Source organism: Salminus brasiliensis, chromosome 10 (genome assembly GCF_030463535.1).
Source record: "Salminus brasiliensis chromosome 10, fSalBra1.hap2, whole genome shotgun sequence".
Classification (NCBI taxonomy): Eukaryota; Metazoa; Chordata; class Actinopteri; order Characiformes; family Bryconidae; genus Salminus; species Salminus brasiliensis.
The window spans coordinates 40,451,200-40,513,205 of record NC_132887.1 but is presented as its reverse complement, the minus strand read 5'-3'; the positions used below and the strand labels follow the sequence as shown (position 1 = coordinate 40,513,205).

General features: G+C 45.0%; 3 protein-coding genes across 3 annotated transcripts; 1 reads left to right on the top strand and 2 right to left on the bottom strand.

The window, feature by feature from the left end:
• The first annotated feature begins 13,470 nt into the window (after positions 1-13,470).
• On the top strand, positions 13,471-18,666 carry pdzd8 (PDZ domain containing 8). The gene is made up of 2 exons (XM_072690114.1): positions 13,471-13,628; positions 14,308-18,666. Exons 1-2 carry the CDS (start codon positions 13,502-13,504, stop codon positions 16,602-16,604), a joined length of 2,424 nt encoding a protein of 807 aa, XP_072546215.1. The 5' UTR covers positions 13,471-13,501; the 3' UTR covers positions 16,605-18,666.
• A 3,398-nt stretch (positions 18,667-22,064) lies between these two features.
• slc18a2 (solute carrier family 18 member 2) lies at positions 22,065-43,669 on the bottom strand. The gene is made up of 15 exons (XM_072690112.1): positions 43,204-43,669; positions 40,157-40,487; positions 40,009-40,067; positions 39,754-39,837; positions 38,810-38,902; positions 38,601-38,690; positions 38,474-38,517; positions 37,144-37,204; positions 36,030-36,125; positions 34,882-34,960; positions 33,959-34,010; positions 32,924-32,987; positions 31,729-31,848; positions 30,300-30,433; positions 22,065-27,808 (listed from the first exon to the last, which is right to left on the bottom strand). The coding sequence occupies exons 1-15, from the start codon at positions 43,334-43,336 to the stop codon at positions 27,704-27,706; spliced, it is 1,545 nt and encodes a 514-aa protein (XP_072546213.1). The 5' UTR covers positions 43,337-43,669; the 3' UTR covers positions 22,065-27,703.
• Positions 43,670-45,775: 2,106 nt separating this feature from the next.
• On the bottom strand, positions 45,776-61,707 carry kcnk18 (potassium channel, subfamily K, member 18). Its single transcript, XM_072690113.1, has 3 exons — positions 61,204-61,707; positions 59,786-59,920; positions 45,776-47,754 (listed from the first exon to the last, which is right to left on the bottom strand). Exons 1-3 carry the CDS (start codon positions 61,415-61,417, stop codon positions 46,925-46,927), a joined length of 1,179 nt encoding a protein of 392 aa, XP_072546214.1. The 5' UTR covers positions 61,418-61,707; the 3' UTR covers positions 45,776-46,924.
• Positions 61,708-62,006: the final 299 nt, after the last annotated feature.

The window sequence follows — 62,006 nt, the reverse complement described above, 5'->3', positions numbered from 1 at the left end:
TATACCAGACATATTACCAACATATGTGGTTTGCATATCGGTATACTGGTCAACCAGCCCCACACACAACCAGCCAGCATGTTGGGGGCTTTATACCCCTCTAGCCCCTCTAGGCATGGTGCCAATAGTCCTATTCTTTTGGCAGTACTTCTCAACAGGCACTAGACAATCTGTGTGTGTGTGTGTGTGTGTGTGTGTGTGCGTGCATTTGCAGAATCTGTGTCAGCAATAAGTGCAACTTAAAGTATCTGAATGCATTAATTAGAAGGGGTGTCCACAAACTTTCGGACCTTCAGCGTAGGGAACGTCTACCGAACAGTGTAAAAAAAAGTTGGGTCTCTGAGGGGAAACCAGGTTAGCCCATTTTTAGACTGGACTCCAGACCTCCAGCTTCATTCCTGCTCCAGCTGTGGCAGCTGTGAGCCCATGAACCTCTCTAACTGAGTTTGGGACAGTGTGTGGAGCCGCAGTGAGCCGGCTGGGTTTTTAGCTGATTGCTGTTTATGGCCGGTTCCCCGAGCAGGCAGCTGGTCTCTCTCCGCCCGTTATTGTTTGATCCAGACTGAAGTGTGCTGAAGCTAAATCTCATTTTTATGCACTTTATTGCTTTCTTGCCGCGAGCGGCGGCCGGGGGCTCGGCTCCTCTGCTGGGACGGAGGCGGAGGGAGGCAGGAGGCAGCTGGAGTGCTGATGGAGCTGCTGTGGAGCTGCAGTTAGCAGTGTTGGACACTGTGGTGGTGGAGACGAGGGTGGTGTCCACAGTCTGTGATGAATTCTGTAAAATTCCAAAACTCACAGTCTTATATTGACTGTTTCAACATTGAGGTCCAGTATTTTCACTCTATCTAACGAACATCTATAATAATAATAATTAACATCTAGCGAACATCTGCTAGAGCAGTTAAGATCTAGCTAAGAACATTTAGAGATGTTACATCTGCTGACATCTGCTAGATCTGGTAACATCTAGCGAACATCTGCTTGAGCAGTTAGCATAAAGCAAGCATCTACTAGAGAAATTAGTATATAGCGAGCATCTGCTAGAGCTGTTAACATCTAGCGAATATCTAGCAAACATCTGCTAGAGCAGTTAACATCTAACTAAGAACAGCTAGAGTAGTTAATGTCTAATGAACATAAGCTAGTGCAGTTAACATCTAGTGAATATCTGCTAGATCTGGTAGCATCTAGCAAACATCTGCTAGAGTAGTTAACATCTACAATGGTTAACATCTGGCTACAGCTGTAACGCTTGTCCTGGCTGAGCTGTGTGAAAGGGAGGAAAGCAGTCGTGGAGTTTTTGCATGATTCACCAGTTACCAATCACCAGTTACCAGTAACCAATCACCAGTTACCAATCACCAGTTACCAGTAACCAATCACCAGTTACCAATCATTAAGGGAAATGTCACATGTTGATTATTGTCCTCTCCAGGAAGAGTCTCTCTCTCTCTCTCTCTCTCTCTCTCTCTCTGACAGTACAGACGGCCGAGCTGAAGCCTAAAACAGCAGAAATGGACAAGTGAAATGTCAGTGTGATAAGGGCGAGGAGCATCCTTCTGCCGCTCCTTTGAATGGTTCTGGAGAGCTGATAGCAGACACTCTCTCAACTCCCTCCCCCTCTCCTCCCCCTCCCTCCACCCACACATCTTTTGCTGTACCTCTTTGCCTCCCCCATCCTGTGTGGGAGCCGTATGCAGATGAGTCCTAGTCTTTTTTTTTTTTAGGCTTTGACAATGCGGGCGCTATAAAGAGCCCGGTGGCCAAAGAAACCCAGCCTGGATGAGAGAGGATGTTTTTTTAATGTCCTCGTCTCCATAACGACCCCCTCCTTTTGTCCGACGCTCCATGAAAAGCGTCCTCCTATCACAAAGCGCCGTTGCCAACATGAAAATTCAAACAGCGACGGGATGAGAACGGGCCGCTCGCGACCGCCGGCCTTTGAATCGGTGCGGCGGCTGTGGGGGAACGGACAATGGGCCGGCCCACTGATAATCAACGGGAGAGGTTTCCCATTAAAATCCCCCTACCTTGTATTCCCACTCACTGGCCACTTTATAAGCCCCGCCTACTTCATAGGTCCAACCTATCTAAAAGTATCCAGACAGAAGTGGCGTAATTACAGAGTTGGGCTGTGTCCCAATTGTGTACTAATGACTAATACTAACCAGTGTTGGAGGATGTAGCATGTAATAGAAGTGTCAAAGTTGAGTATACTCAAGTACCCACAATGCACCAGTCGGTTTTTGAGCGTGGTTACAATGGAAACTATTATCCCACAGTGCAATGCGACATAAAGAGTTACATCTGGGAAAATTAGAAAAAAAAGGCAGATAACTGTGCCAGTACAGCCACAACAGCAGTAAGAGAACTTGCAGTGGAGTATGTTGGCATAGCAACGCTTCATCACTTCCTGTTCGTAGGAAACAGGTCAGAATTGGAGCAGTGCACAATTGGGACCCTGCCTTGGTCGTTTTTTGCTCATGGGCTCCCCCTACAGTTAACGGGAGTGTAGTTCATCTTCCCTCCACTGCAGTAAACACACATCATGCATTAAGCGCCCCCTCGTACACATGCATTTCTGGACCAGCTGAGAGCGAAGAAGCATGTGGACTGAAGGTTTTACACAAATATGACTTGACTTCACTCACTGCTCTAACTAGTGCACCTACACCAGTTTTCCTACCCTCTTTAGGTAGGTAGTTTGCGATTTGGGACACAGCCTTTGTGTTTGCCGTAAAAGGAATGCAACGGTAATCAGGTTTATACAGCATTTCTGCTCTCAAACAAACCGTCTATCTGCTGAAGTCGAACAGAAAAAAACTTTTTGTTGACATTTATCATGTTTAATCAATTTTTGTTGCCGTGGCAACATTCATAAAGATTAAATTAAGAAAGAAATAATTAGCTAGGGGTTGATATTGCCAAATATAATTGTCTGTTCTCAGCTGTCAGATTTCATGCATGTATTTAATCACGTGTGTGTGTGTGTGTGTGTGTGCGCATATTTGGGTAATGAATGCGGAGTGGGGGATGAGCTGAAGGACAGCAGCGAGGGATTGAATTAAGCATACAGAGGGAAAGGGCAGCGATGACATCAGTTACTGTGCCACACCAGACTCGGACCAGGCACCTGAACCAACACACGTACGCCTACACTAACACTTCCTGCTGCTTCGGTTCCTTCCCAGCGCAGCAGATCATGACCGGCTGACCTGCTGACAGTCTCTGACATTACAGGGTCATCACCCTGTATCAGTTCTACCCCAAATCAGCAGCTTCCGGATCCTGTAACCACCAAGCAACTACATAGCAATTCCATAGCAACCACGTGGTATACTATAGCAGCCACCCTAGCAAAATCATTTGGACCCTAGTGATCAATTGCCAACACCATAGTAACCACCTATCAACTACGTAGCAACACCATATCAACCACCTAGTATACTATAACATCTACCCTACCCTAGCAAAAACATTTTGACCCTAGTGACCCCCTACCAACACCATAATGACCACCCTGCAAAAGCCTAGGGAAGCACTTAAGCCATGCAACCATTTATGATTCCTGTGTTTCCGAGCAGTGTGTGTGTGTGTGTGTGTGTGTGTGTGTGTGTGTTTATATATCAATACACAGTCAGATATCACTATTTATATTTAACCATTTAAGCATCATCCTTTAGATCAGAACATCTTAAAGTCCCACAGTCAGTCAGGGGGGACCGAACAGTGTTTTCCAGTGTATTAATGCTAATGTTAATGCTAATATTAATGCTAATATTAATGCTGTATTTATTACTCATTTAAATAGTTACAACTCCAGTGGGAAAAGCTGTTTATTCAGTTATCCCTTTATTTATTCTTAGTGAAGGTCAAAGGTCAAGAAAGGTGTGTGTGCGCGCTTGGGTGTGCGCTTAAATATTGAATCTGTGTCACATTCACACACTCAGAGGATCCATCTTTTAGTTTCAGTGTTTCTCTCTTCTGTTTCTGTAAGAGTGATAACTCAGCTGTTTATTAGGGTGGGGGGTTATGTTTGGGTTTGTATGAGTGGACCTGAGGACGTGTGTGTGTGTGTGTGTGTCTGTGTGTGTGTGTGTGTGTGTGTGTGTGAGAGAGAGAGAATGTGTGTGTGTGTGTGTGTGTGTGTGTGTGTGTGTGCGCGCAAGCCTTGCGGCGACTGCTACCCTATACCCAAACACTAATCTCTTTGACATGTGCCTGATGATTAGATTACTGACCAGTGAGACCACTGAGAGAGAGAGAGAGAGAGAGAGAGAGAGAGAGACACTTTCCCTACCAGATCCACTCAGTGAACCTGTGTGTGTGTGTTTGTGTGTGTGTGTGTGTGTGTGTGTGTGTTTCATGCAGAATTGCTTAATACATGCTAATTACAGTTGTAATGTTTCCAGTATTGACTTTGATACTACGACTTCAAGAGTAGATTCCAGAATAGCTAATAGAGGAGGATCACAGGAGAGTATAAACTACCCTAGCAACACCCTAGCAACCACTATGCTCCATAGCACTCCATAATAACCACCTGGTATACTTTAGCATCCACTGCAACTAAAACAGTTTCACCCTAATGACCACCTAGCAACACAATAGTAACCACTAAGCAACCCCATAGCAACCACCTGCAATACATAGCAGCCATCCTAGCAAAATCATTTGGACCATGTTGGCCTCCTACCAACACCATAGTAACCCAATAGCAACTATGGAACAACGTCATGTCAGCCAGCTGGTATACTGTAGTAGTCATCCTAGCAAAAGCATTTGGACCCTAGTGACCAGCTACCAACACCATAGTGACCACCTAGCAAAAGCCTAGGTAAGCCCTGCAACCATCTATGGCTCCTGAGCTTTTCTCTCTCTCTGTGTGTGTGTGTGTGTGTGTGTGTGTGTGTGTGTGTGTGTGTGTGTTTTCCTGTGGTCGATCGTAAACTCGTTAGGCTCTGTGTCTTTAGCTCAGACCTCAGATAAACCTGGCCAATAACAGAGTGAATGGACACATTTGGTGGCAGAGCAGCAGGTCCAAGACTGTGACTAGTCTGAGGAAAGGCCAAGTCTCGGACCTCTGAGCATCACTATAGTGACCCATTATACAGCTGTACTGCTGTTACTGCTCACAGACTATCCTATAATAGTCTGATTTCTGGACTCTGGGCCTTACTGTTGTTGTTCAGATCTCCTCCACAGGTGCAGCGTGTTCTATTCAGAAACCCAGACGGAGCGTTCAGGAGAGAGAGAGAGAGCGAGAGAGAGAGGTGTATGAAGAGCTGGCTAACAAGATCGTGACCAACAAAGTGCCTGTGGCATTAGATTTAGGTGATGCTGGTCAACCATCATAGTCATGGTGGTCATGCGGGTCAACCAGCTTGAACAGAATTGCCAAGCTTTGTGTTTGAGGCCAGGCTCATCTCTGTATGAGACAAAATGCAGGGCCACCAATCAGAATAGAGGTCATTTACATATATTAGGAAAAGAAAAATGTGACACGGGGGCCCTCAATTCTCAGGTCCGGAAGTTTCTGGACATCGGGAGTGAGGTGTGGAGGCCTGGACCTGTGTGTGTGTGTGTGTTTATCACGGGCAGTAACAGTGATGAGTGAGTGTAATGGGTGTAGCTGTGTGTGGTCAGTGCTGATGGAGTCGGCTATCTCTGGCCTCTCTCTCTGATGAAGCGGCTAATCGCTCTGATGTTAGCGGCGGTTATCAGATGATTGGCTGTTGTTTGTGTGAGACTTTATCAGTGTCGAATGGAAACGACCCGAAACAGCAGCTCAGCGTCTGCAGCGATTCCCACACACTCCACAGCGGGGCCAGGTATTTTAATGTGTGTGTGTGTGTGTGTGTGTGTGTTGTATCTCTATGAGGACCAATGACAGGACAGCAGGAGAACTGAGCTCATGTGAGGGCGTGTTTCTGACCCTCGCGTCTGAACAGATCATTAAAGTCTGTGTTTTTAACCCGAATTAACTTTAATGAGAAAAAACAATGGTTTTAGGGTTTAGGGTTAGGTTTAAATGTAGGTTACTGAGGTTAGGGTTGTTGTGGTTAGGGTTAGTGTTAATGTGGAAATGGTAATGGTTAGGTTTAGGGTTGGGGTTAGTATGGTCAGGGTGAGAGGTGGGGTTTAGGGTTAGTATGGTCAGGGTGAGAGGTGGGGTTTAGGGTTAGTATGGTCAGGGTGAGAGGTGGGGTTTAGGGTTAGTATGGTCAGGGTGAGAGGTGGGGTTTAGGGTAAGTATGGTCAGGGTAAGAGGTGGGGTTTAGGGTTAGTATGGTCAGGGTGAGAGGTGGGGTTTAGGGTTAGTATGGTCAGGGTGAGAGGTGGGGTTTAGGGTTAGTATGGTCAGGGTGAGAGGTGGGGTTTAGGGTTAGTATGGTCAGGGTTAGGGGTTGGGGTTTAAGGTACTCAGGTTACTGTAGAAGAGGTTTACCTGCACCAGGATGAACATCCTGACCTCTCTGAAAAAGCGACAGTGAGAGAGAGGACAGGGGGGTGGGGGGTGGGGGGGCACGAGGGGCGAGTGTGTTGAGAGGGTGGGTGAGCACACAGCAGCAACAGGTGTACACACAGCGCAACTGTCCTCTTCATACAATGGCTTCAATAGGACTCTGTCACCATGCAAACTTGTACGTGGGCACAGACACACACACACACACACACACACACACTCAGTGGCAAATATTTTCCACACACTCAGTGGCAGACATATTCCACACACACACACAAACACACACTCAATGGCAAACAGACAGAGTTCTACAGGAGATCACTGTCCGCTCCATGATCTCCGTCCACTGTAACAGATGGAGCTGCAGTCTGGAACTACACCTGTTCAGTTCAGCAGGTTCTGACCTTTAGGGTGCAGTGACCCTGACATGCTACTGCCACTGACTCTGTGCTCTGTTACTGACCCATATACAACATTTGTTTCTGATAAAATTGCCATCTAATATGTGTAGAAAGTAAGGGCTAACGCCAGGTGTGGGCTAGTAGAGGGGTACATAAAGCCCCCCAGCATTGAGCTGTGGAGCAGTGGAAGAACTGTGTTCTCTGGAGTGATGGTGGTGGTGGAGCTCCATCCAGTACTTATGGATGAGTTGGGGATGATGAGGTGAGGTGGTGATCATCATCATCCAGCATCCTGACCTCACTAATGCTCTTGTGGCTGAATGCAATCAAATTGCCTCCAAAATGCCTCCAAAATATAATAGTAAGTCTTCTTCCCTGGACAGTAAAGACAGTTACTCCAACAGAAGTGAATGAGCAGGTGTCCCAATACTTTTGTCCATATGGTATGTATCTATATTTATTTCTCTCTCTCTCTCTCTCTCTCTCAGGGGTAATTTGTCTCTCGCCCTGTCTCTCTGAGTGCACACGGCCAAATGATGCCTCTGCATTCAGTTAGGAGGTGATGTTAGCCTAGCCAGGCATGCATGTGTGTGTGTGATGGAGCGAGAGAGAGAGAGAGGGGGGGGGGATATTAATGCTTCAGAAGGGAGAAAAACTGAAGACAGATAAGAAACAATGATGTGTGGTTTTATTAGCATGCTATGGTGTGTGTGTGTGTGTGTGTGTGTGTGTGTATGTGTGTGGTGGTTATATTTCACTCTGGTCACAAATATCTGATTGATGAGGTCAATATGCAGAACTTTCTTAAAGGCATGTTTTGTGTCAACAGAAGGTGAGATCTGCAGTACTGAGAGAGAGAGGCATAGAGACAGTGAGAGAGAGAGAGAGAGAGAGGCATAGAGACAGTGAGAGAGAGAGAGAGTCATAGAGACAGTGAGAGAGAGAGAGAGAGAGGCATAGACAGTAAGAGAGAGAGAGGCATAGAGGCAGTGGGAGAGAGAGAGAGAGAGAGGGGGAGGCATAGAGACACTAAGAGACAGTGTGTGAGAGAGAGGCATAGAGGCAGTGAGAGAGAGAGAGAGAGAGAGAGAGCGAGAGAGAGAGAGAGAGAGGGAGGCAAAGAGACAGTGTGTGAGAGGGAGGCATAGAGACACTAAGAGAGAGGTAGAGAGAGGCATAGAGACAGTGTGTGTGAGAGAGAGAGAGAGAGGCATAGAGACTGTGTGTGTGTGAGAGAGAGAGAGAGGCATAGAGACAGTGTGTGTGTGAGAGAGAGAGAGCGAGGCATAGAGACAGTGAGAGAGAGAGAAAGAGAGGTGAGGCGAAACATAAATTGTCGTATGGATCACATTGTCACGAACCAGCAGAGGAGCTATGTCAACATCCGTTTACCTGCCCTACACACACACACACACACACACACACTCTGCTGTGTAATTACCCTGTAGCCGCTGCTCAGTCTGCAGAATCACCCGTAATTGCTGCTCAGATTTGTTCTTGTGGCAAGAAAATATCTCTCAAATCAGTTCTGCTCCAGAAGCAGGACATAGAGTGTGTGTGTGTGTGTGTGTGTGTGTGTGTGTGTGTGTGCGTGCTGCAGGAAAATAAAAGGTGTTGCCAGGGTCTGCTTGTCCTCCTGTGAGGTTGGACTGGGTCGTGTTCAGCTGTACTCGAGTCATTCAACCAAATTCTATGTTTTCCACGCCGCAATTTTCAAAAAGAGTAAGCACTTTTTTTTCTCCACAACATCAAAGACATGTTCCTCCTCGTTTCTCAACTCAGGCATGAAATCCTTATTATTATCATTTTTATTCAGACACGGGAGCCATGTTCACAGGAAAGAGTGACGGAGTGGTAAACTCCACGCTTAAGTGCCTCAGTTCTTCATGTGGTCAAGCTCCTGACCGCACACGAGCCGGTCAGTTGGAGACATCATTTTCTTTCTTTCGTTAAAAGTGGAAACATTGAAAGGAAAGCAGTTTTCTTTCTGTATTTTGCGTGACGGGGTGGTTGGGCTGAGAAGACGGACCCAGTCTAACATGACAGAGCAACAGGTAACAAAAGTAAAACAACATCAAAGCTTTTCCTTTTTGTTTGTTTGTTTCTGATTGCTTTAAATACTCAAATGATGTCACTTCCTCTTGTGATGTCATGCAAAGCAACAGTCATTTTATTTACCGACAAAATAAGTTAGCTGCGTGACGGGGTGGTAGATATACACTATATGTCCAATTGTTTGTGGACACCCCCTCTAATGAGTGCATTTAGCTACTTTAAGTTTCACCCATTGCTGACACAGATGTGCAAATGCACACACAGCTTGTCTAGTCCCTGTAGAGAAGAAGTACTGCCAATAGAATAGGACTCTCTGGAGCAGATCAACATCATGACCCTATCGGCTCCATGCTGCCTAATGCCAGGCGTGGACTAGAGGGGTATAAAGCCCCCCAGCATTGAGGAGCTGTGGAGCAGTGGAACAGCTGTGTTCTCTGGAATGATGGTGGAGGAGCTCCCTCCAGTACTTTTGGGATGATTGGTGAAATTGGTTGAAAATGAGGTTGGAAGGTGATTGTCCAACAACGTCCTCCAAAATCCAGTAGACCGTCTTCTTCCCTGGACAGTAGAGACGGTTAGAGGATGAACTCTGCTTTTAGATACCATTGATGTCAGAAGAAACAGTGAATGAGCAGGTGTCCCAAAACTTTTGTCCGTATAGTGGATTTAAGCACTTTGGTCGAGCGTTCTGGAGACTAGTGTCCGCTAAACTCAGTAAATGTAAATATAATGTATGTAAGAGTATATGGAGATCCCTCACCTGCCTTGCTGTGAGCTCTGTATGGTCAACTCTTAGACAAGGCCACGCTCCCACAGTCCAGCCAGCACTGACCCGGCAGCCCTGGGGTCGTCCAGGCAGGTTGACCTGTTGAGTGGCAAATTAGCTGCTAAAGCTCTTCGCTTCAGGAACAAAGGGCCTCGCGCCGTCTGCCCGACTGCAGGCTAGCACGGATGACTTTGATCCAGCAGCCGTGTTGAAGAAACCTTGGCGTAACAGCGGCGGCTGATCAAAGTGCAGCTAGATCACAGCCGGCCTCGACCTCGGCCTCTTTACCATTCAACTACAGGACAAACAAAGGCTGCGTGTGTTTACTGTAATACAGCCCACGTTCAGACCGGCTGTGTTTACTTACTTAGGGAAAGAAAGCACTGTCATACACTGTTCATTCATATTTATTTATTTATTTATTTATTTATGCGTCAGTGCGGACCCAATAAAGCCATGATTATCTGTATTTACTTATTTATTTACATTTAAACTTATTTAAAAAAAATATTCCATATCTACACTATGTCCAAATGTTTGTGGACACCATTTCTGCTAAATGCCTTAAGCAGCTTTAAGCTGCACCCATTGCTGACAGATGTGCAAATGAACACACACACACAGCTGGTTTAGTCCCTGTAGGGAAGTACTACTGCCAATAGAATAGGACTCTCTGGAGCAGATCAACATCATGACCCTATTGGCTCCATGCTGCCTAATAATGCCAGGCGTGGGCTAGAGGGGTATAAAGCCCCCCAGCATTGAGGAGCTGTGGAGCAGTGGAGGAGCTGTGTTCTCTGGAATGATGGTGGTGGAGCTCCATCCAGTATTTTTGGGATGAGTTGGGGATGAATTAGGGATGATGAGGTGGGGTGGTGATCATCATCATCCAACATCCTGACTTCACTAACGCTCTTGTCACTGAATGCAATCAAATCCTCACAGCAATGCTCCTGCTCCCAAATCTAGTAGAAAACCTTCTTCCCTGGACAGTAGAGACAGTTACTCCAACAAAAGCTCTTTTAATAGCCTTGATTTGAGAAGAAACAGGTGATGAGCAGGTGTCCCAATACTTTTGTCCGTATAGCGTGTTTATCACCAGATAGAGATGACTGGCTGCCGGATTGTTCGGAGCGGTTCTGTTGGACGGTTTTTCTGATGAGATTTCAGTAAGTGTCTGGAATCAGACGGGTGGAGAGGAAATGAGGGCTTGGATGTTCGTAAGGAGCCACGTCCTAGCAGATGACTTTTCATAAGCAGTAAACAGGTGTCGCTATTTTTATCACTGTTTGTCCAAACCGGGTTCATTCTGAAGCAAAAGGGCGGAGCAAAGCAGTGCTGACCATCCGTGACCTCATCCATTACCGTTACAACATTACAGCAGATTGGATAGAGCTCCCCATAGAAGGTTCTTCACCTAATGGTGATGAAGACGCTGCCTGATGCCTGAGACACTGTTCTACCAGAGTTCTGAGAAGAGTTCGGCTCTAGAACCTGCTTTTAAAATCAGATCATTAAAATGGTGGAGGGATACATGCTGCCTTTAGGGTGTAGTGCAGCTACAGAAAGTAGTTCCTAAAGAGAACTGCATTAGTGGAGATTCTCTATTCTTCACTATTTTACCATCATCATCATCATCATCATCATTCCATATAAAACTCAGAAGACTTGTGTAGCTGCACTGGTGGGTTTGGATAGGAGATAAATTATGGGCTATATCAGTGTTGTAGTCATGGCGACCAACACCTGGTTCCATTCAGTTCTCTAACCCTGTTCAGAAGGGAATAAGGAAGGTTTTAAAGGACTTAGTTGTTTATCGCCCTCAGCCCTGTCCCCCTCTTCCTAAGGGAGTTGCTCTTGCTGGTGTCTGTGTGTGTGTCTGTGTCTGTGTCTGTGTCTGTCTGTGTGTGTGTGTGTGTGTGTGTGTGTGTGTGTGTGTGTGAGAGAGAGAGAGCGATATTAGGTATTGTGTCAGCTCCTGCTGAAACTAAGCTCATACCTCAGTGGGATTTCTATCCCTGGTACAGGATAAATAGGCACTAAATCAAGATCAAGTACTAAATCTGTAAGAAGTGGGATGAGGTTGAGCCCGGAGGGAGAAAAAAGTGTAAGAAAAGGTGCATTAAAACAATATGCTCTTTAAAACGGATTACAGGAAGCGTAGGGGGCGCTCTATAATGCTCTATAATGTTCGTATGATCCACACGCTCATTCTGACAGACTGTAATACACTACAGGAAGCGTAGGGGGCGCTCTATAATGTTCTATAATGTTCATATGATCCACATGCTCATTCTGACAGACTGTAATACACTACAGGAAGCATAGGGGGTGCTCTATAATGCTCTATAATGTTCATATGATCCACACACTCATTCTGACAGACTGTAATACACTACAGGAAGCATAGGGGGCGCTCTATAATGCTCTATAATGTTCATATGATCCACACGCTCATTCTGACAGACTGTAATACACTACAGGAAGCGTAGGGGGCGCTCTATAATGTTCTATAATGTATACACTATTCAGCATAGTACTCTATTTATGCAGTGGCAGATACTGTACAAATAGGTGGGTTTCTTGGTCCTCCTAAAGGGGCACTGTTTACTGGTGGTTGGTTGATGATCTGAACCTTACTTGAGATCCAGCTGTTGAGCTCAGTTTTTGCATCTGTTGCCTCCTGACGAGTCTAATAAGGTTCCTAAAGGTTCTTCCCGGCGTTCGTCTGAGCCTGGCTGTTCTTCTCGCCTGCTTGCCAGCATGCATAGATTGCCTGGTTCTTTATTCCCTGTTTAACTCGATCAGTGCCCTTCTCAAGATTATAACAAATGACAGCAACAAAATTACAGTCATCCATCTCCGAGAAGGCGTCAGGCAAGTGTCTTTCATACACACCCACCAAAAAAGAAAGGAACAAGACACCGACAGAGAAGCAGCAAGACATACAGACAGATCTGAGGACTTTTTCTTCCGCTGGCTTGCTGGCGTGTAGGTCCTGCCCAGTTTAGTACCTTGCGTGATCTTGACCTGTTGGTGGCGTTTCGCACCGTTTTCCCATTGTTCTCAACTGCTTTGTGGGAGTCCCTCCCACACGTGTTCGATTTCCTGAGCTGGAGTACCATTTTCTCATCCAACCGAACACCTGTTGACGCGGGACTCCTTAACCTGGAGCGGGCTGCAGGTGCACTGTAGGTTTTGTGTGACGGGAACACAGTGGGAAGAGCCAGCGCCAAAGGCAGCTGTGGCTCCGGGGGGGGAAATTAGCTGTAATTGCAGAGCTCTTCCATCTCCAGCTCCGTCTCTATCTCCAGCTCCGTCTCCAGCTCTCTCTCTGATGCAGAGTTCATTGTTTTATTACCATGAAAGCCCGCGGTGGATGTGGCGGGAAAGACTTTATGCTTTATGTCGTGACTGATGACTGACTCGTAGCCTTCACAACTTGGATCCTCCCATCCTAATTATAATTCTTTGTTCGGAAAGAAAAGGCCCACCCACCCGCTTCTGTAGTCCGTCGCTGCTGGAGCTGTCACGTAGGTGTGCTGCGTTGTCCTGCGCTGTCCTGAAACAATACAACACTGTCATCTCACATTCTTCTGATCAACAGCGCTTCCGTACATTAATCACCTCGTTTTTAAATTCAGATTCGTTTCAACGAAGAACAGCAGAACCTTCGGAGTGTGCCTGGAAGTCCGGGACTTCCCGGTTTCAGCGGCCGTTGACTATATTTTGAGTTTCTAAATTTGGCTCATGACTTTTGTTTTGGTTCACTTTCAGACTGAAGTCATTAAAGGTCCGAACGGAAGTGTGGGAATGACGTTCCGGCATGTTCCAGCCTCTGAAGGAGACGTGGTGCATGTGAGCATCGAGACGGTGACCCCCAACTCCCCTGCTGCCCAGGCTGACCTGCAGAAGGGAGATCGCCTCATTGCTATTGGAGGTTGGTGTCAGTCTCGGTCTACGCTGCCAATGTGGCCAATGCTGCTTTGCCAGAGACTAAGCCATGGTGCTCTCTCGCCTCCTCATTTGGGCTCTGGGGACCCGGCGCTTTCCTCAGAGCGCGTCGGCTTCCTGGCCAATGCCGTATCGGCAGCAGTTAGTAAAAAGCTTCACATGTATTGGAGTCCTTACCATCCTAGTGCTGGGGGGGGGGGGCTATGAACAGGTGGGTTAATTGGCCATACCAGATTGGTAATAGATTGACGGGACAACTTCCTAATAAAATTTCTAAGAAAAGAAGGTTCTTTAAAGGTTCTTTATTAAAGGCAGTGGTCCAATAAAGAAGCATGACGGCTCAAAGAACCATGTGAAAGCTTACATGGTTCTTGGCCTGGTTAAATGCACACGCAGCTTATAGGACCTCCATAGAAAAGCACTAGCAATTGAACAGGACACTCTGGAGCCTTAAATCATCATTACCAGGAAAAGGCACTGACCTGAGGGGTAGAAAGCCCTCAGCAACTGTTTCCTGGAGTGATGGTGCTTCATCCAAGACTGATCCAGAAATCTATCAGTACCTGACCTTACTAATGAACATGTAAGATGTTTGATACTCTAAAAGTATAGTTAAAATATTCAATTCGATTGAAATAAAAACAAATCTCCTTTTGTTTGTGTAGGAGTCAAAGTAACTTCCTCTGTCCAAGTGCCGAAGCTCTTGAAGCAAGCTGGGGAACGAGTGACTGTCTTGTACGAGAGGCCAGTGAGACACCAGGTGCCTGCCATGGGCTTGGGAACCCTTCAGGAGACCCTGGCCCCTCTGGAAGAGCCAGGATACCCTCCTCCTGGGGGTTACGAGGAAGACCCGGCCCACATTACCACCGTGGACATAACTGATGGCAAAGACAATGACTCTGAGTTTGAGGAACTGATAGTGGAGACCAAACTAGCTGGAGCTACAGTCAGTGGAGAGATTAAAGAGGATTCCCTACTTTCTGTAAACCAAAGCCCTAAAAAGACTGTCGCCAACCTGGCCTCCAAGCCCCTGGGCACCATCTCGCCAATCCTCAACCGCAAGCTCAACCTGGCCGGCCTTCAATCCCCACTCAAACCCCAGCCTAAAGAATCACCAAAGCCCTCGCCTCACAAGAGTGTGGAACCATCCGAACCACCCCAGAGACCAACAGTGCCCCCTCCTCCTCCACCTGCTCGCCCTCCTGTCCCCCCAAGACCCCATATAAAAGTGACGTCAGCTTCGTCTGAATCCCAGAACTCATTGGAAGGCAGTGACTCGGCAGTGGAGAAATCCCCAGAAAGAATTCCTCCTGCCTCAGGCAATGGAGACCGATCTGCCCCTGACAAAACGCCCACAAAAGCTCCTGAGCCGAAGCCTGTAAACAAGCCTCCAGAGTCTACAGATGAACTACCACCGATCCCGGTCAACACTAAGCAAGATTCAGCCAAAGACAAGATGGTTGAAAGCTCCTCCATCACGAGAGACAGTCTGGACGAGCAGGGTCTTTGGGAGTCCTCCGAAGCAATGTTCCGCAACAGAAATGCTCGCTGGAGCAAGTCCTCCGTGGTGTTCGATGTGGATGGCAACCATAAATACCTTAACGTAGCACTCTGGTGCAAGGATCCCTTTAAGTTAGGTAGTCTCCTGTGCTTGGGACATGTTACCTTACATTTGGAGCATATAGCGCTTGAGTGCTTGTCTACATCATCGGCGGAATACCAGAGCACCTTTCGTCTCTGTGCCCCAGAACCCCGGGCCAGCGTCAGCCGCACCGCGCTGCGCAGTCTGGGCACCCACAAGGGCTTCAATGAGAAGTTATGCTATGGAGATGTCACCCTCAATTTCATCTACCTGGGAGACGGGGAAGTAGACCTGCCCAGCGGACTCACCGAAAGGGAGGGTAGTGTACAGGACGAGGATACGAAAGAAAGGGAGAGAGAAAAAGAGCAGATGCCCACAGTAACCCGGGAAGACCTAGGCTACAACCCCATGCAGATCAATGAGGTTCGGCACAACTTCCAGGACACACAATTCCAGAATCCCACCTGGTGCGACTATTGCAAGAAGAAGGTGTGGACCAAGGCTGCATCGCAGTGCATCGTCTGTGCCTACGTCTGCCACAAAAAGTGCCAGGACAAGTGTCTTGCTGAGCATCCTTTCTGCTTGGCCATTGGTGACCGTCGCAGCACGGACCCTGAGGCCAAGTCCACCATCAACCGGGCAACCACTGGCCTCACGCGCCACATCATCAACACTAGCTCCCGCCTGCTCAACCTCAGGCAAGTACCCAAGGCCAGACTAGCAGAACAGGTGTCGGAGGTGGGACCTGGAGCCGCCGAACCCTCTCCGAAACACACGCCCAACACCTCAGACAATGAGAGCAGCGACACAGAGACCTATGCTGGGGCGAGCCCTTCGAAACAACCACCAGGTGGTGCTGGTGGTGCTGGTGGTGGTGGCGGCAGTGGCGCAAAACTGGCGCGCAAGGAGGGAGGCTTGGACGACAGTGTGTTCATTGCAGTGAAGGAGATCGGCCGAGACCTGTACCGAGGTCTTCCAACGGACGAGCGTTCACAGAAACTGGAGCTAATGCTGGACAAACTCCAGCAGGAGATTGACCAGGAGCTGGAGCACAACAACTCACTGATGTCGGAAGAGAGGGAGGCGACCGATGCACGGCGCAAGGCCCTAATCACCTCAGCCTTGGCGAAGTCTGGAGAGCGGCTTCAAGCTTTGACTCTGCTGATGATCCACTACCGCGCCGGCATCGAAGACCTGGAGTCTGTGGAGAGCACCTCGCCATCCGAGCAGCACGGCTTCCCCAAGTCGAAAGCGGGAGGTCTGGAGGAGGACCTGATGAGTGCGGAAGTGTACGACAGTGACATTTGTAGTCCAATGGATGTGCAGATGCTTGATGAGATTAGCGAGGAGCAGATCTGTGTAGAGGCCTTGCCACGTTAGATGACGACAAAAGGGGGCAACAGGGGCTTGAGACTCACAGCAAAGTGTTTTAACATAGAGTCGCTGGGGCTGTCTGAGACTTGCCAGCACTGGGGTTGTGTATAAGATGCAGAATTCCCAGAACGTTGTCTCTCGTTTTAGGGATTTCCTTTGACTTTCCTTGCAAGTGGATCCGTGTACATTTTCAAAAGTCAAACAAATCCAGGAGCTCTTACAGTTTGGGCCAGTATTTGGACAAATCTGAATTCTTGTCTAGGACCATCTTAGGAGCTACTGGAGGAAGGTCCAACCAAGGTTCCTAGCCTAGGCTGAAAGGGGCGTAGCATTTCGCGTGTTAATTTGGCCTAGCAGAGCCGACTTGTAGCATCTGTTCCTAGAAGTGACCGCTGTTGCTGCCCGTAGGTGTCCGATCAGTTTGCCATACTGGAACCATCTGAGGCTGTAAAACTTAGAGAGACAATCTCTGTACTTTGTTGTGAGCTTCAAGCCTTCTTGCCTTAGACCGTCCTCTGCCAACTAGTAGGATTTTCCGCGAAAAGACGTAACCTAACATGCGATCCAGAATGTGGAGCATTTTTTTTTTCTTTTTTCAGAATCGTGTATTTTAATTACCCATCTTCCACATGTCCTCTGCATGTGAGCACTTTTTAAGTCATTGTTTTATCTGTAGTTTTCTGTTAAATCGTCTCAATATGTTGAGCCATAAGGGAATCATCACGGGATCGATAGTCGTTATAATTGACACCTCTTTAGGGACCACGGTTGCTTTGTTTTTTTGTTTTTTTTGCCGCTCAAGTTTGTGTTACTGCAATGCCAAACAAATGTGACGGTGTGTTTTCTTCCTGTATCACCATTGTTTATCTTTTGTTTTGTTAAAAGACTATTTCTTATTCCTGCTGTATGAGTACGTAAGGGTACGTTGCGGATATGGGATACCTATCTCGGGTCATTGTCCCCTCATGATTTTTTTGAGCCTCCAAGAATTTGAACATGATGGCAAGATTTCTCTGATACTTGAGCTGAAGTTCTTTGAACCCTTAACCTACCAAATTATGCAATTTCGGTTTTGTTGCTTTTTTTTTTTTTTTTTTTTTTACATGGGTGTTGTAGTGTAGATCTTTTTAGGAACATATTTTCTTTGTGTTTTACTTTATTTTGATGAGCGTTAGCTGCTACATTTAGCACCCGTGTTTGCTTCTCTTTGCCTTTTCGAAGCTAAGCCGATTCCATAATATACTAATGAATGTATTTCCCAAACAAATGAAACACAATGCTCACAGTGCGGCGAATCTTCGCAGTTCACGCAAATGTTGTCGCACAACCTGAGTAGTCAGAACACACTGAATGTCCCTTGGCTGCAAAAGCCTATCGCTGTAGTGTCCACAGCTATTCACGTCCTTTATCCTGTAGGGTCGCAAACCCAGCGTGCTCTCTCTGTACTTGCTGTAGCCCCATATCCCAGTGTGCTCGGTACAGGCAGGCATGGCGTACTGGAACGGTCGTCATATACACTCTAAATATGCCTGAAATACCGGGTGCAGGAACGCTGTTCAGGTCGCTTAATCGTTTTGAGTACGAAGACGACTGTCAGGCGACTAACTACTTGAGGAAGCACACCGGACCTGAAGGGGAACTGCTGTCGTAGGGTTGAAAAGAGCCAGGCTGTGGTCAGCTACCGTGACATATGGAGGGGGTAGTCCCGTTGCCCATTTACTGCTGTAGGACCAGACTGCTATTGTGCAATATTTTCATAGGGAAATCGGAGCACCAGGAGGGAGTACCATGGTTCCTCTCCGAGGAACGGTCACAAGGACCTTCAGTCCAGACGCTACAGTGTCCTGATGTTTAGCCCCGGGCTAACGCGACACTGGAAGACTCTTGAAAGCTTTTTGTTCGTTTTCATTGTTTTATTTTCTTGTTGTTCTCGTTTCTGTTGGTGTCTCGTGGCTGCTGCTGCTGCTGTAACTGTAACCCTGTGCTCCTCAAACACAACAGAGGCTCTCTATCCTGTCGTCTCACAGTGCTAAACAGATTAAAAATGTAAAAAAAAAAAAAAAAAAAACGTTAAAAATGTGTCCGCCTCGGCTAGTTTCGTGGTGAAGCCTTTTCTGCAAGAGCTGTCGTTCTCATCGGAAGCTGAGTCATGTTTCTTAAGCCTCGTTTAGACAGCCGGCTCTAATCAGATTTCTCCTTCATGCCTGTTCCTTAAACCTGATTTGAGCAGGGTGGTCAAGCTTCCGGACGCTTCTGGCTGAAAACATTGGTTTAAAACCATGCAAAAAAAAACCCAAAACCCAAACAGCAGGTTTGGTGCATTTGGGCTCCAACCACATGAAAAAGGTCACGTATTGTTTCCGGACACGAGGAACGGAGGAGAACGATCTTAGCTAGCTGTCTAAATGTAGCTTTGGCGCTATTGTAAATAGCCTGAACAAAGGTGGTTGCTGCAAACTCGACCCCACTTCAACCCCCCACCCCAAACAATGCTCAGTATGTTGGTTTATTTTCCTTGTTGTTGTTATTGTTGTTGTTGTTGTCTTTGCTTCATGTAAATACTTTTCCTTTGTGTTTTAAACATGGTTAAGGACAGCTGCTGAAGTACTGCACAGCTTTGTAACATGCTGCAGGAACTTTACACACTGACATATCATATTTGCTTATGCACTTGAGATACAAAATAAATTATTAAAATAATTATTACAATGTTTGGCTCTTTCTGTTTTGTCATAACTGTGGTCTTGTTGTTATTTCAGAGGAAACGTTTGACCAGAACTGGTAAATTGAGTTAGCATAACGCTAGTCAAGGTTAAGGTTAAGGTTGTTGACATACTAGAGAGTTAGCATAAGACTTTACGTGCCAAAAATAAGGAGAGTCTGTAAATACTGTTAATAAAGTGTCTGTGTTCGGTTAATTACATCATCCAACATTATAAAAATAGAATATTTGAAAAACAAAAAAAGGCTTTATAGTGTTCATATAGTGACTTACTAACGCTCAAGTCAGTAGCTATGTTAATATGTTAGCCTCAAACTCAAGCTAGCCGCAAGCTAGGGTGTCAGTGGGGGTGTCAAGCTAGGGTGCGAGTTGACCGCGTTCCGGTAAACGTTCGGGCATTGTATTCCACAATTCCGACTTTGGAATGGTTTGACTAGCCTTTACCGGCATTTAATGACCCTTTATTTTTGTCCCAGGTTCTCATTGTTAGCATTGTCCAGAATTAGCATTATTCACTCCATCTCAGGTCAGCACTGTTAGCAATACCAGTTGATGACAAAGCATTACAAGGTCTTTTGCTCATCCAAGCATCATGGAAACTCAGTCAACTGCTGTCCACAGGTACACGCTGGACAGTACTGACTGATTTAGTGAGACCCTGATGGACGGCAGTGCTGATAAACTACAAAACTGCTGCTTTTACAGCTGCTGATTAAAAGCACAGAGACTTTTATATTAGAAAAAATAAACATGAATCTATCGGCACCATGCTGCCTAATTCCAGGTGTGGGCTAGAGGGGTATAACGCCCCCCAGCATTGAGGAGCTGTGGAGCAGTGGAAGAACTGTGCTCTCTGGAATGATGGTGGTGGAGGAGCTCCATCCAGTACTTTTGAGATGAGTTGGGGATGATGAGAAACACTGAATGAAATGCTGTCCCAATACTTTTGTCCATGCAGCGTATCGTCAGTAATACTCATCAGGCCTTTAGCCTTAACTGTGAAAACGTGTTGATGGGCTCAGCCTCCTGCTCCGAGCTCCGTGCACGGGTTAAAAGCAGGTGTGATAATCATGCTCTAAGGGCTCAATCCAAATCTGAGTTTAGTCGTTAATGAAGGCTGTGAGTGTTCATTGGAGGCTCGGGAAAGGCCAGCACGTTATTGATGATGTGAACAGATGGCTCCCTGTGAAAGCGTGGCGCTCTAACTGAGATTGGCACTTGGATCAATAGCTGGAAGCGCTGGTCTTCAGCACCGGGCCTGTTTGCTAAAGGAAAACTCGATGTGTATTTTAAAATCAATGGAGCGAATTAGCGCATGAATGAATTGCGCTGTGGCCATCGGCCAGCTGAGGTAAACAGACTCGGGGTCAACCTGAAACGCCATGATTTTTAACCCTGGGTCTGGGATTGGGTTTACCATGGTAAAGGTGCACGTATCTGTCACAGTAACATTTTACCTAAGTACAGCAAAAGGTGTCCTCCACATCTGGCCCATCTGTGGTAGTGAGCACACACACACCCAGCACCCGGGAAGTAGAGAGGGTGAAGGGCCTTGCTCAAGGGCCCAACAGTGGCAGCTTGTCGAGCCCGGGTATCGAACCCACAACCATGTCATCAGTAGCCTGGAGCTCTAACCGCTGAGCACCACTGCCCCAGGTAGCACGCCTTTTTCCATATAGCATTCTTAAGAGCCCTGAGGTTGAAGCTTTAGTATTAGTGATATAAAAAAACAGAATAAAAGTCCCAGCTGTTTGCCAGCTGTTAATCAGCGAGAATTTAGATAAATTCAGTTAGTTCAAAACAAAAGGCTATTAAAGAAGAATCAGATTTGTTTGACGTCTGAAGAGTGTGATTGCTTTTCAAAAATTCCCCAATTAAAAAAGTTATGAATTTGCTGGCTGATTCCAGAGACACTGTTTAGTCATAGTTTCCAGAAGATTTCGGATCAAAAACATGTTTTTAAAATCGCAAATCATTAAAAAAAAATGGAGGAGGAGGAGGAGGAGGAGGGCGGGCTCCGATTGATCCAGTGAAGGATCACTGGTTCGAGTCCCAGGCCACGCTGTCTGCCATGCTGTCTCTCTCTCTCTCCTCATCACTTCAGTGTGATGCTGGCCAGTACGGACATCTGCTAGCCTATTCTCAATCAGAGCTGGGCACCCGGCAGCTTTCCTCTGAGTGTGTTGGTTGCCCGGTAGTGTTGTGAGAGGCGGGGGCTGGTTGCGCATGTGTCAGTCCTCACCCTCCCAGAGTCTGAGGTATTACATTGTAATAGAGGGAGGGTACTAACAAGTGGGTTGGGTAATGGCTATCGGAAATTTGGGAGGAAAAAAAAACATAGAAATGAATAGAAATGAATGATTCTGTTAATAGAAAAATTCATAGAACAATTCATAGAAATTCACAGAAAACTCAGAATTATCATCATTTCATATAAAGCTCAGAAGACATGTGTAGCTTCACTGGTGTTTTTTTTTTTAATAGTATAAATAATCACTGTTGTAGTCATGGTGGCCGACGTCTGGCTCCAATCACCACCATTGTAAAGAAATCCGAGTCGGTATGTATCTCCACAACGAACCACGATTTCTCTCCAAAACCCCACTCTGAATGCGCTCATCTCAAACACTGAATCTCACAGAGAATTAAAAAAAACAGGTGAAATTTCCCTTTAAAGACCATATCAATATCTATATGTATATATATATCTCTCAAAATCCACCAGAAACAAACGCAGGAGCCAGTTTAACACATTATTCCACATTTATTGATTCATTGAGTCATTTTTTTTTTTAATTGTTATTATTATTATTATTTGTCCCACCAACTACTGACATGGACCTCATAGAGTTACAGACTGGGAATCTGACAGTTTGAATCCCGACTACAGGACCTTCTACGGGATAGAAAACCGCTGGACTGTCCTTCACTGCATGGAGGGAGATACAGGTAACATACGCACAATCAGAAGACACACACACACACACATGTATGAAGGCACACACCAACATTGGCACTTACACACACACACGTTCGCCACCTCGAGACAGACCTCAGAGATACAGAACAGAAAGTAAAGACACAGCAGTGTTTATTCGCACAGGTTCGAGCTGCTGGGCAAACTGGGAGCTGAGCAAAGAGGTTGGAGGTGGTCTTGTCAGGTGGTCTCGAGTGGGAGCCTGTAAATTCTCCTAACATGACCACTAAAAGCTATCTGACCAAAAGAGCTTAATAAAAGTGAGCCGTTTCATAGTCAACATCATGCACATGTTAGAAACTCTGGGGCCTGAGCAGCTTTTCCTCGGTGAGGAAAATGATTAGCGCTTTAGCTCGCCCTGTGGTAAACAACCCTGATTAGCATTTTCCAGTGTGCGTTTCTCCAACGAACGCCACTGGATCGGATCCTCGGAAAAACGAGGTCGTTAGGGAGTCGGATTAGGAATGCTACATGCTACATCAGTGCTAAAAGCTAGCTAACACCGCTGTACACAGACCTCACATCGCAAGAAAGTCGTTTTCCTGCTACGCTATTATAGAATCGATCCCTAGCTTCTCAGACTGTACTGTACTCCTGCCAAGACCGCCGAACTAGCACTAGCTACCTCACTGGACAGACCTCGGTGTGTATTTTGGTATGGTCAGACGTATGATCCCGCACAGCACAGCAGTGTTAGCTTAGCATTCATATTTTGAACGTTGATAATTCTGCGGGGACAGTGGTTCTGTACATATAAGGTTTGGATCAGTTTTAGCACAGGCTATATGCCTCACTATGTGTCTGAGGCTGATCTGGAGCACGAAAATGCTAATGTTGCTAATAAACAATGAGAGCGATGGGTAAAGTATTAGTCAGAATATGCTAAATTTGTTAGCAACTGTTGTGTCGGTGGGAAAAGTATTCACATCTGAGACTGATCTAGAGCCCAAAATGCTAATGTTGCTAATAAACAATGGGAGTGATACCTAAAGTACCACTGAGAATATGCTAAATTTGTATGCTAATAAACAATGAGAGCGATACCTAAAGTATGAGTCATAATTTTGTTAGCAACGTTTCTGTTGGTGGGAAAAGTATTCACGTCTGAGGCTGTGAGTCCCCATAAATGCTAATGTTGCTAATAAACAATGAGAGCGATACCTAAAGTACTAGTCCGAATATGCTAAATTTGTTAGCAACTGTTGTAACGGCAGGTGTTTGATTTGGACAGTAGGCACTCGAGAAAACACTAAGCCTCATATTTATCCAGCTTCTTACAATTAAAGGATTGCCTCAGTGACTGTTAGCCTGTTAGCTGACTGGCTAACAGTTTTTCCTTGCCTGCATGATCGTACAGATCAGATTAGCACTCTGGTTCTACGAATTTACAATTCTACCCAATATCAGATCCTCCCGACACGTAACCAGTGCAATACACCATTCAAAAGACTGGAACCACTTTGTTATTTTTATCCAGTAATAATAATAATAATAATAATAATAATTCAAATACAGTGTAGATTTGGATGGGATTTTAAGTGTTTGTTTCTTTTGATTAATAAAACCTCATTGATGTACAGATTTTTTGGGAGTCTCATGACTATAATGCTAATTTAGCTTTAGCGGGCCTGTGCTGTTTGCAATGTTATGTTAGCACCAAGCTAGCCTGACTAAAACAACATGAAGGTTGAGCACTTTTCTGAACAAATCTATATAACAAAACAGCCTGTCCAGCTCAAACTGGACAGTCTGGGTCTTTTTTAATACAAATACAAATACCGAAATGCTGCATTTATTAGTTATTATAACTGGCTCAAGCCTGCATCCATCCACATTTCCCTCCAACCAATTCCTCGCAGTCAGCAGCCCTGGGCTATTTCCTGCAAATGATTTGAAATGTGTGTTTCCAACCAAAATTGGCTTCACGTCATTGAAAATCATGGTTCCAGCCTCTTGAGCGCTAGTGTATGTTGCACTGAGCGGTGGGTGCTGGTGGAGAGCTGTATGCGGCAGTGATGTTTCCGCGGGTGGAGGATGGGGATGAGGAGCACATGGCAAGCCTGCACGCACACAGCTAACACTGCCCACTCCGCTGCACGCGGCTGATCCGATTAGACGATGGTGGATGTGCTGTTGTTTAAGACTCTGGCTGTAATCATATCACACCTTTTCCTTTTTTCAGAACCTCCTGTTCTGCAGCTCACACAAATGAAACGGCCTCCGCTGGACAGGAAGCATGAAGCTATCAGACGGCTAACGAGTTCGGATAGCGATCGAGGAATGGAGGTCGTGGAACAGATCATCGTGGAGACTCGGGGATGGCGCGGCTTCTCGGGAGCCTCAGTTTAAGGTGCCCGCTTGAAATACTCCCACAGCCGAACCCATTTAAAACTAACACGCGTTTCAACAAACCGAAGGACTCAATTCAAAGGACTAACAGTAAACATCGTACTTATTAAAATATAGATATCGATATATAAGAGTTATATACACCTTCAAAATGAAAATAGACTCTAATTAAGCTGAGGTACTGTAGCGAGATACTGTACAGCAGTCTTATTATATAAGTATTACTGAATGTAACTGAATGAAGCTGGCCTGTCAGCACTGTGGGGGCAGATATTAGCGCTCGCATGACATTTTAACATTTTAGGGGTTAAAATGCAAAAATTACTGCAGAAATGCAATAACAACTTTAAAGCTTTAAAACTTTTTCCGTCTCAAAACGAGCATCTAAATGTTATTAATCTGTTAAGTAATATTCCGTTACACACCACTGCATCGCTCAGCCTTAGCTTTTGGACAGAAAAACTAAACCTGTCTTTTCTTTTGGTCCATCCATGTTCTTTCACTACAATACCCAGCATGCACTGCTCAAATACCACCCCCACAGCAATGAACTATAAAATGAGTGCAGCCACTGATGTAGAGATTAAGAAATACAGCTCATTTGCAGTAACTACACCGACTACGTGGCTTCCTTCTACATAAGCCAGTTATCTGCCATCAAAGTCCCTCCCACCTTCAAGATACATCATCAGAAGGGGGGTTTGATGGTTTTAAGAGTGGAAAATCTCGCTCTAGGACCACCGTGCCACTGCGGGAACAGGGGAGTAGGTGTGTTAACAGTAGATGTAGCAATGGTTAAGTGTTTCATGTTGGACTGAGTGCCCCTTTACATTATATGAATATTTAAGAGAAAGGGGCGGGGCTAACCTGAATTCTCTGTGAGTTTTTATTCTTGCTTTTGATGTCTTGTTAGATCAGATCTTTTCCTTTTTATATTACGTTATTCTGACAGTAAAGGTGCTACCAAGGGTTCCTTGAGCGACACCATGGAAGAACCCATTTGGATCCATAGAAGGAGGAGGTGAAGAACCTTGTATCCACTTTTAAATGGTTCTTCAATGGCATCGCTTTATCACCATCACTTTTCAGAGTGTATGGAGACAGTTTTGACGTTTTAACCATGACTTGAGTTTTAAAAAAAGATCAGTATGTATGTTTCTGTCCTATATCTAATATTGGGCTCCTCAGCGACAACCAATCAGAATCATGGGCCTGTTTTTGGCCATGATTGTGAAAAAAGCATGAGCCAATATTAACAGCCAACCGATATATCAGTTGGGGTCTAGCAGATATCTGGGAGTGGCTCACAGATAGCAACACAGTACATAATCTGTCCTCCATAATAATGTCTAATATGAAATATTATACAAAAGACACGCCCCCAGACCCAACAGCAATCTTGGCGCCACGAACGAGGAGCGACTTAGTGCCGCCAATCTTCTCGTCAAACACCTCAAACAAGTCTGCGTTTGTCGCCTAGACGCGTCAACGCCGTTCAGCTGTGCGGCCTGAACGGACAGCGCGGTTATCAGGATCCACCAGACGAAGCTGCAGAAGCTCCCGGGCTGGAGCTCTTCAGTTTTGAGGCAATATTGAATGTAAACATCACATGAACGTACACTATGGCTATTTTCTTTTTCTGCAAGTAGACTAAAGCAGTCTTCTGCTGTACCGTCCACTCTGGCTTGAAAATGGTACTGTACGGTCTTTACACAACAGTCACCTCTGATTATATTATAGAAAGGAAACACTTTAAGGCCATTTCAAGGTAAACTGTGATCCGTTTCAGCCGTCTCAGGATAAACAATAAATACGCAGTAAAATAACACGTCACAGGATTGGACTGGAGCTGTCTAATTGTTCGTCTAATTGTTCGCTTTAACCAGGCCGTCTTTGCATCTTTGGGAGATGCTGATGTACAAACCGTAGTGCAGTTACTCTTCACGTTTCCGTTTAAAGCCACAATCGGGGATTTCCGGCCGACAAATCGGCAGCGAAGCTTCCGAATGTTCTTAGTTGTTTAGTTAAAAACACAAACTAGCAGGACCGGAATGGTTTAAAGGCCCGGATCACGGAAAACTCTGACGTACTACGACGTTATATCAAATCCATCGTGCTTTTATGATGTCACAAAGGCAACACATTTGCATGTGTTCCACTCTCATAGCTCCACCCACTCGTATTATAAGGGGTTATAAGAAGGTTATAGGCGGTTGTAAGTAGTGTTTTGGTCTAGGCTGCCTTTTTAAATGAGGCACAAATAGGGCGGGCAGCCAATCAGTACAGAGGTCATTTACATATATCAGTCTTAAAGGCACAGTAGCTAAATCAGCCAGTTTGATAAATATAGAAGTTCTTGAAGGTGATTAAAAAAAGAAAACTAAGTGTTGAAGCAGGAGTCTCAGAATCGGACTGCGATGTTCTAGACGACTGGGTCAGAACATCTCCAGAACATCAGGCAGGTCTAAAGCAGTGGGGTGTTCCCGGTATGCAGTGGTCAGTACCTACTAAAAGGTGAACTGGCGACAGGGTCATGGGTGCCCAAGGCTCACTGATGCACATGGAGGCCCCTGCCTACCTCACGTTAGTCTTGGTGTTACCACAGGACACAGGTCTGAAGGTCCAGTCCACTGAGCTCCTTTCCGAAGTCTAGTTGTGGCGTATCCCCGTTTGTGGCTTTAAAGGTTTAAAGACCCTGTTTCCGAAGGCCTGTGCCAGCGCTGTGTGTGTGTGTGTGTGTGTGTGTGTGTGTGTGTGTACAGGTAAGGCTGTCGGCTGGACGTGTTTTTAAAGGACGATGAGAACGGCTTTGGTTTCAGCAGAACGGACAAACGCTAAACGTCACGGAGCGGCGCCGGACAAACACTGGGGACATTTCTCACAAAATCAGCCACGTGGCTCTGATAAAGTCTCTGTTCCCCCACACCTCCTCCTGTAATACAACAAAATAGAATCTAGAAGGGCACATACATGGCTCAGGGGCCGTGGCAGGGGTGGGGGGGATGGGTGGGGGTTTTGTGGTTCAGGGGGAGAGAGGGGAGGAGAGCTGGGGTTTATTTACTCCGGACTGTCCGGGTCCATATCGTCCCCCATCTGATAGCTGGACCCCTGGGTGGAGTAGGAGCGTGTTCTCATCGAACAGTTGGAGTCCATCAGGATGGCCTGTGAGAGAGAGAGAGAGAGTGAGAGAAAGAGAGAGAGATTAATTTATATGATTAAAAAATTATTCATTTTGTTGTAGAAAACAATTAACTGTTGCCCAATTAAATCTGAGCTCATTTCATTTGGTCTTGGTGATCAGATTAAACGAGCCTTTTCTAAACCGACAGTTGAGCTTCACACTAACGACCATTTCCCACAGCGCCCTTCTCCTCTCTCCACATGCTGGTCGTCATGACGATAATCAAATCTAAAACCACGTAAACACAATGTCGAAATACGCTACCCAATGCATACAAAATAATAGCTAGCTACATTAGATGTAGACAAAAGTATTGGGACACCTGCTCATTCCCTGTTTCCTCTGAAATCAAGGCTATTAAAAGAGCTGACCCTGCTTCTGTTGGAGTAACTGTCTCTACTGTCCAGAGAAGAAGACTTTCTACTAGACTTTGGAGGAGCATTGCTGTGAGGATTTGATTGCATTCAGTGATAAGAGCCTCAGTGAGATCAGGATATATGGATGGTCACCACCCTACCTCATCACCCTTCATACCCCTCTAGCCCACACCTATTAGGGTTGGGTTAGGTTAACCCAGCCCTAACCCTAGTGGCAGTATGTCTCTACAGGGACTAGACAAGCTCTGTGTGTGCATTTGCACATCTGTGTCAGCAACAGGTGCAGCTTAAAGTAGCTGAATGCATTCATTAGAAGGGATGTCTATGGGGGGTGGCTGGCTTCACACATACTGGCTAAGTCTTTACCGTCCGAGTGTTGGGAGCGTTGCTAGTGCTAAGGGGAGCTATGAACAGATGGGCTAATTGGCGGGTTGAGCTAATTGGTGGGCTACCAAGGTAAAATCAGACAAAAAAAATTATATGCAAAAAAAAAGGAAGAAGAAGGAGTGTCCACAAACATTTGGTCACATTTACGTATGTCCCCTGCTCATAGCTCCGCCCTCTATTTTGGAAGTCGGGTGAGGTGTCACTCCCAGTTTCGACATCCAACTTACAGACGTAAATGCAGCGCAGCGTAAGATACGGACCCTTGCCTTTGGAGTGGTTGTTTTTTGTTGCCACGGCAACAACGCTGTCAATCACTGTCCGAATGAGGTCTGAAACACCCACATAGTCGGAGGCGGAGACTTTTTCTACTTCTTTTCTATTTCTATTAAGACTTTTCTGTCTTAATGATGGTTGGGATCAAGAAGTTCTGCTCTTCCGTGGTTTCCTGGCCGTTTCTCTTTTAAGGCCTCCTGTAATGTATTCGGATCACTGGTCCAGTATTGTGCCTGTAGACCAGTCTCTTGGGGGGGTGCGTGTGTGTGCATGCTTGAGTGCGAGTGTATGCGTGTGTGTGGTCGGGAGGACTCTTCAGAGGCGATGTAGGGCTCTTGTTGAGAAAGAACACGAAGCAGAGCTTTGATCAAAGCCTGCATTCGAGGGCAAACGCACGAGTCCGCTCCAATCACCATCACTCTTTGATCTTTGCTTAAGGGCATCCTGGGCAATCTTTCCTTTGCATCTGCTGTGTAATATCATTTTCCATTTCGGTCATGTTCCATCATGTCAGAGGTCTGAAATCCAGCGGAATAAAGAGGCTGAATGACGTTGGGATGATGAGGATGATGATGAAGGCTGTTATTGTGAAGTATTGATACAGTATTAGCAGCAGCCGTTTTTGTAGCGAGATGGAAATAATGAATGCATAAATCAATAAGAGTCGTGTCCTGAGGCACTTTCAAGACGTCAGCATAAAATGTCAGACCGCTTATGAAGTCCACCCTGCCGGGGTCATCCCGCAGAGGAGTACTGCCCTTCTCACTGCACATCAGCTTTAACCAAGGGTTAATCCTCCGCTGAGTTGACACTTGTGAATACTCAAGTATAATTTTAATGTTTTTTATTTTTTTGAGAATCTGCTCTCTGAAAAATATGTAAATTATTCGATATTAAATAATGTAAGTGTGCTTTTAAGAAGTGCACTTAATCCTGCTTCTGTTGGAGTGACTGTCTCTACTGTCCAGAGAAGAAGACTTTCTACTAGATCTTGGAGTAGAACTGCTGTAAGGATTTGATTGCATTCAGCAACAAAAGCATGTTAGTGAGGTCAGGATGTTTAATGATTCCCACCCCAACTCATCCCCTTTTGGGGACGGGCTTTATACCCCTCTAGCCCAAGTCTGGCATCATGTTGATCTGCTTCAGAGAGTCCTATTGTTGAAATAATTAATTTCCAATTTTACTCTATTTTCTACCCAATTTGGAAAGGCTAATTACCCCGTGCCTCCAACACTGGAAGGGCGAAGACTAGCACACAAATGCACTTATCAGAAAGGGTGTCCACAAACTTTTGGACACAAATTTTTATATACACTTAAATGCATTGCATTTATGTATCCCTATCTTTGTAGTCGTTGCCAGCTACAGTAGGTTTCCACCTGTCCTGTGATGCCGCCAGGTCGGGGCAGTGAGGCTATGACCATAATCTCACCATTTTCTCCTCGTTAGCCGGCGGGTTGCGGAGGAAGAAGCAAAGCGGTGCAAATAGGATGTCCACCACACCGATGATGGTCATTAGCCAGGGGAACCCAATGCTGCGTGCTATAGCTCCACCGGCCGAGGGACCTGCAGAAGGAAAGCATCACACGCATATGGTATTACTGTACTTGTGGGGTGTTACACTGACAGCACTGATACAAAATAATGCTCAGCTTTAAAAAAACAAAACAAAACAAAAAAAAAACACAGTCTCACACGGAATACAGTACTAGGCCCTGGACTAGGCCCGCTACCATATATCCAATACTGGCATGTTATCAGTACTGGTGGAAATATCACCAATAATGTGCTCATAATGATCATTGTATGGTTGTAGCAACATCGGGATTCATTTTCACAACATTCCCAGTGGCAGAACCATTTACCTCACCATTTATGTCACTGGGGAGGTTGTGAGTTTGAATCCCAATGTCTATCTTTATGACAATGGTGCAGACTGAACTGGAGAATCTAAACACTGTCATGGTTAAAATAACACAAATTAATGAAAATATTATATAACAAGAAACGTCTTTTGGTCTCGTCTTGAGCCCAGTCCTAGACCAAGGTGTGAAGGCTGGCTTGTATAATTATACTTAAGCGAAAGTCTTGATTTAATTAAAAGTACCATTCCAACAAGAACACACAGTATCACTGTCGTAAAGCACCAAAAGGTATTTCGTGGTAATAGCACCCCCTTGTGGAGAATCCTCCTACTAAACATGAGTGATGACAATATGTGACTGAGTTAGAAGCCAAGTCCATATTATTAATATTGTGTTATATTATGAAAAATGTTATATAACACGAAATAAACCTTAGCGTAATGTTTGTAGCAGCATAGTGGCTAACTAGCATACTGCCTCCCTTTGGCAGACTGGGGTTCGATTACCTGGCTTGGGGCCTTGAACTTTTTGTGAAGGATTTGAGACCATGGATGTCCAACTATGCTGAAGTTCTACTGCAGTTCTAGATGTTAGTCAGTACTTCTTCTACTCAAGTTGTTTTGGCTTCTAACTCACTCACATATTCACTCACGTTTAGCAGGCTGAGGATTCTCCACAAAGGGGTGCTAATACAAAGAAATACCTTTTGGTGTTTCACAACAGTGACACTGCGTGTTCTTGTTGGAATGGTACTTTTAATTCAACTCCAGTCATTTCTTCACAGAAGTAACAACACTTTCTTAAAATAAATATGGTCTAGCCTCTCACACCTAGGTATAGGCTCAAGACGAGACCGTTTCGAGAATTTGTGAAAGAGGCCTACAAATGAATTCCACCATTAAACTGATTTCAAATCAGGGCTGGTCAGGCTCAGCAAAATCATGACAGGCTGTGTTTTTTTTTTTAGTGGAGGTTCAGATTGAACCACTCCCTCACCGAAAGCGAAGCCCATGCAGAAGGCCACGTCAGCGATGGCGTACACACTTCCATACACAGAGACGTGCCGCAGATCCACCAGGTACCCCATGATTGGCATCATGGAGGAGTCCACCATGCCTATCACACACACACACACACACACATAGAAGAAGAATCCTTCAGATTCAATGGTCAATTTATCTCGGAGTAGAGCAGCTGCCTCCAGCCATATCCCTTAAGAGCTGGTGTGGAGTGTTTGCTGCCATTGTGTCAAGACAAAAGCTTGGGCACACACAATGCTTGTTGACTCTACCAACTCTACCACACTCAAACACTGACCCACAAAATCTTTTTCCGATCATTTGAACACAGCAGCTGGTTCTCACATTGCGTTAATACTGTACGAGGAATGGACCAATAGAAAAGATCCAGAATTATATGGACCCTGGGATCAAAATGACTTAGACCATGGCAAAGCCATCAGCTTGTTCTTCTTGAGGTTTCTTATCATCCTGCAGTAGAAGCTGGTGAGATGGTGAGATGTTTGCTGATGTTTACCCGAATCCATTCTTCTCTCTACCAGTAAAGTTATCCCTGAGCCACTGGCTGCAGCACAAGCCCAAAGCCTGATCCACCCACCACCATGTTTAACAGTTGGAGAGGTTTGCATTGTGATCAAATCAGTCCACAGGACTAGTTTCCATAATGCACCAGGCATGTTTAGATGTTCTTTTGACGCTGGCTGTTGTGGGGAGGATGCAGGAAGGGTCTCCTACTGGTGGCTCTTCTATGAAAGTTATATTAATGCAGGTGTTGCTGCACAGTAAAACAGTGCTCCACCACTGCAGAGTCTTTTTCAGTTTTGATGGACCTTTCCATTATCAAACCTACAAGCAGTTCCTTAAGACTTTTTTCTTGGTCGTCCAAACCTCAACTTGACCTCCATCGTTTCTTGTTAATGTCTTAATTACATTAGAAACTGAGCAAACTGCTACCCTAAGAGACTATATTGTTAATGCATGTGTTTGAACAAATGTGGGCCCTAGAATGGACCCAGGAGGGACTCCACGACACTGTGGCAGACGGAGAGAAATATCTTTCCATGGTAAATTTAGCTCAGTCATACTTTCAAAATCCATTTAGTCTCCAAAACAAAAACCAGAGAGATTAGCAGAGAAATTAGCAGAGCTAATGCTAAGTGGCTAATGCTCACCAATCGCGAAACCAACCCCAAAGTTTGGCAGTATGAGTCCGTAGATGTCCTTTGCGAAAGGCACCTGTGAAAAGAAGAAACACATGTGAGATCTGGGTGACGTGCAGGAATGCCATCAACCCCCCCTCCCCCCCAACCACCCCCCGACTGTTCTGGGTTCTGACCCCTGCTTCTGTGTTGTTTTTCCCAGCCTAAGCTAGAGCTCTAACTGCTGACCACTGTCTGAGTTCCCGGCATCACACACACAGCCGTCCGTCCACTCAAACACTGACATTCATCTAATCAGGATAAACATTCAGAGAATGGCCTCGTATCCTGTCAGACAGGAAGTGGCCAGGGCGAAAAGGGAGAGACAGAGAGTCTGAATATTTTTAGTGAAACCTGCTCTTTCGGTGTGAATTACTTAGTATCCACTATGAGTTATTTAGTATCCACTATGAGTTATTTAGTATCCACTATGAGTTATTTAGTATCCATTAAATTATTCAGTATCCACTATGAATTACTCAGTATTTCCTATGAATTACTCCATATCCACTATGAATTATTCAGTATTCACTATGAATTATTTAGTATCCATTATGAATTATTTAGTATCCATTATGAATTACTCAGTATCTACTATGAATTACTCAGTATCAATTATGAATTATTTAGTATCTACCATGAAATATTCTGTATCCGCTATGAATTATATAGTATACATTATGAATTATTCAGTACTTACTATGAAATATTCAGCATCTGCTATGAATTATTCTGTATCCACTTTGAATTATTCAGTATCTACTATGAATTATTTAGTATCCACTTTGAATTATTCTGTATCCACTTTGAATTATTCAGTATCTACTATGAATTATTCTGTATCCACTTTGAATTATTCAGTATCTACTATGAATTATTTAGTATCCACTTTGAATTATTCAGTATCTACTATGAATTATATAGTATCCATTGAGAAATATTCAGTATCTGCTATGAAGTACTCAGTATGTACTATGACAGCTTTTACAAAGAGGTAAAATCACTTACACAGAGAATACTGACGCCAACCAGCAGCATTCCTATCATTGAACACAGCCATCTGCAGAGAGAGGGGGGGAGAAAGAGAGGAAGACAGAGGGGTGAGAGAGAGGGGAGGGGAAGTGAAAGCGAGATAGAAAGAGAAATAAAAAAGTGAGTGGAGGGGACGTGGCCAACAATAACAGCGTCCACTCAGAAAGATGTGTGTGTTTGTCCAAGCCTAAAGAGCACACACACACACACACACAGAAGCAATATGTGGCCCCACAGGGCACTGGAGAAATGTCGAGGTCATGTGTCGAGGAGATGCTGAGTTTTCCAGGGGGAAGCGGTTCTCTCTACTTTTTGTGATCGTCTTGCTGGTTTAGCCGAAAGCGGAGGAACCCCCTCTCTTCTCGATGTGGAGATTCGAGAGCCAGAACACACTGAAAGGTCACACTTTTGACCCTCCGTTTCCATTACGAGAGATGGGAGCCTGGTCTCGTATGGCTGGAAGTAACTGCCCGGCAGCAGTGGTCAGACTTGCCTATAATAAAGACTTTGGCTCAAATCTCTTGGGGTACTCAAACATCTGCATGCTGTTTTTTTTCTTCCCTTTTTTTCTCTGTAGAAAACAGGAATGATTTCCTAATCCTGATCAAAATGCTGAAGAGAAGTTTTAACTTGGTCTTTTGGAGATCAGCTCATGATGTTCTCATGATGAAGTCATGTGACCATGACCAACAAGTGATTTGCATTAGAAATGCTGGAGAAACAGAGGCTCGGACAGACAGACGGCCCTGCTCTCTGTTTTTATTAAAAAACAAATATCCCGTATCACACATCAGAGCAGCGCCGCAAAAACTCATCTCGCCCTGTTTAATGGCGACGGAAGCAGACGGGCGAGCGGCGGAGAGATAAGAGCAGGAGAGAAAGATTCATTTCCTTCCTACCTCCCCATCTTATTCGCCAGCACCGCAAAGATGTTCGTCCCAATCAGGTAGGAGATGCTGGCAGGCAGGAACGCCACACCTGAGAGAGAGGGACAGAGAGAGAGAGAGTGAAAAAAGGGAGAGTGAGTAAGAAATGAGAGGAGAGGAGGGGACATAGAGAATAGAGGGCGAGAGAGAGAAGGAGAAAGAGAAAAGAAAGGGAAAGTGAGCAAGACAGGGCGGGCGAGAGAGAAATGACAGGGAGAAAAGGAGGAGAGAGAGAGAGAGAGACAGAGAAAGAAAGAGAGAGATAAATGAAGAGAGGCAGAAACAAATGAGAGCGAGAGACAAAGAGAGAAAGAAAGATAGAGAGAGAACCAAATGAGACAAGAGAAAGGGAGCGAGAGAGAAAGAGAATGAGAAGAGAAAAGGAAAGGACGAGAGAGGAGGATGGAGAAATAGGAGAGAGAGAGAGAGAGAGAGAGAGAGAGAGAGGTGATGAGACAGCGTGTTATATCAGTCTAATCTGTGACGCTGTAATGAAGTCTCTCTCTCTCTTTTTCTCTCTCTCTCTCTCTCTCTCTCTCTCTCTCTCTCGTCACTGGCACTCTAATATCCTGCAGGAACGCTGATAGCCCTCCAACCCATCCACACCCACACACACCCCTGCCTCCTTCAGTCTTATTCTTTACACACACACACACACCTATTATGTACCGCTTCTTCAGAATGACAGAAGACGTCCTCACCTATTCTATACCTCCAAACTGTCCAAAAGTATCCAGACAACCCTTCCACTAAGTGAATGTGGCCCCCGTTACTGCCCCTAAAAAAAGCCCTGGCCAATAGAACGGAGCACTCTGAAGCAGCCGTGATCACATCCACTACAAAGCCCTCCAGCATGTGAGGAGATGATGGAGCTCCATCCATCTGCCCATTAGATCTAACTAAACATCCAGCATCGCTCTCCAGCAGAGTAGGTCAACACCCTTGATTTCAGCGGAATGCAGGAGAAGCAGGTGTCCACATACTTTTGGCCAGTGTGTGTAACAAGCGTTAATAAGGTTAATTTGTGGAGAGCTGAGGTGTGTGTGAAGTGGGAGATGTCTCTGCCGGTGGTCAGTTAAGATATGTGTGTGTGTGTGTGTGTGTGTGTGTGTGTGTTTTACCTAGCTGCCACTTTCTGGCACACATAGTCTCCATCATCCAGATGGGCAGGGCAGGCTCCAGCATCGCGATAGCCATGTTAGCGAAACAGATAGAGCCTGGAACGACCACACATGCACACACACACACACACACACACACACACACACACACACACTGAAGAAACATCCTCCCTTTGCCCCCCCTCCTCTCTAATACCCCGCATTATCCTGCGCTTCACTCCGACAGCTGCAATTCAACCACAGCAGAGTGTGTGACACACAGATGTGTTTCTCTGCCACTTGACACACACACACACACACACACACACACACACACTCTCTCTCTCTCTCTCCATATTTTCTTTCTACCTCTCTTTATCTCTCTCCCTCTCTCTCCTCATTGAGATCACCTCTCTCTGTCTTGCTCTCTCTCTCTTATTCGCTTTCTCGCTCATCACTCTCTCTTTTGTCTTTGCTATTCTTACTCTCTCTCTCTCTCTCTCTCTCTCTCATTTGCTTTCTTGCTTATCACCCTCTCTCTTTTGTATTTGCTACTCTCTCTCTCCCTATTTTCTCTCTACCTCTCTTTATCTCTCTCCCACTCTCTCCTCATTAAGAGTCTTGCTTTCTCTCTCTCTCTCTCTTTTGTCTTTGCTATTCTTAATCTCTTTCTCTCTCTCTCTGTCAATCTCTCTAATTTTCTCTCCCTCTCTCGCTCTCAGCCCTCTCTTATCCTTCACTTGTTCTGTGATGACCCCTTTTAACATGCGTCACACCCTCTCCTTCCACACACACACACACACACTATTCTATAATGGAGCTGTGCGTCACTCTCCTCCCTCCTGTAAACAGGTGTGTTTTAAAGCCAACACTGGTCAGTAATACACAGCTACACACACACACACACACACACACACACACACTGCCTGTGTAAAATCTGTTGACATCTAGCTTCATCAAAGAGGCTTCTGTAAAACTCAGCGGCATCAAATAAAGTGATTAATCAGTTCATTTCATGAATATGCTAATGAGACCTGAATGTAAATATGTGTAAATATTACAGATCACAGTAAATCATTTAGAGGAGAAGAGGTTGATATTTGTTTGTTTGTTGTTTGTTTGTTTGTTCCCTCACCTGCAGCGATGAGGATGTAAGGGTCTTTCATGAGGGTGATCAGAGACGTTCCCTTCTGGCTCTAAACCCAAACACACAGAACGAGCCTTTAATAAAGCACTGGGTCCACATTACTGAGCAGCAGTGAGTGATTACTGATACAGGTTCAGAGTGTAGGAATGTCTGACCGCTGCTTTGATCTTCAGTGATCACCTGGCTGATGATAATGTGGAACATCTGATCTAATAGTCATTATTAATAATGATGATTTTAATAACAGAGGTGTGTAATAAATCTGATCTGTCGGAGGGCTGATGTGATCTGATCTGATAAAACCTGCGTGTGACACCATCACACCGTCACCTGACCACACCAGCTCATTACCCTGCCTGCCCTCATTATATCAGCCTTTATTATTTATCACCCCCCCCACCTCTCCCTAACACACACACACACACACAGATGATGAAGATGAAGGAAATGAAGTTGATTCTGGATTTCTGCTACAATCTAAATTATTATTAGTATCAGTATCAGTAATAATTACAGTAACAGTAATAATAACAGTATCAGTAATAACTACAGTAACAGTAATAATTACAGTAATAATAACAGTATCAGTAATAACTACAGTAACAGTAATAATTACAGTAATAATAGTATCAGTATCATTAATAACTACAGTAACAGTAATAACACCAGTATTAGTAACAGTAATAATTACAGTAACAGTAATAATAACAGTATCAGTATCAGTAATAACTACAGTAACAGTAATAACATCAGTATTAGTAGCAGTAATAATTATAGTAACAGTAATAATAACAGTATCAGTATCAGTAATAACTACAGTAACAGTAATAACATCAGTATTAGTAGCAGTAATAATTACAGTAACAGTAATAATAACAGTATCAGTAATAATAACAGTATCAGTATCAGTAATAACTACAGTAACAGTAATAACACCAGTATTAGTAACAGTAATAATTATAGTAACAGTAATAATAACAGTATCAGTATCAGTAATAACTACAGTAACAGTAATAACATCAGTATTAGTAGCAGTAATAATTACAGTAACAGTAATAATAACAGTATTAGTAATAATAACAGTATCAGTATCAGTAATAACTACAGTAACAGTAATAATTACAGTAACAGTAATAATCACAGTATTAGTAATAACTACTGTAACAGTAATAATTACAGTAACAGTAATAATAACAGTATCAGTATCAGTAATAACTACAGTAACAGTAATAACATCAGTATTAGTAACAGTAATAATTACAGTATCAGTAATAATAACAGTATCTGTAATAATCACAGTAACAGCTGTTTTACTCACCTCTGGCTCCACTTTTGAAGGCTGGAGCACGAACAGCTGCAGAGCTGCAGTGAGAGAGGAACAGACAGTGTTACTGAGCTCCACACTGAGGCCCTCACACCTGCAGCCAGCCTACAGACACACTCACCTCCATCCAGCACGGCCAGAACAGCCAGGATGAGGAACGGAGCCGTCTTCCCTACGAACTCGTACATCACACTGCCGAACGGAGGCCCCACTGAAACACAGGGGAACACAGCTATTATCTCTCTACAGGTGTTACAAATCTATTCACAGGTATTAATCTCATCACACACACACACACACACTCCTGTACAGAAGTGAAAGTGTACACACCCAACACTCCCATAGCAAGTCCTCCCAATGCAATGCCAATAGCATTTCCTCTCTCTTCATCATCTGTATACACACTCGCCAGCATGCCCATACCTACACACACACACACACACACACAGTAAATACATTGTAAACTAAATATTATGCATTGTTCAGTATCCACTACGAATTCTTCAGTATTAACTATGAATTCATCAGTATTTACTATAAGGTCTTCATTATCCAGTATGAATTATCCCGTGTCTAATAAGAATGATTCAGTATCCACTATGAAATATTTAGTATCCTGTATGAATTCATCAGTATCTACAATGTATTATTCTATATTTACTATGAATTATTCACTATCCACTATGAATTATTCACTATCCACTATGAATTACTCAGTATCCACTATGAATCCTTCACTATACACTATGAATTCTTCAGTATTCACTATGAATCCTTCACTATACACTATGAATTCTTCAGTATTCACTATGAATTACTCAGTATCCACTATGAATTACTCAGTATCCACTATGAATCCTTCACTATACACTATGAATTCTTCAGTATTCACTATGAATTACTCAGTATCCACTATGAATTACTCAGTATCCACTATGAATTATTCACTATCCACTATGAATTATTCATTATCCACTGTGAATTATTCAGTATCCAGTGTGAATTATTCACTATCAACTATAAATTATTCAGTATCAGTGTGAATTCTTCAGTATCTACTATAAATTATTCCATATCTACTACAAATGAATCATCGTCCCCTATGAATTGTTCAGTATCGACTACAAATGATTCAGTATCCAGTGTGAATTTGTCAGTTTCTAGAATTAATTATTTTGTATTCACTATGAATGATCTGGTATTTATTGTGAATGGCTACTCTTCAGTGTAGTGGGTATAAAGGGGGTTTTCAGACTTGTGTGTGGCGTGTGTACCTGCCACCGAAGAGCAGGAAGATCCAACGCCCTGCAGTGATCGAGCCAAAAACAGCAGCGTGTAACTCGAGGAAAAGGCAAACACTACACAATACACACACACACACACACACACACACACACACACAGAAATGTGTTAATCTTGTGCTAAAGCAACATCAGATTCAGTCTTTATTTTTTTATTTTATAATTTTATTTTAATAATGCTCCATGCTGAAAAGGCCTAAGGCGGGTGGAGGAGCGTGAGCCACTCACTGATTGTGGAGAGGAACATGATGCAGAATCCAGCAAACATGGGGATCTGGTAGCCTATTCTGCAAACACAGGAAAACATCACCCAGCACATTCACTCAGTAGGTCATCAGTACCTTCAGCAGTCTTGGGGGTGTTTAGGGTGCATTACCTGTTAGTGAGGGGTCCTATAAAGGGGTTGGTGAGGAGCTGGACAGTGGCCTTCGACGCGAACAGGAGCCCCACCTTCACGTTCTCATTTAGAAGTTGGCCGTCTGCTTTGGGGCAGTTGGAGGCGTTGGGCGCAGGGGTGACTGTCGTGGTGGGCGGCACGGTGGGGGTGCTGAACTGTGGGCTGAGGTTGGTCAGGCGTGTGGAGTTGTCATACAGAGACACGATGGTCTGGAAGGTGCCGGAAGGGTGGTGGGAGGAGACGGAGTGATTCCTCGCTGCAGTGGACGCCTCGTCGTCCACCGTGTACAGGTAGCTAGGAATGATGGGCACTGTTGGAGAGAGAGAAAGAGAGAGAGAACGAGAGAGAGAGGCTTTGAATAAAAGGCATAGGATGTTCCATGTGATTCCATCCCCTTCCGTTCTACAGAAATGACGCCAAAACTGTCCGCCATGTTGTCAAATTTGCAACCAGAGTCTGCGCAGTAGAGACCAGAGGTGGAGCCGGATCCTCCTCTCATGTGGTAGCCCCACCCACTTCTCCTAGATCGAGGCTCAGTGTCTCAGACCGCCTTCACTGAGCTTCCAGCGCAGAAGCAGAGCGGATTTCCGGTAAGTGGACGCTCCAACAGTAAAAGTGCAGCTCATGTAACTCTGCTCCGCCATGTAATGAACAGACCTGCAGACCACCGTTCTCTTCCAGTCAGGGCTGTCTGTCAATCACTTTATTCCTAAGTGTAGCCCCGCCTTCTTACGCTAGAGCAAGTAAAAACTGATTTAAAAAGGGCCGCTATCAGCACAGGGAGATTAACTGCTGGAGTTTGGAGACGGAAAGACAGTATAGAGGAGGAAAATCAGATGGGAAATGGGCGGAGCTGTTTCCTCATTAAAACATATAGGGGCGGGCGGGGCTACACATCCGGCCAGCAGACGCTTCTCATCTGAGAGATGCTAGTTAGGAACACTCAACACAACAACTGTAAGTCCAGCCTATGGGATGCTTCTGCTCTGGCAGTATTTAATACCTACTGTCTTTCATACCGTACAGGTCCAAATATTTGTGGACACCCCTTCTAATGAATGCATGCATTGCTGACACAGATGTGCAAATGTGCACACACACACTTACACAGCTTGTCTAGTCTAGGAGCAGATCAACATCATGAACCTATTGACTCCATGCTGCCTAATAAAGCCAGGTGTGGGCTAGTAGAGGGGTATAATAAAGCCCCCCAGCATTGAGGAGTTGTGGAGCAGTGGAGGAACTGTGTTCTCTGGACTGATGGTGGTGGAGCTCCATCCAGTACTTTTGGGATGAGTGGAGGAGTTGGGGTTGACCTTTATGACCTCACATTCTAACACTCTTGTCGCTGAGTGCAATCAAATCCTCACAGCAATTCTCTCCTCCAAAATGTAGTAGAAAGTCTTCTTCTCTGGACAGTAGAGACAGTCACTCCAAATGTGCCCAAAATGTGGTTTGCGGTTCTTCAAGACTTTTTTGTGTGGTCAAGGGTCTAAAAAAAAGAAACCGGCCTAGATTTTGTACTTTTGTGAGGCTAATAGTACACACAAAAACCTTCTAATAAACATAACACTCCTTTTTATTGGGATTATCTCTCTTTAGTAGTCCTGTTTACATTTTCTATTCACTCTACCTGATTTATTTATTTATTTATTTATTTGCCCTTTCTAGAATAGCCGATACTCAGAATGCTAGCTAGCTAAGAAGCTAGGTGAAAAATACAGTGTAAAGTGTGACCAGGCTGGTTATGTTTTAGGAACTTAATAAATAAAATATGTGAGTTTGAGCTACAACTGCTATCAAACAGGAACATAAACTGCTAATTTTTCGCTAACATAATATGCAAAATCCAATATCTCACAAATCTCAGATTTCAGGAAACCAAATATCAGGGATATATAACAGATAAATAATAAATAATAAACTGGAATATTAAACACAAGATTTGCTGACAGAACTAAAACGACACTGATAGTTAGCAAAGTTAGCTTAGATTTAGCGGCTATTGTGAGACTTTTATTTTGAAAGGTCTCATTAAATCTCACTAAAACTCGAGTTGTGTTATTATTAAAAATTAATAAATAAAAGATGACAGTGTTTTTAGTCCCATTTATTAAAAATCCTGTTCTTTTATTAAATGATTTAGCTGTTAAAGAAGATAAATAACGCTGTGGATTAATTGTGAGTTTTTTAGATTAAGCTAAATATAAAATAACACGTTTCGTTTACTTTTGAGCAAAACGTGAAATAAACTTGTGCTCGTTTTACAGGAAAAAAAATCATATTTCATAGACGATTAAAACCGACTATTAACCATTAAATTAGATTAATTTTTCTCGTTATTGTTCTCACTTGTTTTTCTTCTCTCGCTTGTTTTCACGTCGATTTGACGTTTTTCTTCCTGCTAGCACCCCAGCATTTTTTTCTCTAATTTTCTAATTATTGTCAACAGTAATTAGCATTAGTATCATTATTTCTGCTTTCCTTTTTTTTTTTACTAAGGTTTCTGTGTGTTTATTTAAATAAATAATCAGTACAATCGACTATATTAATTTTAATATATTAATATGCATATTTTAGAGTGTTATGTATTATATATGATTTATTGTAAATCAAAAAGTGAGAGCCATCTCTGCATATACTGTTTTTACATATATATTAAACAATTTTACATTTATAATAAAACATAGCCCGCTTTAAAAACTGATATTATCTGGATATAGCAGTTTATGAGTGTTGGCTTCATGCCAGGACCTCTCATTAATCCCAATAATCTCTAAAACTGCAGATTCTGGACCTAAAACCAGCGTCTCAGGATCACTGGTGATCCCCTGTGGTCACTCTGACCAGCTAAACCCCTAAACGCCCCATAAGCTGGAAATCCGAGCCTGGCAGCCTCGATTAGCCCCAGCTGATTAAGTCTAGCACTCAGAGCAGCTCGTGGGCTCCGGGTCCCCCCGAACAGCTGGGGGGCATTAGCAGGGTGCGGAACCCCCACGGCACCGGCGGAGGACCCCACCACTCACCCACCACCGTCAGCAACATGTTGTCCAGCAGCAGGGCGATGAAGACGATGAGGAGGATGAGTCTGCGGGACTGCCTGCCCTCCCTCAGCCACGCGAGCACCCCCACATCTCTGAAGGCGTCAAATAATCCCATCTTCAGCCCGTGCACGAGCGCGGAGAGAGCTGCGCGAGCGGAGAGCCTGGCGCACGGACGCGGCGACGAGCACGGCCAGTCTGGAGACGCGCCTTCTCCTCACCAAGCCATGACCATCCAGTTCGCGCGGGCTGGTGAGTGTGTGTGTGTGTGTGTGTGTGTGAGTGTGAGTGTGGGGTGGGGTGGGGTGGGGGGACAGTGAGCAGACCCCAGGCTGTCTAGAAGAAATGTTTGATCTGGAAGGAGAGGCTCTCGCGCGCACAAATGACCCCAGGCTGCCCACAAGTCCGCAGCCTCTCTCAGACGGACGTTTATACAGAGGGCTGGGTCTCTTCTATTTCACTTACCTGACCTCTTGCTGACGTCACGACTCCTCAGCGCCCCCCCCCTCCCACCCTCCCGTACTGCCAAACGGTCTATAATACAAACAAACAAGCAAACAGATACACCCCCCCCTCCCCTCCCCTCCCCTCCCCCGTCGACTTGTCTAACTGTGTCACGTGACCTTTGGTCATTATGAATGAGTCCAATTAAGTGAATCACGTGACGAGAAGGTGACCATAAACATCCAGTACAGCTGAGATACGAGACACGAGCTCAACAGGTGAGCTCCATCTCCTCCACTGAGGGCGCACACACCTGCACAATGGCGCCACCCCGTGTCCAGCGTCCATAACGGCTCAGCAAGTGGACCAGCCAAGCACGGGCTCCAAAGTGATGAGCCCCATGAGTGTGAGAGCATCAGCGAGGTCAGGTACTGATGTTGGGTGATTAGTTAGTTCTGCCCCTCCATCTCATCCCAAAGGTACTGGGTGGAGCTCCGTCATCCCACTAGAGAACCCCACAGCGCAGTGACCTTAGGGTCAAGTGCTAATGGCTGCTCCAGAGCGCCTTGTTCTACTGTATCTAAATATCCACTGGGCCGCTGGGTGTTGCTGGCCTTTGCCCTGTGTGAAGGCCTCCCAGAGTGTGTGAGGGTATGTGGTTTTGACATGTGCACTAGAGGGCAGTGTTGCGTTTATTAAACCGGAATGTCCAGAAGACTCTCTGTATCCTCACTGTTCTGGTTTACAATCATTATATGATGTTTATGACGGTTACCTCCTCAGCCAGTCAGTCCTACCACTGCCTCGGGCGGCACAGAAGTGTGTCCAGTGTGTGAAGAGTGTGTGAAGAGTGTGTGCGGTGTGAAAGCATCACACATGGAGTTGAGATTTTGAAGGTGGCGTCATCACATCACCCATAAGCCCCTTCTCTGCGTATCTATACACAAACCTGAGGATTATAAATAGTCCTCAGTCACTTACTGACTGATTCACTGACTGATTCACCCAGTCATTCTGATTCTCTTGATTGACTCATTCTAATTCTCAATGATTAAATCACATACTGACCGACTGATTAAATCACTGACCGACTGATTAAATCACTGACTAATTAAATCACTCACTGACTAACTGATTGAATCATTGACTAATTGGCTCACTGACTGACTAATTGAATCACTGACTGACTGGCTGTATAATTCAATCACTGGTAAATTGACTCACTGACTGACTGATTAAATCACTGACTAAATTAATAATTGAATCACTGGCAGAGTGATTGATTGATTGAATCACTGACTGACAGATTTACTGACTGAACGATTGAATCACTGGCAGAGTGAATGATTGATTGAATCACTGACTGACTGATTCACTGACTGAACGATTGAATCACTGGCAGAGTGAATGATTGATTGAATCACTGACCAACTGATTCACTGACTGATTGATTGAATCACTGACAGACTGATTCACTGACTGACTGAATAAGTCACTAAATAACTGTATTACTGAATCACTAATAAACAGACTCTCTTGACTTGATTGAATCACTGACTAACTGTCTAACTGATTGAATCACTGGCAGAGTGAATGATTGATTGAATCACTGACCCACTGATTTAATCACTTACTGACTGTATGATTGAATGGCTGAAGGTTTGAATCGCTGATAAACTGACTCACTGAATGACTGATTGAATCACTGACTAACTGGCTGTATAATTGAATTACTGACAGATTGAATCACTAATTAACTGAATATTTGAATCACTGACTAACTGACTCACTGAACGCTTGACTGGATTGTGAGGTGTTCCCGGTATGCAGTGGTCAGCACTCCCAGAATGCACAGGGTCACTGGTGCTCATGGAGGCCCCACCTCACAACTTTACAGGACTTACAGGATCTGCTGCTAACGTCTTACCTGTACCAGGTATACTTTCAGAGGTCTTGTGGAGGCCATGCCTTGGTCAGATGGGGGCCTATGAAATATTAGCCATGTGGTTTTAATGTTATGGCATAAATGTACCATTTTGTTGTTGTTGAAGAATTCATACGAACCAAGAACAGCTTAGGAACCAAGAGGGCAGCGCAGAATCTCTCCAGCTGGGTCATATCTTTTATTTGGTCATCACACAGATACCGTACACGTTCTGTAATGAAATGCAGCAGTAAAAAAAGGGTCAGGGCGAGTTGGTCCACTGAGCTACACATCCATGCCCAGAAGAAGGAGATAGTGCTGTAATTTTGGCCATTCCTGCAGACGATGAGCTACGTCCACTCCCCATCCTGTACCAGTGCTTACCAAAATCCAGCAGGTGTTACAGAGAGGAGATTGGTGACAGTCTGAGTCCAGTGTTCGTTAGCGACATTAGCCTAGCATCTCCTGTGGTACTTAGATTTTTGGCCAAACTTCCTAGACTGGGGTTTAATCCACCCTCCTGCAAACCCATGCTATAGTGCAGGAGAAGCTGCTCGCGGTTCTGATCCGGGACTCGTTACAGCCCTCAACAGTGTCATTCCTCAAGCATGCTAGGGTCAAGCAATGCAGCCAAAGCATGAAGCTCGGTACGGCTAATCAGGACAATACTGAGTTACTGTGTAAGTGTGGTAGTCCCACAAAAGCAGATACACTATATGTCCAAATGTTTGTGGACACCCCTTCTAATGAATGCATTCAGAACTACTTTAAGCTGCACCCATTGCTGACACAGATGTGCAAATGCACACATGCACAGCTTGTCTAGTCCCTGTAGAGAAGAAGTACTGCCAACAGAATAGGACTCTCTGCAGGAGCAGATCAACATAATGAAGCTATCAGCACCATGCTGCCTAATAATGCCAGGTGTGGGCTAGTAGAGGGGTATAAAGCCCCCCAGCATTGAGCTGTGGAGCAGTGGAGGAACTGTGTCCTCTGGAATGATGGTGGTGAAGCTCCATCCAGTACTTTTGGTTTTTGATTTCAGAAGAAACAATGAGTGGGGTCAGGTGTCTCAATACTTTTGTCCATATAGTGTATACATCAGGCTAGGCACCCCTAACTACTCCGAGACAGTTGGCTTTATGGTGGTGAGTATCTAGAGGTTTGTAGCGGTCATTTATTTCCAATGGCCAGTTTCCAAGACCCAGATTAGGCCTTAGCCTGAACTTCTAGTGGTGATTCACCACCAGCACTGCAATTTGCCCAAGACTAGGCCTAATCCATGTCCAGGAATCCAGTCCTTCTGAGGGTACAGATGAGCTTTGTGCTATATAAGCCTTAAGACTCCCACTGCAAGTCGTATTTGCCCACCTTCCCCACACTGAGGCAGCTAATGCTGCGGATGAGGCGGCGGTAGCAGCTCACGATGCGCGACTGGCCCAGCTTGAAGGCCATGCTCATGATGGCCATGCCCATGATGATGAAGAGGAAGGTGAGCATGAAGAACTTGGGGTGTTTGGGGACAATGTCGCCGAAGCCGATGGTGGTGAGGGTGATGAAGCAGAAGTAGAAGGCGTCGAAGATGGTGAAGTCGTCTTCCCAAAGCGGCAGGATCAGCGCCCAGATCAGGATGTAGGCGAAGACCACCAGAAGGATGGACAAGAAGGGCACGTTGAAGCGGTCCATTTCGTGGCCGATGGACAAGAAGTCCCCGATCTTGAAGCCCACAGGCGGAGGGGGCATTTGGTTGAGTTGCGGACAAGAGCACGAGCGCGCCAGCGGCCTTTTCCGTCTGAACTTCTCTCTCGCAATAATGCGGTCAAAGATGTCCACGTTCTTGAGGAGGTAGTCTGACTTCTGCTTGACAGACGAATCGACAGCGGTCATCCGGTGGCCCTCCAGTGGCTCCTGCACCACGACATCCCGGTTGAAGATGTAGGTGCCGTCACGGACGGCGGGGAGCTCCCGAGGCTTCTTGCGTGGACTCCAAGCTCGATAGAGAAGACGCTTGCAGCTGGAGTGGAGCCTCCTGTAGCTGTTGGAGAAGAGCACGGCCAGGATGTCACCAACGTCTGTGATGACCAGCAGCATCAGCGGGATGCCCACCATGGCATAGAGGATACAGGCCACCCTGCCAGCCGGAGTCACTGGGTAGATCTCTCCATAACCTGAAAGACAGAGAGAGAGAGAGAGAGAGAGAGAGAGAGAGATGTATACCATTATGTGACCAGTATGTCATATCTGTCATTCTACGCTGGTTTCTGGTTTCTGGACTGATAAAAATGCTACAGTAAATGTAAATGACCTATGTTCTGATTGGCTACCCTTTTTGCCTTATGCAAAAAGAACTCAAGTAAAGTGTAATAGGCTGATGGGCAGGGCTAAACTGCCATAGGCTGAATTCATAGAGCTAAACTGCCATAGGCTAAAATGTCATAGGCTAAAATGCCATAGGTGGGATTAAGTGGGCAGGGCTAAACTTCCATAGGATAAATGGACCGGGCTAAACTGCCATAGACTGGAATGGCATAGCTATCTCCCATAGGCTGAATGGAAAGGGTTAAACTGCCATAGGCTGAACGGACGGGGCTACACTGCCATAGACTGAATGGGCGGAGTTAAATTGCCATAGGCTGAATGGGCAGGGTTGAACTGCCATAGGCTGAATGGGCGGGGCTAAACTGCCATAGGCTGAATGGGCGGGGCTAAACTGCCATAGGCTGAGATGGGCAGGGTTCAAGTGCCATAGACTTATGGGCAGGGTTCAAGTACAATTGACTTATGGGCAGGGTTCAACTGCCATAGGCTAAACGGGTGGAGCTAAATTGCCATAGGCTGAATGGGCAGAGTTAAATTGCCATAGGCTGAATGGGCAGGGTTAAACTGTCATAGGCTGAATGGGCAGGGTTAAACTGTCATAGGTTGAATGGGTGGAGCAAAACTGCCATAGGCTGAATGGGTAGAGCTAAACTGCCCTAGATTGAATGGGTGGAGCTAAACTGCCATAGGCTGAATGGATGGTGCTAAACTGCCAAAGGCTGAGAGAAGCAGGGTAAAACTTCCATAGTCTGAATGAGCATGGCTAAAATGCCATAGGCTGAATGGGTGGGGCTAAACTCCTGTAGCTGATGTTTTGCCAAAATAAAACATGCAAAAAGCTTCTGTGGACTCATGGGACATGTAGTTTTAGGCTGTGGCTACAGCTGCACTGCTACAGAACAGCCAATGGAGGGCAGCTGTCTCTGTGTTCATGGCTATTGTTCCCAGGGCGAGCTCACATTTCAAACAGGAGAACCCCGGTGGGACTCTTTTCATTTCACTTATTTTAAGCATGCGGGAGTGTTATCAGTGCTGCCCCCACTTCACTCAGTCAGTCTTCAAGTGTGCGTCAGGAGTCTTGCTGTCTGGGCTGACTGCACCTGTTGGGTCTCACCTGTAGAGCTGTCTGTCTTTGTAACCGTGAGCCGTACTGTGTCAGAAACCCACATAAGCAAATGTATTACTGATCAGCTTTGGGGTTGATTTGGGGTAAACTGTGGGATGCCCTCTTCACCAGTTAGATTCACCAGTCTGTCAAATTCCTCAAGTGTGCTGATGACCTCACCATCGTTCGGCTGATCTCAGAAAGTGATGCTGCTTGGAGGTATTTGGAGCGCTCCACTGGCTGTTCTATGTTGCAACACAGTACGACACCAATGATGTCATCCTAAGCTAACGAATCGTGAGCACATCAGATTTCATGACCAGGAACTCAAATACTTGGAAGTTGAATCCATCAGCAGCTCACTTAAATGGGACCTGAGCTTCTGCCAACATCCTCAAGAAGGTCCAAAAAGCTCTCTAGCTCCTCAGACAGCTGTAAAGAGTAAAGAAGCAGCTGCTGATGGTGTTTCTACTCTACTCTTCAACCAGAGTGTACTGACATCATCCTTCACCGTCTCGTAAGGCAACAACGACTCGCACACCAAAAGGAAGCTGGAGCAGATTATGGGCAAAGCCCAGCCATAACATTAAAACCACCTGTCTCATATTGTGTACCTCTTCTACCTTGTCTGGAAGCTTTAGCCGGGCTAGCTCTCACTGTGAGCTGTTGATGAAACTACTTCCACCATGTTTGGAGGATGTACCTTAGCCGGACTATCTCTCACTGTGAGTTGTAGATAAAACTACCTACACCATGTTTGGAAGATCTATGTTAGCCTGTCTAGCTCTCACTGTGAGCTGTTGATGAAGCTACCTCCACCATGTTTGGAAGCTGTTCGTTAGCCTGCCTAGCTCTCAATGTGAGTTGTTGATGAAACTACCGTCACCATGTTTGGAGGCTATACTTTAGCCTGGCTAGCTCTCACTGTGAGCTGTTGATGATGCTACCTCCACCATGTTTGGTAGCTGTACTGTAGCCTGGTTAGCTCTCACTGTAAGCTGTTGATGAAGCAGTCTCTACCATGTTTGGAGGCTATACGTTAGCCTGGCTAGCTCTCACTGTGAGTTGTTGATCTGCTTTAACACTGTGCTGTATTACAGCCAGAAGGAGGCAGATGCAAGTAATATGGGCGTGAATTCAGAGACTTTTACACCAAACTTAGTCATCAAACGCACTCACCATAATAATGTGCATTTCTTTTTTTGCTAAGCTGCTTTCTGAACGTTCTGAAAAAGCTCTTGTCTGCTCTTATAAGGCACTAATGAATAAAGAGAGAAGTGCTGCCAGCTTTTAGATGGTCTTTCCTCGTCCTTCTGCTGCCTTGTTGGCAAACAAAGCTGTTATCAGCTCTTAGCTGTAGTGTTCGCTGAGAGTTGTACAGGATCGGATAACAGATCTAAACAGACTGGGGAAGACGATGTACAGCGCCGTTCCCTCAGGACACAGCGCCAACTCTAAAGTGCCCCCGCCACCACATCCACAGCAACTTTAGCGAGGCCCTGTAAGTACAGTCTATTACAGAGCTTTAGCTAGTGATGGGGATGGGTGTAGTTATTTGAATATATTGATAAGCAAACGCATTGTTTACTTAATGAGGTGTTTCAGTTTCAGGCGGTGAAAACCTGTTCTCCACCTCCTGTCCTGTTAGCCAGTGTACGGCTGATTACGGTTCATTTGCGCTCTCACTGCTATACACTATGACCTCTTGATGTAGCAAGGCTGACACTACACATTGAGTAGCCTTATAGGCTTTTTAAAAGGTTAATACATCACTGCCACCTACTGTGTATACACTATAAATATATACACACTACATGGACAAAAGTATTGGGACACCTGCTCATTCATTGTTTCTTCCGAAATCAAGTTAAAGGTATTAAAAAGAGCTGATCCTGCTTTTGTTGGAGTAACTGTCTCTACTGTCCAGGGAAGAAGGCTTTCTACTAGATTTGGAGGAAGATTGCTGTGAGGATTTGATTGGATTCAGCGACATGAGGGTTAGTGAGGTCAGGATGTTGGATGATCACCTCCCGTCTCATCATCCCCAACACCACAACTCATCCCAGCAATGGGTGCAACTTAAAGTACCCGAAAGCATTCATTAGAAGGGGTGTCTACAAACATTTGAACAAGAAATATGGTAACAATCATACCTAAAATGAAGGTTGGTTACTTTTAGGTCCTCAAGGCCTATAACATGTTGGCCTTGTTGATATGGATGCCCACCAGGGTCAGTGATGGGACCAGCAGGGGTTAAACATGGCCCCCGTCTGGGTTGTACACTGCACGTGGGGCCTAGAACGGACCCGTTTGAGATTAAGGCGGGCTGTTTCCACTCAAAGCCCATGCCCATCTGGAGCCCACCGAGCCCATGTTCCACCCATGTGAGTTCTGCATAAGCATGGTATGCCAGTATGCTATACTCTGAACCTATATTCCCTATATAGGACAGAGCTGTGGGCATACAGAAAGAAAGGACAGGTGAAAGTGTGATCCATGAAGACATGAAGATGAGAAGATGGGTGTGTTTAAGAGCACTGTTAATGGCCCTCCCCCTCCTCAGCGCTTACAGTAATCAATTTAAGACTGTTATGAAGACTGTCAACAATACCTATGCAGCTCATGCTTTGTCAGACCTAATGCACATCCGCCGTGCGTGGCTAATGGACGGGTAGATAACGACCTGAGGCCAAGACAAATCAACCAGAAGATATCCTCTGGATGGCCGTTTCCACATCAGACACACTGGACTACACAGTTGCTTGTCCAGCAGGTTTGGGGTTCATACTTGCTTTCATACTTTTAGCACATTGTAGATAGCAAGTAATGCAAGATTGTCTAACCCAGTTAGCATGCTGCTGCTAACTGCATTGCTTCAAAACAATGCCTGTAGAAATCATGGGCGCCGTGGTTTTGTTCCCTTCTGTTCTACAGAAATTAAGCCTGCAACCAGAGACCAGAGGTGGCGCCACAGTCACCTACTCATTTGGTAGACCAACCCCCTTCTCCCAGACCGAGCCGCAGTGTCTCAGACCGTCTTCATCGAGCTTCCAGCGCAAGAGCAGAGCGGATTTCCCCCTGGATTCCCAGCTTGTCCGGTAAGTGGACGCTCCAACAGTAAGTTCGGAGCTGCACATATCATACTGCAACCAGCCAGCAGAAGCGCTAGACCTGTGGTTGCTTCACCTTTGAGAGATGATGGGCTTTCCATGTTTCCTACAGGTGTGGGCTTCATGAAGGATGCTTATGCTACTCTGGTGCTGGTTTAGCTAGTCATCCAGCAGCACAGTCATACTGGTGACCAGACCCGAAGGTTCTGCCCCTGCCATATTCCAGTGCTAAACTCAGGCACTGGCCACAGCTGCCCACTAGAAACGGGTGCCATCTCCATCTCCAAGCTTTTTAAACACCTACAACTTCAATAATATGTCCATTTATTTAGATATGGGAGCCAATTTCACAATAAACCGTGACAGGGTGGAATGTGACGGGGTGGTACGTGATAAGGAGGTAAAGTTCATCCCAAAAAAGACAAGTTCTTCATGTGGTCAAGTTCTGTAGTCCTTCAGAATCTGTAAGAATCCAGGTGATATTCCCCAGAATTTGAATGCCAAGCCTGCTGCTCGATAACTACCCTCCTGCAGAGTTCAGCGCCTAATCTGCCCCATCTGACTGCAGTGTTGAGATGGTGTTAAGGTGCTGGATCAGATGTGTTTGATTAGTTAGACTGGGGCTGGAAGCAGGTTGTGCAGGCTGGCTTCCCTCCAGGAGCATGGCTGAGTAATCTCTCCGGGAGACGCTGAAACATAGTTTTAAAATGAGGCTGATTACGAACGAGAAGCCTGAGAGAGAGAGAGAGAGAGAGAGAGAGAGAGAGGCTGCATCCTAATTAAGTCCATACCCACGTTCCTTCCATCGCCAGGTTCCTCTGTGTTGTGGTGCATAGACCTATAGGCAGTATAACTAGGCTATAGTATAAATCTGCATGTATCATAGCAGTGGTTCTCAGGGCCCTCCAGTTGGTCCCACTTCAGCCTCCAGTCTAAAACTTGAACAGTTGAATGCTGTATTTGAGGAGTTATGCAATGTTCTGAAGTAGCACAGCACTGAATTCCTCATGAATACATGTATCATAGAACCACTGGGAACCCTAAAGATAAACATGACCTTATGGGCACCATGCTGCCTAGTGCCAGGCGTGGGCTAGAGGGGTGTAACGCCCCCCAGCATTGAGGAGCTGTGGAGCAGTGGAAGAACTGTGTTCCTTGGAATGATGGTGGTGGAGCTCCATCCAGTACTTTTGGATGAGATGAGTTGGTGGGGTGGTGATCATCAAACATCATCAGACGGATACTCCAACAAAAGCAGGATTAATACCCTTAATTTCAGAAGTAACAAAGAAAGAGCAGGCGTCCAATTACTTTTGTCCTTATAGTATATCTTGACTCTTTCTGCTTAAGAAGAACTTAAAACTAAATCATTTCAAACGTGTCACCCAAAAATAGTTGTAACTGTGGAGGAACCTCTTACCATGCTTTGAGGAACCTTAGAGGAACCTCTTTCTTTTAAAAAACTTCCTCCACAGGTTCCTCCACAGTTTTAAACGTCCAAACGTTCCTCAAGGATCGTACACGTTTAACAGTGTATAGGTTTCATTGTGTCAACAAGTCAATTATTCCACAGCCACATTAATGTCACATGGGTTCAGCAGGGTTCGCTGAGAGCCTTTAATTTGTTGCAGGGAACTCTAAAACTGCTACCCACAATCCTCCAACAAGATCTAATGCAGCTTCTGTCGGAAATGAGCGTTCAGGAACCAGCCTATATGGTTTCCAGGAAATAGCCTAGCACGTGCTAGCTTCTAAGCTCAGCGCTAGGAAACGTTCCACCGCAGGGAAGTGTTCTGTGGTTTCTGTGGGAAACCAGTTGCAGCTAATGGTTTATGGGAGGGTGACATCATCACTCGAGAGGTTACTGGTTCAGAAGACGCATGCCAGCGCAGAGTATGGCCCCCCTACCGACTGGCTCTCGGGCGTCTACAGGTGTGTGCATTCAGTCAGTCGACCAGCCTCCCGCTCTCGCCCTCTTTCTGTCTCGTCACCCATCAGCTGTTTGGAAAGCGGTCCAAGCCTTTTTTCAGCCTTTATGTCAGAGGCAAACTATTCCCCGCTGTCTCTCTTCAGCTTTCCCGCTCTTTTAGGCGCAGCACTGACTGTGGACTGAGGACTGTACAGCAGAAAAGGCCTATTAGCTTTAGCATTAGCATCTCGTTTCAGCATTTGTGGTCTAAAAGCTTATCCTTGTGTACAAATCAATGCAGCTGCTTCAGTGTTCGACGTGCACGGCCATAAGTGTTGCTCAAGAGGTTCAGCTATGCTTTACAGCTTTGCCTACATTACTGGTGAGGGCTCTGTCTGGGGCCCTGTTCCACATAGAGAAGCTGTGTGTGAATCTTCAAACCAAACAACCCAATGAATTATGGGTAGGCCATGTCTAGTACTAGTGTACATCGCTCGTAAACTGCTTATTGTGCTGCATTGTGGGATTGTTAGAGTGCACTATGTTTTTTGGACACCCCAAAGCAGTGCCCTATATAGTGAATAGGGCATGCCTGTTCTTTACATTAGCCATTAGGGAGGGTGAACTATGGGGAATGGCAAAGACTAAGTTACACATTTATAGTGCTTATGAAATATTATAGGATATTAGGACCCACTGATTAGACTGGATTCTCCATTTGAACAGTCCAGGAACTGTCCGTTGACTTTCTGGAAAATATACCTATATATTAATGCAATATATAAGTATATTTACTTCATATTTATACATAAATATAAGTCATAGCTGTCCTCAGATATTAGTGTTGATATCCTAAATAAAAAGCAGGCCTATAAATAATTCACAAAAAATCATGCATCATTCATAACGCTATCTATAATACATATAACGTATATTATCATATATATATATACACACTCACACATATATATATATAGTATACATATACGTATACATATACATGATATAATAATATATATACTCATGTAGAACTGAATACTTCATATATGTCAAATGAATAGATTATGACCATCATATTTAATAGTATATGTTTATATTTATATTTATTACTGTTCATTTATAGGGAGCGCTTCTAACCCTGCAACCATGTTTACCAGTCCACTTTCAATTGCATGCTAGCCGGCTACACCCTACAGGGTCAGGCTCGCTAAACTAGGCTATTTTGAAAGCCTTGGAAAGTGAACTGTCCCAAATGCGGTGAAGACGGCCGGCCTTTCAGTGAAGTCCTCAGCTCGACAGCAGCTCTGCTGAGCACTGAACTGAGGCTAGCTTAGATAGCACAACTGGGTGGGCTAAAGAGCTTAGCATACAAATGAGAAATGGGTCCTTAGACGCTGTAAAAATAGAGCAGGGCTCTGTTCAGCATAGCTGTCTGAGGGCCTCGTTTGATCTGAGCTTTCTCTGAGAACTCCTGAGGACGCTTCAGCCGAGCTAAAGGCAGCCAACGGGTATATTCATGCAACAGCGCTAACGGAAGCTAGCCTAGTTAGCTCAGTTAGATGGGGAGGCCTTGGATTTAGAGTGGGCTAAAGTTTTAAGCAGTACAACTGCATGTACTCAAGTACACATTTGAAGGATTTGTACTTTCTGCTAATGCTAATACCTTTGCTTCTACTGACGTCAGCAATCTGCCTTTTACCTTCAGTTTCATTCTTCATTCTTTCCCGGTTTAAGTTGATTGTGTTTGCTTGGTTCAGCTAGAGTGACCAAATGTCCTACGTTTACCACTTTTTGGCATGTGAAAAAGACGTCCAGCCGGGATTAAACTGTGTTAAATGTCGGGATTTCGCATCGAGCTCACATCAGCGTTAGCTTCTTACTGCCATTGTTGGTCTACATGTACCTGCATCTACATTAACCATTGGTCAAACTGCCTTCCACCACAGCCTAAAAATACCTAAAAGGTTTAATTTTACCACCCTGTTACGTAGCATTTTGTTCTATGCCTATATAAAATGTTACGTAACAGGGTGGTAAAATTAAACCTTTTTTCATACATATATATATATATATATATATATATATATTGCCATGGAAAAATAAATATTAAAAAATATATATGTATATATTATATTGCCATGAAAAAATATGTAACAGGGTGGTAAAATGTTTTAATGTGTTACGTTTTTACTAATTTGTTGAAATGAAAGGCTATTTATTAGTCTTAGTAAATGAATAAATGTTTGGGTAAAAATATGAATTAATGTACCCGCATATTATTAAAAGTATTGACATTCCTTCCTCAGGTAGAAGTGAGTGGAGATACAAGGGTTTAAAATACTTCTATAAAAGCTGAAGTATCAAATTAAGCTTTTTACTCCAGTAAAAGTGTAAAAGTACTGGTTTCAGAACCACTTCAAGTAGAAAAGTAAAAGTAATGGAAGGAAAACAAAGGCCGAAAGCTTAGGCCACGCCACAGGGGTCTATAGTGCACTACTCTCCTAGCCTGCTTTACTGTAGCTCACACATCTCACGTTAGCCTTTCACGCCACGCCTAAAGCATCCAAAGTGAGAAGAATAGAGTTGCTGAACTCAGAGGTGCTGAATGGACTGAGAAGCTCCACTGCAGTTCTAGATGTTACTCAACTTCTTTCATTAATACAGTATTGAGCTGTATTCCTCCTGAGACCAAGAAAAGCTAATCCGCCTCCGCAAACCCACTAATGAGTCAGATGCACATATTTGTAAGAGGAAAAACTCTCAGCTAATGCTTGAAGTCATGGACTGTAGAAATGGACAGATGTCATTCTGAGGTCACTAACTGACCACGCAGCTCCTGCATTGTAAGCAGCTAAATTCTGACGTTCAGGTTGACCTAATGGTCCATTAGCCTGTAGGGTAAGAGTGCTGAGACTTTCTCCAGAGACATTACCTACCCTGCGGTGGAAACCAGCAGGACTCATATTTGCATGAGGTTTGCATCGTTTAGTGCTTTTTTTTTGACCGCACAGTCTTACTTCATAATGGACCAGGCACAGTCAACGGTCAACGACCCCTCCTCATTGTCCGCATTTCTCCTTTATGGAGAAACCTGCTTATATAATGTTAAAAATAAGTCAAATGATTGCGTAACAACCTCAAAATGAGAGCAGTTTGCACCGAACAGCCAAAACATTAGAACCCATTCAAGCCTGGTGAAGTGAATAACTAACTCTGATGATCTGGTTCCAGAATCAGAATCTGAGACACTTTGACAAGAACTGAACTGTGATGTTCTAGACAATGACTGGGTCAGAACAGCAGGTCTGCAGTGGTCAGTACCAACAAGGCAGGCTCACTGAAGCTCATGGCCCACCTCAAAACTTACAGGACACCTTCAGGGGTCTTGTGAAGTCCATGCCTCAGCGGGTCAGAGCTGTTCTGGTGGCAGAAGGCGGCCTACGCAATATTAGGCAGGTGTTTTTACAGTCACGGCTGATCAGCTTCTATTGACGAGATGGGTTTTTGAGTTGCTGTCCTCATGCTGCGGTTGGACAGGCTAGCTGGGCTTACTGGACCACTGAGCCACTCCCAGAGCAGCATTAATAGAGCACAGCTTCTGCTTGTCTTTGTTTACTGCGTCTGGCCTGGGCTGCTTCACTGAGAGATTAGCCAGCTGGGTGGTCCACTACTGACTGATAGGGCAGTTTCATTTCTTTCTTCAGAGACCAGCACCTCCTCACAGCTGAGTGTCTCTGATTCTACTTGAGTGAGTCCAGATGAACCTATTGGCTCCATGCTGCCTAATGCCAGGCGTGGGCTAGAGGGGTATAAAGCCCCCCAGCATTGAGGAGCTGTGGAGCAGTGGAAGAACTGTGTTCTCTGCAATGATGGTGGAGGAGCTCCATCCAGTACTTTTGGATGGGATGAGTTGGCGATGATGAGGTGGGGTGGTGATCATCCATCCTACATCCTGACCTCACTAACATGCTCTTGTCGCTAAATGCAATCAAATCCTCACAGCAATGCTTCTCCGCCAGAATCTAGTAGAAAGTCTTCTTCTCTGGACAGTAGAGACAGTTACTCCAACAGAATCAGCATCAGCTCTTTTAATACCTTTGATTTGAGAAGAAACCACTAAAGAGCAGGTGTCCCAATACTTTTGTCCATTTAGTGTATCAGTCAAGTCTCACATATGGAGCCTCTTTTTGGTTCTCCAGGCTAATCTCTCTGAAGGAGATATGCATGTGTTGACTCTCTGCTGTCCGTCCACGGTTGACCCGGTTACAGTTAGTAGCCCTGCTTTCGCTCTGTGTGCTCATGACAGGCCATTATGGCCAAAGTACACAATGTGTCATTGTACCATGCAAATAATGTCAACACAGTCACACTTACATGGGGGGGAGTGGGGTGGGGAAGGGGGTGGGGTTGTGGGTGAACTAAACTTTAGCTCAGAACCGAGACAACAAGTGAAAGTACTGTACGGCAACAGCTAGATTTTACTAATTTGACTAATTTTACTAATTTTTACCATTTTACTAATTATCCAGTAATGCCCAGCTAGAAAGTGCATGGAAATGGGTGTAGCGTAACCATCGAAATGGGTGCATCCATACACGTGCATCCATACACGTAGCGTAGAAATGGGTGCAGTGTAGCCATGGAAACAAGTAGAGTGCAACTATGGAAACGGGTACATACTATTGTAACTATGGCATTAGTGTATGGTAACTATGGAATCGGGTGTAGCATAACTATAGTATTGATTGTAGTGTAACCATTGAAGCATAGCATGTAAGTGCAATGTACTGCATCTGTACTAAACCTGGTACTAAACCCTGTACTAAATCTGAACTAAACCCAGTACAAAACCGATACTAAACACAGTACTAAGTCCAGTACTAAACCTGTACTAAACACAGCACCAAACTTATACTAGACCAGTACAAAACCCTGAACTAAACCTTTACTAAACCCACTACAAAACACAGCATCAAACCTGTACTAAACCAGTACTAAACCCAGTGCTAAACCATGTACTGAACACAGCATCAAACCTGTACTAAACCCAGTACTTAACCTGTACTAAACCATGTGCTAAACCCAGCACTAAACCTGTACTACACCCAGTGCTAAGCCTGTACCAACCCATTTACTAAACACAGTACTAAGCCTGTACTAAACCCAGTACTAAACCTATACTAAACCCTACACTAATCCTATACTAAACCCAGTACTAACCCTGTACTAAACACAGTACTAAACCCTGTACTGAACCCAGTGCTAAACCCAGTACTAACCCTATACTAAACCCTACACTAATCCTATACTAAACCCAGTACTAACCCTATACTAAACCAAGTACTAAACCCTGTACTAAACCAGTACTAAATCCTGTACTAAACCCAGTACTAACCCTATGCTAAACCCAGTACTAAACCCTGTACTAAACCCAGTACTAACCCTATACTAAACCCTGTCCTAAACCCTGTACTAAACCCAGTACTAACCCTATACTTAACCCAGTACTAAACCATGTACTAAACCCAGTACTAACTCTATACTAAACCCAGTACTAAACCCAGTACTGAACCAGTACTATGTACCCACAAACAGTTTGCTGGGGAGGGGGGGGTTGAAAAGGGGAACCTGCACCTGTTACAGTTATTTAATCAAGCATGAGGTTCTTCCTGTTCTGACTTATCTGTTTCTTCAAAGAACGAGTGAAAGTGAAAGTGAGAGAGAGCGAGAGAGATGAGCAGAGAGTGCAGCCTCACCCACAGTGGTGAAGACCGTGCAGCAGAAGAAGAGCGAGCCGTAGAAGTGCCACCTGTCCGGCCCCTGAGACCACACGGCCTTGTACTCCTTCACGATCTTCCTCCCCACCGTGTCCAGAACGTCCTCCTCTGAGCCTGGACGGGCCGGAGAAGCTCAGGGTGAGAATGTGAACCACAGGGAAACACATATCTGAAACATCTGAGATCTGCTCAGCAAGATCAAAGCCCACGGTTGGGCAAGGGCTCATTTGCATAGTGCATCATTCTGTGAGATCAACATCACAGAGTTTAAATACTGAAGATCAAACATCGCCGTATCATGATGGTGATAAGTAATATTGATAAATACAAAAAATTATACATTTTCTTTGGGGATTATTTTTTGCCGTACCACTCCCTGCAGCATGTATCCCTCCACCCTTTTAATGATATGCAATTTTAAAAACAGGTTTTAGAGCCAGAATTTGATTTATTTTTCTTTACAAATCCATCAAAAAGAAATGACTTTTTGAAATTACTTATTAAACAGCTCAATTTACACCTGATTTACATATTTTAGCAAGAGCTGGAACTTTAGGTGCTATTCCACCTTCACACTGGGCCACAGTGCGCGGAGTGATACCGCACAGTGTGCTGAGGGAAAAGTGGTTCCGGTTACTGCACCTTTCCTTGGATGATGGTGATAAGTAATATTGATAAATACAAAAAATTATACATTTTCTTTGGGGACTATTTTTTGCCGTACCACTCTCTGCAGCATGTATCCCTCCACCATTTTAATGATATGCAATTTTAAAAACAGGTTTTAGAGACTTTGAAACTTTGATTTATTTTTCTTTGCAAAAGAAAATGACCTTATTTACATATTTTAGCAAGAGCTGGAACTACATTCTCATCCGCATAACATTCCAACTTTAGGTGCTATTCCACCTTCACACTGGGCCACAGTGCGCGGAGTGATACCACACAGTGTGCTGAGGGAAAAGTGGTTCCGGTAACTCCACCTTTCCTTGAATTTTGATAATAAATAAAAACAAATTAATAAAAACAAACAAAAAATATACATTTTTATTGGGGACTATTTTTTGCCATACAGCCCCCTCCAAATTGCACATGTATCCCTCCACCACTTTAATGATCTGGTTCTAAAAGCAGGTTCTAGAGCCGAGCTCTTCTCAGAACTCTGGTAGAACCGTGTCTCAGGCATCAGGCAAAGTCAGCAGGAAGGTTATCTAGAACCGAACCCACCGAACCCCCTGAACCCCCACTCTAACTGACCCTGTTCACATCTTAAGCTTTCCATTATTTAAGAATTTGGGGAATTTGGTGGAGTTCCCCTTTAAGGTGAACAGCTGACCCGTGCAGGACAGCGGTTCTCCTGGGACCCGAACTAAGAGTTACCCAAACAGGTTCGTTACCGGAGTTGTTGCGTGCTGTGTGCACCACCTCGCGCACGAATTTCCTGTAGCCGTCGGGGGTCTCGAGCGTCCCGTTCCCGGAGCGTCTTCCCTCGATGGCGTGGAAGAGCGCGGCGCCCAGCAGCGCGTAGACGATCAGGGAGAGGATGAGGGCGGCGTGGGGCAGCAGCGCCACCGCGCACGCGGGACCCCGCCGCTTCTCCGCTGCGCGCATCGCCTTGGAGAGTTCGGTGTGCGCGCGCACAGGCTGCAGTTCAGGCGTCCACTGCTCCTCAGCTCGGGACCATCTCTTACCCTGGACTTCGCGTCTGACCAAGTGTCTGATCACGCCCCTCCGGCTCTCCCTCTGGACCGCTTTGAGAGATGCGACAGGTGTGCGCGCTTTGAGCGTGAACGCGCCTCAATAACGCGCTTTGAATAGCGCGGAATGCGTAAAGGGGGGCTGGAGAAGTGCGCGTTGTTGTCCAACCCCCTCCTTCTGCTGCTAGCTTGGCTGGAAGTGTGATGATGGTAGTGTGTGTGTGTGTGTGTGTGTGTGTGTGTGTGTGTGTCTCTATATATGCAGGGTTGCCGCACCCATTGAACTTCCTGTCACTACACACAACACTACAGGCTGACATCAGCGTTCTGCAGCATACAGAAGAACCCCAACACCAGAGGGGTTCCGCTCGGAGCGGATATTCAGTGAGCTGGGCTTTACTGCATTCGCTTCCATATAAACCGAAACCCTGCTGTAAAACAAAAACATCGTAAAAATGGTCCAATGACCGCCAGCCAATCAAAAGCTGCAGCGGAAAAACGTT

Bases quoted from the DNA above. Each gene is read 5' to 3' on its own strand.
- kcnk18 (XM_072690113.1), bottom strand. From the start codon at position 61,417: ATGCGCGCAGCGGAGAAGCGGCGGGGTCCCGCGTGCGCGGTGGCGCTG. The intron at 59,921-61,203 runs GTAACGAACCTG...CGGCCCGTCCAG, and splicing joins CACAGCACGCAACAACTCCG to GCTCAGAGGAGGACGTTCTG. The intron at 47,755-59,785 runs GTGAGGCTGCAC...TCTGTCTTTCAG, and splicing joins CACGGTCTTCACCACTGTGG to GTTATGGAGAGATCTACCCA.
- pdzd8 (XM_072690114.1), top strand. From the start codon at position 13,502: ATGACGTTCCGGCATGTTCCAGCCTCTGAAGGAGACGTGGTGCATGTG. The intron at 13,629-14,307 runs GTTGGTGTCAGT...TTGTTTGTGTAG, and splicing joins TCGCCTCATTGCTATTGGAG to GAGTCAAAGTAACTTCCTCT.
- slc18a2 (XM_072690112.1), bottom strand. From the start codon at position 43,336: ATGGGATTATTTGACGCCTTCAGAGATGTGGGGGTGCTCGCGTGGCTG. The intron at 38,518-38,600 runs GTGAGTGTGTCT...CTCTCACTGCAG, and splicing joins TCTGGCCGTGCTGGATGGAG to CTCTGCAGCTGTTCGTGCTC. The intron at 34,011-34,881 runs GTAGGAAGGAAA...CTCTCTCTGCAG, and splicing joins CTGGCGAATAAGATGGGGAG to ATGGCTGTGTTCAATGATAG.